The sequence below is a fragment of the Panicum virgatum genome, chromosome 9N (assembly GCF_016808335.1).
Source record: "Panicum virgatum strain AP13 chromosome 9N, P.virgatum_v5, whole genome shotgun sequence".
NCBI lineage: Eukaryota > Viridiplantae > Streptophyta > Magnoliopsida > Poales > Poaceae > Panicum > Panicum virgatum.
The window spans coordinates 15454923-15523565 of NC_053153.1; the positions used below are offsets into that span (position 1 = coordinate 15454923).

The 68643-nt window shown below is 48.8% G+C and overlaps 10 protein-coding genes across 12 annotated transcripts in view; 7 read left to right on the forward strand and 3 right to left on the reverse strand.

Moving 5' to 3' along the window:
• LOC120689789 (homeobox-leucine zipper protein HOX32-like) overlaps nucleotides 1-217 on the forward strand; it is a 5535-nt gene extending 5318 nt beyond the window's left edge. The window contains exon 18 of the mRNA XM_039972186.1: nucleotides 1-217. This exon is cut by the window's left edge and continues 124 nt beyond it. Coding sequence (XP_039828120.1) covers nucleotides 1-23 — 23 coding nt within the window. The 3' untranslated portion in view covers nucleotides 24-217.
• Nucleotides 218-11067: 10850 nt separating this feature from the next.
• LOC120690469 lies at nucleotides 11068-14693 on the forward strand. Its single transcript, XM_039973121.1, has 4 exons — nucleotides 11068-11278; nucleotides 13922-14074; nucleotides 14247-14396; nucleotides 14427-14693. Exons 1-3 carry the CDS (start codon nucleotides 11136-11138, stop codon nucleotides 14350-14352), a joined length of 402 nt encoding a protein of 133 aa, XP_039829055.1. The 5' UTR covers nucleotides 11068-11135; the 3' UTR covers nucleotides 14353-14396; nucleotides 14427-14693.
• A 260-nt stretch (nucleotides 14694-14953) lies between these two features.
• LOC120690468 lies at nucleotides 14954-16468 on the reverse strand. The gene has a single exon (XM_039973120.1). It carries the CDS (start codon nucleotides 16314-16316, stop codon nucleotides 15390-15392), a length of 927 nt encoding a protein of 308 aa, XP_039829054.1. The 5' UTR covers nucleotides 16317-16468; the 3' UTR covers nucleotides 14954-15389.
• A 6839-nt stretch (nucleotides 16469-23307) lies between these two features.
• LOC120688303 lies at nucleotides 23308-27931 on the forward strand. Of its 2 annotated transcripts, none has more exons than XM_039970563.1 (2): nucleotides 23308-23874; nucleotides 27114-27931. In XM_039970563.1, exons 1-2 carry the CDS (start codon nucleotides 23338-23340, stop codon nucleotides 27168-27170), a joined length of 594 nt encoding a protein of 197 aa, XP_039826497.1. In that variant the 5' UTR covers nucleotides 23308-23337; the 3' UTR covers nucleotides 27171-27931. The 2 variants fall into 2 exon arrangements, with proteins under 2 accessions (XP_039826497.1, XP_039826498.1); XM_039970564.1 differs by having other exon boundaries at nucleotides 23320-23874; nucleotides 27622-27931.
• A 4457-nt stretch (nucleotides 27932-32388) lies between these two features.
• LOC120690655 (histone-binding protein MSI1 homolog) lies at nucleotides 32389-38865 on the forward strand. Its single transcript, XM_039973392.1, has 6 exons — nucleotides 32389-32898; nucleotides 36259-36585; nucleotides 37003-37155; nucleotides 37792-37916; nucleotides 38025-38120; nucleotides 38384-38865. Exons 1-6 carry the CDS (start codon nucleotides 32536-32538, stop codon nucleotides 38613-38615), a joined length of 1296 nt encoding a protein of 431 aa, XP_039829326.1. The 5' UTR covers nucleotides 32389-32535; the 3' UTR covers nucleotides 38616-38865.
• Nucleotides 38866-44874: 6009 nt separating this feature from the next.
• Nucleotides 44875-46490, forward strand: LOC120687539 (patatin-like protein 3). The gene has a single exon (XM_039969552.1). The coding sequence runs from the start codon at nucleotides 45010-45012 to the stop codon at nucleotides 46336-46338; it is 1329 nt and encodes a 442-aa protein (XP_039825486.1). The 5' UTR covers nucleotides 44875-45009; the 3' UTR covers nucleotides 46339-46490.
• A 1457-nt stretch (nucleotides 46491-47947) lies between these two features.
• Nucleotides 47948-52887, forward strand: LOC120691620 (26S proteasome regulatory subunit 6B homolog). The gene is made up of 6 exons (XM_039974764.1): nucleotides 47948-48568; nucleotides 50299-50529; nucleotides 50757-50915; nucleotides 51228-51380; nucleotides 51893-51976; nucleotides 52429-52887. Exons 1-6 carry the CDS (start codon nucleotides 48083-48085, stop codon nucleotides 52561-52563), a joined length of 1248 nt encoding a protein of 415 aa, XP_039830698.1. The 5' UTR covers nucleotides 47948-48082; the 3' UTR covers nucleotides 52564-52887.
• A 2920-nt stretch (nucleotides 52888-55807) lies between these two features.
• Nucleotides 55808-57491, reverse strand: LOC120692727 (patatin-like protein 3). Its single transcript, XM_039976111.1, has one exon. It carries the CDS (start codon nucleotides 57371-57373, stop codon nucleotides 56021-56023), a length of 1353 nt encoding a protein of 450 aa, XP_039832045.1. The 5' UTR covers nucleotides 57374-57491; the 3' UTR covers nucleotides 55808-56020.
• A 4985-nt stretch (nucleotides 57492-62476) lies between these two features.
• On the reverse strand, nucleotides 62477-64109 carry LOC120692728 (patatin-like protein 3). Its single transcript, XM_039976112.1, has one exon. It carries the CDS (start codon nucleotides 64019-64021, stop codon nucleotides 62675-62677), a length of 1347 nt encoding a protein of 448 aa, XP_039832046.1. The 5' UTR covers nucleotides 64022-64109; the 3' UTR covers nucleotides 62477-62674.
• A 3595-nt stretch (nucleotides 64110-67704) lies between these two features.
• Nucleotides 67705-68643, forward strand: part of LOC120691014 (vacuolar protein sorting-associated protein 2 homolog 2-like) — a 3597-nt gene continuing 2658 nt past the window's right edge. The window contains exons 1-3 of one of the 2 annotated variants that reach the window (XM_039973961.1): nucleotides 67711-67861; nucleotides 67911-67986; nucleotides 68407-68451. In XM_039973961.1, coding sequence (XP_039829895.1) covers nucleotides 67953-67986; nucleotides 68407-68451 — 79 coding nt within the window. In that variant the 5' untranslated portion in view covers nucleotides 67711-67861; nucleotides 67911-67952. Of the gene's footprint in view, nucleotides 67987-68406; nucleotides 68452-68643 lie in introns of both variants that reach the window. The other variant, XM_039973962.1, reaches the window with a different exon arrangement.

A 68643-nucleotide genomic window follows, 5' to 3' on the forward strand; every position in this document is an offset into this window, starting at 1 on the left:
TCGTGAACTGGTCCTTCGTGTGAGAAAAAGCCCTAGTCGAGTCTTCCATTTCTTAAGAACGTGTCTGTATCCATGTACCGTCGCTTTTGCCTCTGTCATGACAACCTATGAAACGCATCTCCCCAGTTTCATCATCCTGTGAACACAAACTGCTTGTAGCTGTTCGTCTTTGCTTTGCTTTGCTTGGTATCTATGATGGATCGTGGTTTGCTTCCTCTCCTGAGATTGCCAAATTGGGTGGCGTATCAAGTCTCCGTTGCTGAATTCCCTGTTTGATCGGTGGTGGCCTTTCGGCGCCTGGAACGTGGAGGCGCCAGATGTGTGATGCTTGATGTGGTTGTTTGCCGACCTCGGACGCCGACCATGTACCCCCGGTGGGGGTCCCGGATGGCGACCGCCGGCGGCGGCCGTGGTGGAGTCGCAGCCGAACTGATCTGGTTAGGTCAGGTGTGCGGTGTTCCGGTAGGCCACCACGGTGATGGACTGGACGGAGAAAGAGGTGGGGAAAGCTACCCCCGAGGGCACCTGAGGACGGTGACGGGCCGCCTAACCCCGGGGACCCGGTCGCCGCCGGGTGTGCACGCCAAACCCGCCGCGTTTTGGCAGAGCATTCTCGCATCCATGGCGCTGTCAAGAGTGTACGTGGGCGGGTGGGTGATCGCGGTGACGCGACCGGGAAGGAACGGGACGGGTGGACGCGGAACGAACGAACGGGACGGCAACCATGGCGACTTTGGCGAGGGGAGTGGTCATGAACTCTTGGTACGTGTCCCAGTGTGAGACGAATCTCAGTGGGAGTGTTATAGGAGTGTCATGGACATTAAATTTGCTAACTTGTACTAGTAGTATGAGGAGAGAGGAGTGTCATGAAATGTGAGAGGAGTGTTATCACCATGACACTCCACTGACACAGTTCTCAAGTTTCCTGTCTTGTAACTGTGTCGATCACCCTCCCAATGAGACTGGCATGAGGCGGGTGGCAATCACAACTGGTTGTTAAAAAAACTAAAATGTTATAAAGGGATTCAAAATTTTCAAAAATACGACTAGAAATGTTATTAAGGACATTGAGGTAACCGGTTGATTTACTTCCTTCTCCGTCCTACCGTAAATGCATTTCTAAAGTTCAAATTTATCTCAAAATAAGTGCACATCTAGAAAGGAGACCACCTAACTTTTGTTATCTTTTATTACTTTTCTCCTTCCAAAAATAAAATTATTACATCATTATAGGTTTATAGAGGTATATATATAATTTCTAATTAAGATTAATCTCTTTTCTTGAAAGTGCACTTATTTTGACACGGTATTTTGGTACGGTAGGGAGTACGGGGACTTTGATTGGAGTAGTACATGCACGATGCAGAAGATTGGGAGTCTGCTGCTGCGGGGAAAGAGGTCAGAGTGCGAAAAATGATTGGTACACCATGCAGCTGTGATAGATCTTATCTTGAACGTCCATTGTGAAACCAACGTGTGAGATCCTGTCCCCACATGACGTATACGGGCTGTATTTTATTTTTTTTATGCTGTATACTCCACCTTTGCTGCCACCGAGGGAATCTTGGACTGACGGATGAGCACATAAAGTTATCTAGGGCCATGCAAAAAGCTGACTCACTCTGTACCACTCATTTAAAAAGTTACCGTTGCACACAGACACAACCACCTTCTTATTTTTTAATATGACTGATCACCCAATTATTTAAATACACACCAAGCAACCATATTTTTTAATTTGACTGACGATCTATTTATTTGAACATAAATCAAGGTACCATATGTACCACGGTACTGCATATATACACAGTGGTATGCTATCTTACATAATAAAATACTAGATACATAAAAATAAATTATAAACACACTAATCAAATCGGGTACCGCAAGGTACTCTTTTTTGCACACCGTGGTACACCATATGAAGTGGTACACCATATGAAGAACATTTATACATCTTGCTCATAAAAAAACAATATCAAGAGAAATAAAAAGAGTTTCATGTACCGGCTTGCTCAACTGGATATATTAGCTTTATGCATAATATTCACTATCATTTTTAGGGAAAAAAGTGGGTACAACAGAAATAGAAAAAAGAATAAAAGTTGGAACAAAGTTTGAAGTCGCCCATGAGCTTGGAGTCGAGCTTGCACCAGCTGTTCTCGGTGGATTTCGGGCCCGTTTGGTAGAGGTCCGGCTCCTCTATGCAAAAAGTTTTGTAAATAGACTTCATTTAGTACTCTATGCATGTGTCGAAACATTCGATGTGACAGTTTTTTTTGTGTTTACGGGATTTATGGGGTGGAAATTAAACAGGGCCTATGTGAGCCTGCGTAAAGCTGACCCACCTGTACCCGCATCACCACTCCATTTCCGCCCGTGAGCCACTCATTTCAAAAAAAAAATACTGTTGCAAACAGTCATCTTCTAATTTTTTTAATTTGAATGAGAACACGTCTGTTTGAATATACACCGAGGAACCATTTTCGATATATACCATGGTACCACATATGAAGAATCCTTAATGTTGCACACGATCGTCTTCTAATTTTTTTAATTTGAGTGAGTACATGTATGTTTGAATATACATCAAGGAACCAATTTCGATATACACCATGGTACCACATATGAAGAATCTTTTTTTTTAATATACATTGTGGTACATTTTTTAATAAACATGTGGTACCGCACATAAATAATCCTTGAACAACTCTTTGAACACACATAAATGATCTTTCGAGTCTCACCTTGATTGAAGTTCACGCATGTACAACAGGCACAATTAATATACATGCCACATAAAACACGAGCCACAATATAAATACTCCTATATTGACATCAATAATATAAATTCGTCCTGTGAATCAGGAATTGCTCAAGGATCATTTAAATTTACATTTTTTCTGCTTGAAAAATATTTGCAGAAAATAGTCTCCCACCAAAAAAATAACACGAGCCGCTCACCCAGTATGAATTGAGAATGAAAATATAGCTTCAAATGTGTGGCCTTAACAGATTCCACCAAAGCAACAACAAGAACTCCAGAAGCCTCAAGTGGTCAAGCCTCACCTGCTCCCCGTGGCTGAGAATCCCCTCGTCGTCGGTGCCGTCTCTTGTTGATAGCGCCAGTGACGGCCGCCACTGATAGTGCCGTCCCTCGTCCACGAGGAGCTCAAGAACTCCGCCGCCGCCATGCGAGCTGGAGCCGCGAGCTCCACCGCCCCCGACCCCGACCCCGCGCCGGGAAGCTCTGTTGGCGGACGAGCGAGCGGGAGGAGCACCGGTGACCCCTGGGTACGAGTCCGGCGCGGAGTCCTCGCCCGCGGCGTCGCCCCCCGGCGTCCGTGCCCCGCAAGACCCCGTCCCTGTCCACCCTCGCGGAGGACTACTTCAAGGACAACTCCAACGCCGCCCCGTGCGAACCGGTCGCCGGCGAGCGCAGCAGTCCAGCAGTCCTGGAGGAGGCGGCGCTCGGCGAACTCGTGCTCGGCGCGGGGGGTGGCTCGCCGCAGGCTTCGTGCCACCGGGAGCCATTGGCCTCTGCACGGGTCGGCCATGGCAAGCGCCGGATTCGGCCTAGCCAGCACCGGATCTAGGCCCGGGAGGCAAGCGCCGCCGGAACTCGGCCCACCGCCATGGCTGACGGCTAGAAAGCGCAGCTCGTTGTCGGGGGCGCCGGACGTGTCAGCCTGCGTCGCCGCCAGACGTGTCGGCGGGGCGAGCGCACGCATGACCACCGCGTCGCCGCCGCGCGCGGCTCTGCATACTGCGGCCGCGCCGCGCCGCCGCGCGCGTCTCTGCCGGACGGTGTTGGGCCCGTCGCTGACGGCAACTCCGCCGGCCGCGGCCGCGAGCTCGCCACCGCACCCTGCTCTCCACGCCGCCGGGGCCGTGCCCTGCCCTCCGCGCTGCCAGGGCCGCGGCAAGCGCCGGATCTCGCCGCACCGTCGCCAGATCCACCCTCGCCGGCGCTGGACCTGGACCCGTGAGTGTCGGAGTCGCCACGCCGTGCTGTGCCCCGGCCTCCGTGCTGCCGGAACGCGCTGCCGGGGTTGGCGCCCCGTGCCCCGGCCTCCACGCCGCCGGAACGCAAAGGCGGGGCCGCCGCGCCGTGCCCCGACCTCCAAGCCGCCGGACCGCGACGCCGGGGCCACTGTGCCGTGCCCCGACCTGCGCGCCGCCGCTCCGAGCCCCGTCCTCCGCGCTGACCCGCGATGCATAGGGCACCGGACCTGGTGCAGATCTACGGCGGCGGCCGGTCTGCGAGGAGAGAGGGCAGATGGGAGACGAAGAGAGAGGGCGGAGGTTTCAAATGATTTTGAAATGCAGCCCCAGCCAGATCTGTTCAGGATAATAATATTTATTATATATAGATTCTGTATATGTACGTAGATCACACTGTACAAATACATGATGAAATATAAATCTATTCATTCTGACATATGGCTCGCATCTCGGTATATCAATAGTACACAAATTAATGGACAGGATAACACCTACCACAACTCCATGGTGTATAATATTCTAGTCCGTCAGAGTGGTGTAGCACGCGCAACAGCGGGCGTCGTAGGCCTGCCCGGCTGTCCGGTTTGTACGCGGCAGTCGCAGCGCTGCTGCGCAGGCACCAGGCAGGGCGGCCGGCCTCGGCCTGCGCCTCGGCGCGGCACGCGAGGCGTCCGTCCGCGCGGCAGAGGCCAGAGGGAGGAGAGCGGACACCAGGGCACAGGCCGAGTCTTGTCGATGGCAGCAGAGATCTCCCTGCTATTTTTACCGCTCCATCCGTTTTGTCTGCGGCCGGCCTGCACCTGCACGCCGTGCCGGCCCAGCCCCGGCTTTCACTGGCTCACTGCTCCATCGCATTCACTCCGCCCCCTCGGCAGTCGGCACGGCACAGTACTCTCCTACGCTAGCGCCGTGAGCCCGTGACGTGACGAGGGGAGGCCGGAGGGACCGGCTCCGCCGAGATCCGCCGGTCGGGAATAAAACCGCGTGCCGCGCCGGCCGCTGGCAGCGGGCGCGACACGCGGCAGGCGGCATCTCTCTCTCTCCTCGCAGCGTGCGAAGCGCGGCCCGGGCGAAGGGCGTGCACGCGGCTGACGATGAAGCCCCCCTATCAGCCGTGTTTGTTGGACTGATGACGGGGACGCCGGCCCACGACCACGCCTGCTCATCGGCACGCGACATGACCGATCGAACTGCCATTCCCGTCGCTTGGCCTCGCCGCGCCGTCGTTAGAGCGCCGCCGGCGAGCGAGAGGGGCGCGGCAGGGTCGTAGTAACGTCGCAAGCTAGTGGCGCGAGCGCGACGGGCAGTCCCGAGTCGTCGTCCGTGCACCGTGCACGGGGTCAGGGGAGGAGGAGATGGGGGCATAGGGTGGCTGGCTCGCGCTCGCACCACGGCGCGGGCCGCGGGCATGATGGCGCATTGGCTGCGCCGCCTGCGCATGCGTGCCTCTGGCTGCATCGCCAGCTCGTTACACTACTGCTAGCTGCTGCGGCCGCCCGTGCTTCCGGCAGGGCCGCGAGCTGTTCTATTCCCCGCACGACGGGACGGGACGGGCCTTAGTGTGTGCAGCGGCAGCCGCGATCCTGCGCTAGCTGCTGGAGCTGTCGTCGCAAGGGCAAGGCCCGCAAATGCCCGTGCCGTGCCTGCCTCTCCTCATGCTACCTTCAAGGCATTGCAGTTTCATTTTGACCTCTGATGTGATGTGACCGGAGCGCGGTCAGGCCCGTGAATATGCGGCTTGACCTGTCCCCTGTGCGTGCCGGCGACCACGCCCCGCCAGCTAGCTAGAACATACTCCCTCTGTTCCTATTTAACGGTCGCTGTCGGTGGCGTACCACAAGTTTAACTCGATTTATAGAAAATACGTGCAACATTTGTATCTCCAAATAAATTTATTAAAAATTAGATTAAAAGATCTATCTAATGATATTAATTATGTATTATAAATGTTTATATTTTTTATATAAAATTAAGCGAAAGCGACAGTTATTAAGTGACGGAGGGAGTAGGACCTGTAGCTCCAGCTACTGCTGCTGCATGTTACCGCTCGTGGCTGCGTTTAGCAGCTAGTCGATCACTGGATCTATTTGCAACGCTTCGCTACAGTGTTACTAATGGATGCTTTGTGAAAGGTGGTGTCAAAATCCAACGGTGGATGCGGAGGCACCGCGGTATCAGTGCTGACGTAGCTTCATGATTAACTTCTCTTTTTGGTTTGAGTTGACAAGATTATTCCTTTTTGAGAAAGTAAGATCCGAATATTTTGCATGACAAGCAGATCCCATTTTTTCTTCTTTTCTCTTGACAGAGTTACCCTGTCGCTAGAGCAATTCTTGATCACTATCAAAAAAAAAAAAAACTAGAGCAATTGCCATCCGCCGGCCTGTCTAAGCTCCGAAGAGAGGGCGTTTTGCACACAAGTCCCGTCCAGTCCCGTAATGATTTGGGTTGCCGTGCACATGAGAGAGGGGAGCCTCTCTTGTGTCTTTTTCTTTTTTATATTTAAAAAAATTCAAAAATATATGTCCGTTTTGAAAAATTTTGAAACTGGCCCCGGTCGCCCGGCCCAGGGGCGACAGGGGTCCTGTCGCCCAAGCAACAGGCGACAGGACCACAATGTAATTTTTTTTGAATTTGCAAAGAGGTCCCTGGCCGGGGGTGGGGGGCCTGTCGCCCCCTCCCCCCCACGGGCGACAGGGGGTCTCCCACCCTATATAAGCCATGACCTCCATTCCTTCTCATTTGAGCCCAAAAATTGCACCAAAAATTCAGAAAAAAAGAGAGGGGTGAGGAGAAGAAAAACGGCGAAGCTCTGCCGAATTCCGCACTTGTGATCTACCGGTAACTTCCGTATGAATCCGTTGATATTGTATAACAATTTAATTTAATTAGCGGATTAGCTGAATTAGATTTGGTGCTTTAGAACATTCGTTTAGTATTACAATTTCAGTACTATTACAGACTTGTTTTAAATTAATTATGAATTAGAATAGAATTATGACAGTACCTTATTGATATTGCAACATAAGGCAATGGCTGCCTCCAATTGTGGAGGATTTTCATGGACCGAAGAAAATCTAGTATAATACTTGATATCATGACCCATCTTGTTATCAGTAAGAAGTTGGATCCGTTAGCGGATGGTACGATAGAGATGGTGTTGTCCAAAGTAGTAGAGTTTAAAGATTTCACATTATTTCGAGGTATTACAACGCAAGATGTAAAGGGACACCTGCTAGAACGTCGGAAGATATACATGAGAGTATGTGAACTAGCGAATTATCCTAATATCATTGGATTCGTCGGAAGATATACATGAGAGTATGTGAACTAGCGAATTATCCTAATATCATTGGATTCTTACAAAGTTCTTGTAAGATATGGATGCGACCAGATGTGTATGAGATGCACATTAAAGTAACTCTCATTCAGTTCTAATCTCGTCCGTCATTTGGAATCCATATGTTTGAAACAGTAACATTATTGTTTAATTATATGCTAGAATTACCCCGAGGACACGGAGTTGATTAACAAATTGATACCAAATTTCCGTAAATTGGTATGTATCTTCGGTAGACTTATGCCGCAAACTAGGCGAAAGAGGTGGAGAAGATCTTCGGGTGATAGTACTTGGCCTCCACAAGAGCAGATGACCGGAGGTTCGTCAAGTCATGCTGCAGCACCTCAAGCACCAAGTTGTGTTAACTTGGATGACGACATGGATGACTTCATGCCCCCCAAACCATGGCCTCCAACACATGATGTTCCTTCCCCTGTACATGAACATAGATTCAGAAAAGAGAGAAAGGGAAAGGGAAGAGGTTTGTCAAGTCATGCTGCAGCACCTCAAGCACCAACTTGTGTTAACTGGAATGACGACATGGATAACTTTATGCCCCCCAAACCATGGCCTCCAACACATGATGTTCCTCCCCCTGTACTTGAACGTAGATCCAGAAAAGAGAGAAAGGGAAAGGCAAGAGGTTCGTCGAGTCATACTACACCACCTGTAGCACCACCATCTGTCAACTGGGATGACGACCTAAATGATTTCATGCCATGATCTATAACATATGATGTTCATTGGTTCAAGATGTATTCGCATTTAGTATTGTTAATGTTGTATTATACTTGTATGTATGTCTCGTACCTAACTTGCATTCACTGGACATGTACATAATGTCGAGTTTGAATCGTAGTTAGTCCTAATGGACCAGCGAAGCATAAACATACCATCTATCGTATGTAATGGAAAATATGAGAGTGATCAGAGGCGAACGTTGAAGTGTACAAATAAGCGATCCACAGCTATCTCATTACAAATAAACATCAGAGATACAAACATTGGATATATCTAACCACCCCTAGGGCGTCGGACCCTCTTAGCCCTCTGTTGGGCACGGACATGGCCCTCGGAGTAGGTGTGACGATCCGGAGACCTCACCTGTCGCTCAGGCCGCAAAAGGGGCTGCGGTTTCTACTGTTGAGAGATCCCAAGTGGTGCTCCTCCTAACTGTGAATACCCCAAGACATCGGGGTCACCGTGCGCGCCAGGTGAGTCTGGTGTCAAGATGTCGAGTTCATCTAAGGTGACGCCCTCGTTATTTGGAATGAACGTACTCGAAACAAACTCTGCGTAACATATAAACGTAAACCAACATATGTTGTGTGGTAAATTAACGAGTGTATTGAGAGAGTGTTTTGCACCAGGTCGAAAGGAGGAAGAAGGTCCGGCGCCCGCATTGGGGTAGAATCCTACGCATAAAATGCGGATGTTAGCGTACGCTCGTGTCTTTCGTCATGACATGTAGAAACCGAAATACGAAACATAAACTAACCTGTGTAGGCCGGTATCTGTGGCCCCGGTACCATCCCTGGATACGGTCAGCCAACTGGTGGTGCCCCTCTAAATATTCCAGTATGGACGAACGCAGTAGCTGAATCGTATCCTGTTTGTGATATTAGTAAATATGTAGCAACACTTGATCTAATTTTAAAGAGATATCTACATTACCTGCAGTTGTGTAGTACTGCGATGTCGGCCCGTGCACGGTCGCCGGACACGGGAACGACGGCGAGGCCTGGGACGACCTGTGGCTGTCTTCATACTGCACACGGCTTCCCAAGTTGTGCAGTACCTGACGCAACGGATCATGCTGTCTCGACCATGCCTCTGTCTGCTCAAACTGGGTCATTGGGGATCCGGCACGTACCCTCGTTAGGTAAGTCGAGCAGTCCATCTCCATCATGTTGCAAAGGCGAAACTGCATCCATTCAGTAAAGGAACAGTCACAAACACATGAATTATCTTATGAATATTAATATATATATATATATATGCAAATATGATCAAGAGACTCACCGCGCCAGCTAGTGCCTCCACGTGGTGCCGGGCATAGCCATCCTGAGGCCTCGGCTGGTGTGGCTGCGGGTGAGTGTCAACATAAACCAGACGAGCCCGAGTCCGGGGGTAAGTACCAGGTGAGATAAGCCCTAAAGGAGCCCGAGTCAATGTTTGGATATGTTGCACCTTGCACTACCTCATTCCCTCTGTACGCCCACTCCTGATTTCGAACGTCTTCTGCGACATGATTGCCAAAATCATGCTCCTTCCACTCTTTTGGCAATGAGTACTGCTCGTCATCAGATGAACCCTCATATTCTTCCATCTCCATTGCGGTTTGGTCTTCTGCCTCCATCTCGTCCACAATGCTATGTATCCTCTCTCCCTCATCAGCAATGCCCTCTGGTCCGATGTTTTGGTTCTCTATCTCTTCTGACTCATCTTGCTCAACATAGTTGGTCTCTCTTCGAATACTCGGAATTACTTGATCTGCACCATGTTGGATTTCATTTTGTGTCTTCTCCCGGGTTTGAACAAGAATGGCCAGAGGCCACCCACGCTCTAGAGCTGCTTGCATGTACTTCTGCCAGTCATCAGTGCTGTGTATCATCATCAATTCCCATAAATCACTTTCTACCTCCCAATTAACAAGAGACTGGACGGTCATCACATGTGTCTCCGGATCAACACGGAACCCACGCTGCAGCCACTTATATATGGAATCAAAACTCCTCTCCAGAGGTTTATCTATGGCGCTAGATGTGCACTTAAAGGCAGAAAGGTCTACTCCATTTGTCCCATACAAAATATTGTAGTCACCAAAAAATACTTGAAACTGCATCTTGCTCGACATATCTGTATATCACGGAATACTTATCGAGTTATACTCTTTACTTCACTACCTTATTGAATAATCCGTAAAAACTAAGTATGGATTTCAACTACAACATATAAGTATTCATAACTACGTGATGACACTCAAATTCTATACTGCATATGCGAAATTCTATTTTAAATCGTAATTAATTTATAAACACGTCTCTAATAGTACTGCAATTGTAATAATAAACGCGTAGTACTAATTTTCTAAACTAACTTACTACTACGTAACTAAAGTATTATTAAACTCCCACTTAAATGATTCTACTATAGCACTAATTAAATTAAATTACTCTACAATACCAATGGAAAAATACATAAGTTAAATGTACTTACCTGCAGATCACAAGTGCGCAATCCAGCAGGGCTTCGCCACTTCCCTTCTCCTCACCCCTCTCTTTTTTTTCTAAATTTTTGGTGTAATTTTTGGATTCAAATGAGGAGGGAATAGGGGTCAAGGGCTTATATAGAGAGGGCACACCCGGTCGCCCGAGGGGGGCGACAGGCCCCCCTTGCGCGCCTGTGGGCGGGGCACCCCCAGTCGCCGGGGGGGGGGGCGACAGCCCCCTGCACCTGCACGCCCCGGCCAGGGACCTATTTGCAAATTGGAATAAAAAATTACAAACAGGTCCTGTCGCCCCTTGGGTGGGCGACCGGGGTATATTTTCGAAATTTTTCGAAATCGGACATATATTTTTGAAATTTTGATTTTTTTTAATATAAAAAAGAAAAAATCGCTCTCTTTTTACTCCATGGGCCATTTTACAAGCCCAACGGCTGGTGACCAACGGGCCGAACAGACACTGCATAAAAAAAAAATTCGATCTGTTTTGGCCCGATCGCTCAGCGCTTCACACGCACGCGACACCCGCAGTGGAATCCGCCACCGGTGAGGCGGAAGAGGATCATGGACGGCGGAGGCGGTCAAGCGATGGAGAAGCCGCCGCCGGAGCCCGCCCGCGCGGCGGCCGCGGAGGAGGTGGCGGCGCGGTTCAGGTCGCTGGTGGACCCCGACGACGTCGCCTCCATCAGGCAGACGCAGCACCTCATGTGAGCCCCCGGCTACTCCCCCACCCTACCTCCCATCCGCCGATCCCGTCGAGCTCTCCTGCTTTGTTTACAGTTCTGACAGTTCAGTTGTTCCGATACATCAATTCTGCTGCACTGCCTTCACTCCCTGTGCCTAGCATGCTAGGTGAGATTTTTCTGTTTTTCCTCATCAGATTTAGACGGCTCCGGGGCAAGGCATCAGTGGTTTTCGCTTATAGCAATTTGTTGCTTGCATATCCAACTATTGGGAGAGTTGATAAGAAAATAGTGCTCCAGCAACTCTCCAATAATTATTAGGACAATCTAATAATTTACCCCAACTCTTCCTTAAGAAATGAGGAGCTGTGACTCTCCCAATAAGGTAGTTGGATTGGGATGAGATTATTGGAAGATTGAAAAGCCAACTCACCCAATAAAAGTGTAAGTGATATTGGGACATCCCCCATTAACACCTTGTTGGGAGAAGATTATTGGGAGACTGCTGGCATCGCATCTCCAGCAATCTCCCTTTTTCCAATAAACTGATAATATTGGGAAGAAGTTATACTCCAACAATTTCCCAAAACCTTTCCCTTTCCTCAATAATTACTGGGTTGTCCTAATATTTCATCCTAACTCCTCTCAAATAAATGGAGAATTTTAGCTCTCGTAATATGTTAGTTGTATTGAGAGAAGGTTATTGGGGAACTGTAAAATCATCTCTCCAATCTATGAAAGTGGTATTGGACATCCCAATACTATCTTATTGGGAGATATTTATTGGGGAACCGCTGGAGATGCTAAGAGCATTGATGATTGCTCCCATACGCAGTTCTAAAATGTTGATTTGTGATCTAATGTGTGAGTTGAAGTGTGCGGCCCTCGTTCCTTTGCCTGATGATTTGTTAATGGCAAGAATTTTCAATAAAAGTGCCTGTGGATCCATGAATAGATTAGACCTCACAGTCAGCCTGATGATTCAGTGCTGTATTTATGCAAAGGGATGCATATACTTTCTTCTTTGTCATTGACAGACTTTGTGAATTTAGGTTCAAGCATATTCTTTGTCATGTAAAGGAACATTCGATGGTTTAATGCAGTAAATTGTTTCAAGTGGTCGCAAATGCTTGTGTAAGTGATATCATTAAGATCTAGGGTATTTTAAGTTCTGCACAAATTTGTTACGTACAGTCATATATGAACACATCGTCATTTTCACTGTCATGTTAAACATAATAGTCTTGATGAAAGTTGCTCATCTACACTACTCTGCCATGTTTCTATTTCTTAAGTTTCTTTGTTCACTGTCTCCTACCTGTCCTACCAATTTTCTCTTTGTTTCCTAAACATCCTTGTATCCTGCTTCCTTGCCTGGTTTCCCCGGACCTGCTCCAGGGAGAAAAAAAGGTCAGGTAGATGGGAAAAGGTAGGCTCCATTAGCTGAAACCTCTGTACTACTAAGGAGACACCCATCCCACATTCTTGCAGTTTAGGGTATTGTTTTCATGTCTGTGTACTTAGAATGCTTGGTATGCTTTGTCTTGCACCAGCATATTAGCATCAACCTTAGCTATGATAGGAACTTTGACTTCAAGCTAGACTTTGTACATTCTATGAAAGGGTTGCTTGAGATCAGGACATCAAGTTTTGTCATAAAGGGCAACTGAAATATTACCTGTTTAGAAATCCTGGAAGTAGAAGTAGAATATTCATACAGAAATTTCTGCTATTGTAAGTAAGAGAGGACCATTTGATCTACAATTTTTTTATTACTTGATATGCTTTTAAGTGGTGTTTTGTCTTTCAGGAATTTCTGTATACTATTAATCATCACTCAATAATTTACCTTGTTGTCTCAAACAGCCTGAGAGTCCAAAAGGCATAGGGTTTGGGTGTTTCTAAATCTTTTTTTTTTGGGGGGGGGGGGATGGGTGTTTCTAAATCTTGCTGTTAATTTCAATATTCCTCATATGTACATAGTGTATCTAGCCATGTACAAGCTTTCCTTTTGCAATGAAAGAATGTACCTCCTAGGCTCCTACGACCCATAGGAAACAAAAGAAGCACTTGCTGCTATTGGAGAATTGCATCTGCAAACAGTATATGTACTCAATATTTGTCTGTTGGAAATTAAATTTGAATTTATGTGTTATAAATTTAAATATCTTATTCATCCTTTTCCATGCTATGGTTTTTCTTCTGACTTTTATTGAGATTAACTCAATAATTGAGTTGCACCTATTGTTAATGGGTAGTTTCATACTTGCTTTATGCTCCTAATCTTGAAATTTGGTAAGTGTTCTGCAGCAAACTGGGTCAATCCTGGTTAGGCTATAATGCAAACATGCATGAATGCAAATCTTGCGTGTGTAGACATCTCCCCTTTTCTGCAAAGAGTCTTACTATTACAATTTGCCTTGGAAATGATTCATTTGTTCTGATCGTTGGTTAAAATGTTACTGATTCTTATAGTGATAGCAAGTTAGCTAATGATGTATATAGGATGGCATGCATCACGTTGCTAGACATATGAGCAAAGCTAGCTGCTGAAGCGATTCACATCAATTGTTTGGTGGTGGGAGTTGGGGATTGTTCCCTTTGTTTCCATTTCTTCAGTAATTGTCATTCAAAATTGTCAATATTAATTTCCCCTTTTTTATGCAGAATGGGGCGATTGCAAGATAGCAATGCAGTTCTCACACATTTTAATGAGTATTCCGAGCAATGCTTTGCAGAAGTGTCTAGTGATTTTGCTAGTAAAACTCGCCTTCTCAAGTCCATGAAGGCTGATCTTGAGCATATTTTCACAAAGCTAAGGTACCATCCCGTACACTAGGTTTCAATTATCAACTGTCCTTTCATCTCTTTATTAATTTTCTACTGTGTCATTGTGCTTGGTGTTTCTCTCTTATACCCAAATTTTTGTTCAGTGTCTGCTTCTAAGATAAATTTCCACTTGAGTGACATTCATCTTTAACTCTTGTTGTAGAGGGATGAAAGCAAGGCTGGCAGCCACTTATCCGGATGCTTTCCCTGATGGTGCGATGTCAAAGACCATGGACCAAAGACCAGACCTTGAAAGTCCTCTGGATTAGTCCAACGCCAAAATTGGTGAAGTGACGAGATATATGGGCGTAGGTAACAGATTTGGTTTGGTTCATCTACTCGCTGACTGAAGCAACATATCCTCATTATGTTGTTGCAGAAAATTCTAGCTTTGAGGAACTTGTGTTTCTGTTTATATAGCTCTCTGTATTAGAACTTAGAACTGGGCTTGATAGATCAGTATATATTCTTTTTGCGTAATTTTTGAATTTTACTAGTATTTTTTATCAAATCTATTTAGAGCCGGTGGATGGAGCAGTTATCAAACTAATCATGATGTGTACTCGCAGTACCAGTCAAAGTTTTTGGTTTGTGGTCTGTTGCGGATAAATTAGGATCTGCTGTCGCAACATGTTAAAGATGCGAATTGCATGCGAACTACGAAAATATGACCACATAGTCGTGGCTAGCTCCTACGAGAGTAGAAATGCTTGCACTAGCTCAGATCATTCACTCAACTAGTTTGTTTTGGAGTGTACATCATAGTATACTGCATTGTCCAAATTCAATCTGCAGATGCCATCACGATGATGATTGAAAAATAAAATACATTCAGACTGTCATTTTGGATGGAGGTGTATGTATTTGCAGTTTATTCGCCACGTGATGCGAACCTTCTTTACATGGATGCAAGGAAACTTTTCACGAATCATTATAAGAAAAGAAACTTCATATGCAATACAAGTTACACGATTGAGTATTTACTTTTCGCAGTAATCAAACTTAGTATTGCATATCCTAGTAGAAGACTAGAAGGTTTTCATGGCTGACAGCCGCGACTCCAGATCCAGCTCGTACGTTAACCCATTCTCCTTCCTGTTAACCCTCCGCATCTATGGAGTGGAACCATGCCTCCATTCCGCATGCTTGATCTTCTTACCATATCACCATACCCAAATTGTTAATGATTACGCCTTTGCAGTATGGCAAGCGCAACGATGCACAAATAATCCGTATTTCTTATTACAAGGTTTAGCGCAAGGTTAGTTTTTTTTTCCTGATAAAGCAAGTATTAAGTTTCTGGTACCTAGAACATTTTCATGGCAGACAATCGCGCCTCCAAATCAATTTCATACGGGAAGAGCGTAATATGCTTCTTCTTGATTACCCTGCGGCGCAGCTCCTTCGTCTCCATGTCGAGGACGGCGAGCGCTCCATCAACCTCTTCCTCTTCCTCCACCTTATCAGTAGGCCAGTCGTCGCCGGTAAAGGGCCGCAGCAAGATGGCGCCGCTCCTCGCCCCCGAGCTCGCAATGTCAACCGCCCCTTTAAGCCACCAGTAATACGGCGTGCCCGGCGGCGTCAGAGACCTTGCCGTCGTCGCTATGTCGATCACGGCGTGCCGCGACCAGCCGCCGGCGCCGGCAGGCCGCTGCAGCCAAACGGATATCTTGAGCTTGTTCGCGACGTGCAAGCTCAGCCTCCCGTCCGGGGACGACGCCAGGTGGAGATTGGAGACTTTGCAGTATTGGGGCAGGGCGCGCTTTGGGACCTCGATCGACCCTGCCATCGCCGTCCGGACGTCGTAGGTGAGGATGTGGATGTAGAAGTGCTGCTCTTCAAAAGGGTCGTCCAGCATGAAGTAGAAGGGCTCGTCCTCGTCCTCGTCCTCGTCGTACGTGTACATTAGCCAGTGGATGAGTCCACGGAGCACGACGGCGCTGCACTGGGGTTGGAGAGAGCACCACCGCGAACGAGGATGTGCGACCATGGTGGCCGGGCCCCATGGACATGTGCCATCGGCGTTGTCCGACGACACTGTCTGCACCGTGATATTGGCCGAGTGAGCCTCGAGCCCGGTGAAATCGGCGGCCAGGACAAGGAAGGAACTGCCACCGATGCCGTCCGCGGCGGTGAGCAGGACGTACGTGTAGTACACGCCGTACTCGGAAGCCTTCCTGTCCCTGATCCTGATGTCCGGCGGGCTGGGGAGGAAGGTGCGGCCGCCGCTCATGGGGTCGTACACGCAGATGTCCGACGAGCGGTCCCCGCCGAGGTACCTGTAACATCCAGATATTTTACCTAGATGTGGGCCCTAGTTGTCATCGCCTCTTCCTCCTCCCGTGACTATCCTCACTCTCAAAGCCTCCCAAACCGGCCAGCTCGCTCCCGTGCCCAACTTTGCCACGACGTCGTCCGTGCGTGACGCCGCGACACTCCTCTCCTCTATGCCGTGCTGCTCCTCCTCCTTCTACACGTGCCCATCCCTCCTCTCCTCCTCAGACCACGCCAGCCCTTCCTGCTCGCACTTGAACTCGCCACCGCAGCCCGCCATGGCCGCCAAGATCCACTCGGCGGTGAACTCCCACTTCCGGTCATCATCTTCGACAACCAAAGGCTAAAATCGACTTTCCTCGACTCCCTGAAGCTCATGCTCTCCTCGTTCCAGCGCGTTCCGCAAGTTTCCGCGCTCGTTCTCGAGCCATGCCGCCGTCGACAAGCTGCTACTCGCCGCGAGCCGCGCTCACGCGCCTCTGGGCCGTGCCGCCGAGCGCCTCCACTCCGCCCGGCCCTGCTGAACTCTCCCATGGCCGCCCTGCCGTCAACCACTCACCGGAGCGCCGCCGCACGCTGCCACCACCGCCGCCGAGGTGCTGCTCCCGCCGCCAGCCCTCTCCGGTCGCCCCCAACCCCCACCGAGACCATCTACAGGTGCGGCTCGAACTCCTCTCCATTTTCCCCAACCTAGCCCCCACCGCCGGAGCCTCTCCTCGCCGGAAAACGGCCGCCCGACCCTCCCCTGTTATGTCCAGTTCCGCCAAGGACCTCCCGTGAGAAGAAACAGAAATCCAGGGGCCTAGATGCAAAAGTTCGTTTCCTTTTTCTTTTGTTTTCAAAAACAGCAAACTTGTAAATTCCATATAAAATCGTAGAAAAATCATAAAAATGCAAACTAAAATGTTTTGGAATCCTTAGATCAAATCCTACAACTTTTGTTACAGTCACATATTCATATTATGCTTCTATTTTAATCTAGGATAAAGATTAGATTAAATAGCACACAAATGTATCTCCTGTTGTAGTCATGAACTAAAGCTAGTTTTTGGATAGTGTGCTATACCCTATATGAGTAGCTTACTGTAAAAATTTGAGGACATTTTGACAACTCTAGCTATATGTTTCATTAGATCTTGGTTTATGCCTATGTTAAATAAAATTAAATCCACAGGGTTCTATTAGTTTTCCTGAGCTGAAAACTTTACAGAAGCCTTAATTTAGTTTTCAGATGCTATAGAAAAATTTTGGGAGCTTTTAGTAATGTATAACTAGACCTTTTGATTTATTCATGAATAAAATTTGTAAATCAAAAACCCTAGTTTTCTTCATTAGAAAAATCTCATATTTTTACTAGATCTTGGTTTTCAGTACATGAGCATGCCCGTAAAATTTTAGCCACTGAAATTAAGCAGTTTACTCTATAGAATTTTAGTTAGATAAATGCCTAGGAAAGGAATCTAAATTCCTATACTTGTTGTATAGCTCAATAAATTATGAAAACTTTACCACAAGATCATCTTAAGGAATCTAGCCTACTGGTAAAATTTCATTACCATAACTTGCATTCTTTATCCTAGAGATTTGTTTTTGTACACTAGTAGTGATAGATTCATGAGTTTTTATGATTTATTTGTTACATCAAATGACCTGAAAATCTTACTGCACACTAGTAACTTAGTAAAGCATCTCTCGTAACAATATCAGCACCATTCGATGCTTTTAGCTTTAGTTATAGTTTTCCCTTGCTTTCCATGTGTTAATATGATGAAAGACACTTTTTCTGCATTTTTCTGTCCTAATATAAAAGAAAAGCAACACACCCAGCTCTTTATGAGTTAGTATAGATAAAATTCCTACTCTATAAATGAATACCCAACAGGCTGAAAAAGAAAGTAGTAGCACCTTTCAACTTAAGTTTAGTTGACCTCCATTTATATCAAGAAATAAATGCATTATATTCGTCTCATACATATGTATTGTTGTATTTCATTTAGGTAATAGAAGAACCGCATGAATGATGTGATGATGGAGTCGAGCCAGAAGACGGTGAATGTGGACACGTCTAAAAGATGGACGGATGGATCCCGATGTGCACGACCGAAGGAAGATGCTCGTTGAGCAATTCTCCTCTAACTAACAATGACCTAATGTTATTCCCAGGCAAGCCCCGGAGCATAACCTATTATTTTAACTTATGAAATGTTATATATATTTACTTGTTTATGCATTAAGTTTCTAGGCATTGGATGAAACCCTAGTTGCATGATTCCTAGGTTCCATTGGACGGAATACTAGTATGTGTATGTCGTTATCCTTGCCATGCTAAAAATAGGATTCGGTAGAAGTCGAGTAATTCCCTATTGCTCGCGAGATATAGGATATCTTTATGATTTGATTGTGGAATATTGGAATATGGAGGAAAGGAAAAGAATTGGAGACCGGACGGGAACTGTCTAGCCCTGTCTGTATCGGTTAAGGGCCGTACCGTTGTCGGCCCTGCTGATCATGTTTGATTTGTACTAACCGCATACCGGGAGTAGGAGGTAGTCGAAACCGGTAAGCCGAGTATTGCCTTGTTTCGAAAGTACAGAACTTCTACCCACCCCTTAGGGCAGTCGAGTGGCCGCGGAGAATTGGGATGCATATGTTTATTTTTGGTGGTCTCTCGTAGGGCTCGGTTGACTATATGCAGGTGGGGCGGTTCTGTAGTTCGAGGCGGGGAGGGGAATGGTTGGTCCGTATGGTCTGACGGGGTTAATACGTGCCGTGTTGGTTAGGTCCACCTTGCAAGGTTAAATCGGATCGATTCGCCGTCAGTCGCTCTCGGACATGAGCACCTTGATCTCCGAGTCACATCGTAGTAAGGAAATGAAACGAAATGATATGATACATGTTGATGTTATTTAATCAATTATGTTTTCACATTGATTGTTATATATCTGCAACTCATAGATGTATAGCAATTTTATAACTATAATTTGGAGCTAAAATTTTGAAATTAAGGATTTATCCTTAGATGCTTTTCTGCAATTAAATTCACCAGCCAGAAAGCTTTGCATGTCTAGATATGTGGGCTAAGTATACCCAAAAGTCGGGTAAGTCTTGCTGAGTATTAGTATACTCAGGGTTTGTTGTTTACCCTGTTTCAGGTATAGAAGCTAATCAGGATTCGCATCAGTGGGCTCGATGTGACGTCCTCACGTGTTCATAGTTATCGTTTTGTTTTATTGATTCTCAATCAAAATTCCTTCTCTCATGTCATATTCTCTTCCGCTGCTGTCATTTATTTTATGTAAATTCTAAATTTAAAGCTGTTTTGTGAATATTTATGTTATCATCTATTTTTGTGAAATTATTCTATGCTGGTACCGTCTGTGCTCGCCGTTGCGCGAGACTTCTGGTGTGTTTCGATCGGCCTGTGTGTTGGAAACATGCTGTCAGGTTACATTTAATTAAGCTAATGCGCCTGATGCGTTCAAATGATGGCCATTACGCTTAATTAAGCCGTTTAACTTGGCGGTTCTGTCACAATACCTGCGGCGGAGCACGACGAGGCCGTTGCGCGACGCCGCCAGGGGCTCGTAGTCGCCGAGAAGGGATCTGCCGGCCGTACGAGCCGCGAACGGCGCGTGGTGCTTCTCGAAGAAGGACGCCACGCCGGGCGTCGCCGGGTGCGCCGCGGAGAAGCAGGGCGGCGGCGGCCGGCCCTGGTCCTGGCCCATCCTGGCCTTGTCGTAGGCGTGCAGGAAGCCGAGGACGCACGGCGGCACGACGGCGGCGCCGCCGGGATCGGGCTCGCGGCAGACGCGGCGGATGAAGGCCGGGCGGAGGATGTCGCGGCGGAGGGCCCTGCAGCACGCGGCGCAGCGGACGAGCGTCGTGACGTCCGACCGCGCGGCGATCTCGGGCAGGAGGTCGGGCGGAAGCGTCGGGAGCGCCGGCGGCTCGGCTTCCTCCTCCGGCGGCCGCCGTGGCGTGGTGACCGTGGCCTGGTCCGGCGACGGCGGGGCTATGAACGCGCGACGGCGCTTGCGCGGCGGCATGGCCCCGTGCTCGCAATGCGAGCGCTTTGTTCGTGTTTTCGTAGCGGAAGGCGCTCACAAGTATATACATGTAGCCGTTGCCCCCTGTTGGCGGTTGCCCTGTCGATGTGTTGCGGCGGATTCGAGTATGACACGAATTCGCAAGGCCCAAGATATACTGGGCTTCACTCTTGGGCCTGAACATGGGCCTTGTGAAGCGGCACGGGTCACTGCGTGCACTGCCAGCCCAATATACATCTCTTTTCTGCTTCTTCCCGACGTCGGACGCCCCCCTCTCTCTTGTTTACATCCTCTCTCCAGTCTCGAGTATCCACCTTGTCGAAATGCTGCCAGCCCCGGGAAGGCCCTGCCAGCCCCGGGACGGCCTCGTACGTGCATATCTCACGTCGAAAAATTCTACTCCCTTCGTCCTAAAAAAACAAAAAACAAGTTATCATATGATTCAAAATTTATCTCAAAAAATAAGTCATTCTACTCTATTTAGAAAGTACATACGCATACAAAATCAATTAGTGCCGAATATGGATAATATATAGGAGCAAACATGGTCATTTTATCTTCTTCTTAAGTTGTCCTAGAATTCCTGGGATAACTTGTTTTTTGGGACGGAGGGAGTAGATCTATAGCTCTATTTATTTTTCATCTTTCAGCCATGCTTAGATTATGAGTTTAAAAATATTTTCTCATTTATCGTTTTTCGTAGAAATGCATAGACACTTTTAGTCATGGATCCGTAGCAGCGTTGCTAAATTATTGGTGATGGTAGATGGCATGATGGTGCTAAAAAATTAGAGACAAAACTACTACGAATTAAACGATCCCAAAGCAACAAAATAAATTCATCAGCGTAAAAAATTCTAACCATTTGTGTCAAGTAGGATCGGTCTTGCAAATTCTGTCTACCTTAATCAATACCAAATCAATTGATTTGCTGTAATGATTAGACACAATACTGAGCCTTTTATTTGCCCATTGGACGACGACCACAGTCGTAAGGTCTTTGTTGAAGTGGGATTAGCAATCCCCTGCGCCCGAGGAGTATGAGGTCACGCAGGCCCTGTTTGGTTTGCCCTAGCACAAATAGCACAAAAACTTTGACCAATAATTAGGGGTGCTAAATAAAGGTAATTTACAAAACTAACTCCACAGCGCTGTACTACTTCGCGAGACGAACCTAATGAGGTCTTTGACCGCACGATTAGAGGATAGTTACTGTAGCATCACTGTAGCCAATCATCGATTAATTACTATCATTAGATTCGTCGTGAAAAGTTATACCCATCCGTGAAAAGGTTTTGCAAATAAATTTCGTTTAGTACTCCATGCATTGAAGATTCTTTTCTCGGAAAATGTGTGCTAAGTAGTACTATATGTAAACCAAACAGGGCCGCAAACGCCCGCCGAGCCCATCTCCTCCATGCAGCAAGCAGGTGGCGGCCGCCACTAGCCGTCCCGGCACATCGCCTCGTCGGCCTTCTCGCACCTCGCCGATCGGCCGTCTCCTCGCCGCTCCTCGCGCAGTCACGCCCGCGGCCGCGCTGTCCTCGTCGATCGTCCGCACGCTGGCGGCCTCCGCGCCCCTACGCCGCCAGCCCCCGCCCGCCCGTGCCGCCCGCCTCCACCCTGTTCCTCGCCGCCCGGAAGGCCGGATCTGGCGACAGGACGCGGCGGGCGGGTGGGCCAGGGAGGTCGGATCCGGCGGCAGCGCGTGGTGGCGGGCGGTGGAGGAGGAGCACGGCGGCGGAGGAGCATGGCTGATGGGCTCCTGATGGGCTGGGCGGGTCATTGATGGGCTCGTTGGGATTTTTTCTAATTTGATTAATCGAGTTAGGCAGCAAAACCGTCTTAAAAAATAGATTATTTACTGTGTCTTTTTATTTGAGACAGTTGCGAAAAACGTCTTGATTAATTATTTTTATCCTTCTCGGTTAAAATTTATGTAGTAATAAAACATGAAGGCCCAAATCATGAAGGATTTGAATACTTGGGAGAACATCACATTCACTCACTCACTTTCATGTATGACTCATGACTTTACTATTTTATTTGTTTTGTTTTTTACAACATAAAACTTATAACTGCTTTGAAATTTGGTGCGCACAGAATAGTGTCTTTTCAGTGTGTGTGTGTGTGTGTGTTTTGTACTGCACTAGAATTAGACAGTTGATTTTTAGTGGCCTTGTGTCCTTGTCTTCTTTTATGGCCCAGATGTGCATTCAGCATTTACTTCTATGGTAGATTTTCCACTAAGCAAACTTTCTGCTTTCAATCTTATACTAGCTAGCAAGCAGGGGGATGAAAGCGCGACTAGTTGCCACTTATCCTGATGCGCAACGGTAAAGAAATGGACCAAAGTCCTGAACCGACCTCCCTGGATGACAGTCTAGCACCTAAATATATCTTGCATTCTGGTGCCGCCACGTCTGACAGTGTCGCACGGCTGTTCCCTGCACTATCGGGTATCATTTCTGCTCAAGAGAAGAAGCATGCCGTCTTGATCGTGTGTATTGGTGGCCGGCATCAAGTTGGGTTCCGTACTCTATTGAATAGGAAGACCATAATACTAGCGATTTCATTACACTCCAAAGAGGTAGTTGAGTAACATCATATCATGTAAGTTAACTAGGTGGATACTTGGATACGCTTGATTGCTTTCAACAACGTATGTAAAATATGCCATTCCTCTCCCATGAGTTGCCCAATTAATGGACCTCAGCTGTAAGGTAGAAGCGGGATCATCACTTGTGCGGCTGTGCCCCTGCACCAGAGGAATACATGACACACATGGAACAAGTCCGTTTAATTTGATGCTTGTGGACCGGGAAGTTGCTAGCCATGGATCGCCGTCCTTGCCGAAGGCCGGGCGCCGGGAGTGCTCGTGGCCTCCGGCATCGCTCGCGTGTCCGGCGAACGGTTTGTCTGGCAGTCACGCGGATGCTGATGGCACGATTGGCAAAAGGGCCTTTTCTCAAGCGGCAGCTGGCCCGGCCTACCAGCAGGCCGAAACAGACCCCTCCTCGCAAATTCTTCTCCGCTCCCTCTCCCCCTATATATATCCTCTCCCGCCGGCCTCGTTTCGTTGCTCCCACCGTTCTCACGCCGACGGCCTCCGGGCGTTTCAACGCCGCTCCACAATTCCCCAACCCCCATCCCAAGCGCAGCCCCCCTCACCGAAACCCTAGCCCTAGCCGGCGAGGATGCCGAAGGACGGCGGCGGCGGCGGCGGAGGAGGAGGAGTGCCGCGACGAGGTGGGCTTGGAGGAGCGCCTCATCGAGGAGGATCGCGAGATCTGGGAGAAGAAGAGCACAGCGCTCCTCTACGGCCTCGTCCTCACCCACCACGCGCCATCTAGCGTCGAGCCACCACTCCGTGCAGATCCACAACGCGCCTCGACGACGCGTAGGTTGACGCGATCCGCTACGACGACCAGCACGCTGACTTCGGGGGACCCGGCGACGCGTCCGGGAATGGTTCGGCCGGTTTGCGCTCCTTTGCTAATTTGCTTGCCCACCTTCTCTTCCCTATTCTTCCTTATCTCCTTGGTATGAAGTGTCGGTGTTGCTATGCTACTCTGTGATGCGATTTGGTTTGCCGTGGTGGGGGTCGTGGAATTTATTTTCCTATATATAGATTCGTGTGTTCGTTGTGGGTTAGGGACTTATTAGTGTTTCTTTGTCATACTTCAGTAAGCGGGAGTACTTCGGCTAGAGGATCATGTGATTTTTTTTTTCATGTTATCTTAGGTTTCAAGTTGCAGTGCTTTGTACAATATGTCATTTAATGTTTTTTGATTTGTATGTATGTTCAATCGTGGACTCATGAGTACAAGGGGTGCTGGAGTTGTAGGAACGCTGCAAACATGCTATTTGGCGGGATCTGGAGTTTCAAACTGGCTAGCGGGTTCATGCACGGCTGTAATTATGTCGTTGTGTCATTCATTAGGGCATAATCCTTTCGGGGAAGGGAGATTATGTGGTGTGCTAAGGAAATTTCCATAATTTTTCTTTTAAATTGTGTCTTGTACTGGTGGTGGACTTGACTATATTGTTTTCCATATTAATGTCCAGAGAGGATGCAATCTGATTCATTTGATGGTTCGAGGATCTTATTCATTATATCTGAAGCTTATGCCGTGGTTCATTTTATGAAGCATAGTTGAAAGTTAGTTATGTTAAGTAGTTGCCATTTGTCTTTTTTTCCCCATGCCATTGAATGCACTGGATGGTGTAAAACTATAATAGTAAAGATGATGCCATAGAAAATGCATCGAAAGGTTTTGGTTTTTCGCACCTTAATTTGGCATTCCAAATTATCCTTATTTTTTCATTCTATTGTTTGGTTGTGTGTTTTGTATTTTATTGATGTTTTTTTCCCTATAATTGCAACCTCCGATATAGAGGTTGGATGCCCAAATGATAGAGTGTAGATATAAGCTCGAAACCCTTGTGGCCTTGTGGTTATGTTCGTTGACATTGCCCCTCTGCTAGATCAGTGTCAGTGTATGGGCTGAGGCTCCACATTGGGTTGACTTGGCTGTATCCCATCAATGGAGGTGCCTACCTTTGTGCAGCCCATATTGGAGCCCAAACTCATACCTCCTTCAAACACATCGAGTTCATAAATAAATGTGTAAGTCCTCCCTGAGTCGCGTTTGGAAAGGCCGGTAATAGAAGCCATTGGCTCTCTTTAGTTCAATCAACAATTCTTCTTTCCAAATGGTTGTCCATCTCGTAGTATTATTGTATTAATTAAGGGGGGCTTGTTTTTTGGCGGATACCATTAGGTTCATCAATGCCACCTGTGTTAAGATTATGGTGGGCATTTTTTGGAAGGTTTGGTTTAGGAGATAGAGGATGTATAGAGAACACAGAGTAGATTCTGGATCAACAGATCAAGGAGGATTACATTGCTTGAAAGAGCATGCCATTTTCATATAATCTCATCAGCCATGTGTTCATTGACTGTGGACTGGCTACTTGACTGTGTTGAGCCCTTGGACAGGATCAAAATTTTGACAATACTGAGCTTGCATACATATGTCCGATAAATGTGGGTTGTTCAAGCTATTTTATAATTCAAAAGTTTATGTACCCTAGTGCTATGAGTCCAACAACTCTTTATCGCCTCTATGGTACTTAATAACATGATATACCTATGGGCTAACAGAGTTTTTAGTTTGTTGCTGATTTGCTCTAGGATCAGGGTTGTGTTTGCTTTTGGTTTCGATTAGCCCCTAGGCACATCACATCATGTTAGTAAGTGTCATGGAGGGGAATAAACCTTGTTTGACTACCAGGACCAGGGTACATGAACTTTTAGAATTGTTTGATAGTTGGGACAATCCTCGAATATGTGTGCTACTTTCTTCTGTGTAAGTTGATACTCCCTCCGTCCAAATATCAGAGTCGTCTTAGGGTCGTGCGCAGTGACCAAGGAGGGGGCGGCGGAGCCACGCTTGCAATTCATCACGGCTTCGTTTTAATTCCATCGGCACCTGTTCCAGTACTCGAGCAATTAAGCCGCTAACGTCCCTCCAAACGCCGTTGCCGCACGTCATGGTGAAGTGGTCTCGGCGGCTGGTGCTGTGGACAACGGCGGCATGGATGCTAACGGGAGGGAGCAGAGGCGTGACGCTGCATCTAATGCCGAGCAGGAAACGAGGAGCCACGGGCGCTAGGGACGAGCTGCGAGTGCCTGGGATGATGTGCAACAGGTGGTCCCATGCTTAGACGTCTCCAATTCTTGGAAAAAAAATTTTGGTTAGGCGCTCCCAATATTTGGATGGAGGGAGTATTATCCAAGGGCTCAGCATCAGCGAGGGCTGATAAAGAGTGGATGATGGGGTTGTACACATGATCTTCATCTAGGTGGTGACAATCCTTCTTGATCTGTTTATCCAGATCTCCTGTGTGTATTCTATGTATCTTCCACTTTCTCAGCCAAATCTTCTAGAAAACCCCTACTATAGCCCTCAAGTTTATGGGTGCAAATTGATGAACCTAAGATGATCCGTCTGGCCCTCTTTAGTTCATATAACAATACTAGTTTTCCAATGATTTTCCTGTAATGCACCACAGCTACTCAGTAGTCAATGCTCACTAATTTAGCCTATTAGCTTGAACAGTCCGGTAATCCAGCAGGTATAGGGTTTTTGACCGTTTCAAAACTGTGCTTTAAGTGCTAAAGTCTAATATGGATATAACTAAATGATTGTAGCCTTGTCCTTTTCTTTTGCGATGAAAATTATGTCCTAATCTGCACAAATAGAGATGATTGCTGCTTTTAAGAGGTCTTCAGTGCACTTTTCTGTTCTGTGTTTAAGCATTAGGGAATCCATCCTTTTCCATGAAATGGTTTTTCTTCTGATTTGTGTTGACCCCTTTTTGTTTAGTTGTCCTTATTGTTATATTGGTTAGCTGGGTAACTCGGCTATATTTCACATCTCAATGAAATTTACGCGATACCAGATCTGCAACAGGAGCATTTGATGATGGTTTTATGTGTATATTATTCTTTTATTGTATTCCTGCTAGCAGACTTGGTTTCTGGAGTTACTCGAGATATTACCACATAATAATATTTCTGATTATTGTAATGGGAAGAATATGTGTGCTTACAAATTTATATGTTATGTACTGAACAATAGAGATATTCTCAAAAGAACAAATATTGTCTACTCTTTGACATAATCTTTTGTGAAATTTTGCAGGTTGCTCTTCCTGTGAGTTACACCAATTTAGATTATCACAGATTTTCTAGGAAATGATGCATTTGGTAGCAAAATCGATGAAAATGCTTCCCATTCTTACTCTGAGGGCAAGTTAGCAGAACATGTCGGATGGTACATATGTTGTTAACCATGTTAGCATGGTACATATGTTGTTAACCATGTTAGCGACACTAGTTGCTGGATAACTCATATCAATTGTTTGGCAGTTGCTTAAATTTTTGTCTTCCTTTGCATCCTCTGGTAGTTCATATCAATTATATTTCCCCTTTGCTGTGCAGATTGGGGTAGCATTTTTCACATGTTCCAACAATTATTACAGACATTGCTCTCGAGAGGCATGAACTGCCTTTTCCGTCTCATTAGTTTTCTAGTGGCATTGTGTTTTGTCCTGGGTGTTCCTTTTTATCACCAAGCGTGCATACAAAATTCATATCTACAATAAATTTCCAGCTAATCAATTTTTCTGTTTTCATTCTTTGGGGAGCAGAGGGATGAAAGTGAGGCCAGCAGCCACTTGTCTAGACGTTTTCCTTGATGGTGTGATGGACCAGAACCACTCTGGAATAGTCAGCTCCATCTGACGCTGTTGCATCAAGGTCTCTTCTGCTAAGTTCGGTTCAGTAGCCTGTTGAATTAGAAAGTCCATAATACTAACGTTTTATCACACTCCAAAGAGTGTAGTTGAGTGCTTAACCACATGTATCAATTTTGTGAAATTTGGTGATGGTATGTAAATTAACTAACTATTTGGATATGCTGACTTTCAACAACCTATTTAGAGTGTGTCATTCATCTCCCATAGCTTGCCCAATGGACCTCAGCTGTGAGGTATGTGAAATAACTGTGTTTTTAGCTCCTAGATTGAGTATATACCAGTGGCCGATTGCCACATCATGTGACCAACGCATGCAATTCAGGGTGTCTGCTGCGAAATCACTACTGTCGAAAGCTATTTGCTTTATGCTATGACATGCAATATGGTTATTTTCATCCAAATCAAATTAATTGCACTCGGGATCAACAAAAAATCAAGTCAAAATTATCTATTATTCTATGAACCTTTTCTTCACCCTCATCCTGTCTTCCACGGTTCATGTCAAAGGCACCAGGGAGCTCGCGAGCTCTACCTTGAATCGGCGATGAGGAAACTCATCACCGTACCCTCCCGTCCGGCGATGATGCTAAGACTACGAGATTAGGCACGCGGCACTGGGGTCTGCGAGTTCGATCAACCCTGTGTTGTCGTCATGCTGACAGTGTAGCCTTGTAGGTGAGGATGTGGAAGTTCTTGGCACTGGACGGACATTAGTAGGGATGTCAATTGGTGATCCTTAGGGACCCATCCAACCCTCTTTAGTTCAAAATTTTGTATTAATTCTTTAAAACGATATCTTAATTTGAGAATTAGTACACACTTTTGAACTAAAAAAGATTGGAGATGCACCTAAAGATCACCAATTTGCACTCCTAGACATTAGCCGGTTGTTCGAGGACTTCTCAAACATTGAAAACTTGGTCTTGCTCTGCATCGGCAGGACGTGCAGCTCACCCGGGAGGATGTGGTCATGCGGAAGAAGAAGCTTGAGGAGCTCAACAAGACAGTGGATTCACTCCACTAATAAGCGCCAGCTGATGCCTGATGCTCACCTGCCTCCACTCCACCGAGAGTCCGCAGCCCGCTCGCCAGATCTCTGTAATCTCAGTGTGCCACAAAGGGTTCGTGCCTCGGTTGGCTTAAGTGCCAAACTCCAGACCTTGGGGTGCCGAGTTCGAGCCTCGGGTGAAACGGCTCGCTGGAAGTGAGCACACCATCGGCCCGGAGTATCGCTGGGAGAACCTGCCCCCCTACTTAGGGTTCCTATAAACCTGGAGGATAATCCAGCCTCTATCCTCCAAAAAAACCATAATCAGGAGGCCAATGTGCCGGTGCATGTTTTTTTTTTCTCGAATATGCGCGTAGCGTATCATTGTATTAAGACGAAGAAAAAATTAGTATAGTGTTCGGTTACAACCCAAATGGAACAGACTCCAGATGGACATAAACCGGCATGCCAGCTGAACACAACCCGAAAGATAAACTAAAACATGAACTACTCACATTCCGCACGACCTAAACGACCGGCTTAAAGTGTAGCCCTCAGTCATCGCTCCATCCCACGAAGGGAGAGCTATTACTCATGTTCTTCAACATTGGAAACATGTCCTGCAAGGCGTCCATGTGGTTAGGCTGAGGTCCTTCTCGAAACAAATTCTCCACCGCTTGCTCTGCCGAAGCCGCCAAGGGTAGAGGCGCGCCAAGCTCACCGAGTCGGCGCATCAAGAGCACCGCCCCTCGCTTTGCCGGCTTGACGGCCGAGAGAGGGTCCAAAGCTTGGTGATGGCTACGCCTAAGGCCATATGCCTCAGACGAAGGCAGCTGAGGAGGCGCGTCAACGAGGACAGGATCAACTCGACGGCGACGAGACGGCTTGTCCACAAGAGGCGGCAGAATATTCTTCGAAACTTTGCAGATGAAGTCCTCCAAGGCCGCGGAATTGCCATCCTCCGACGTCCCGATCGTGCCGGTCGCCTCCTCAGAAGCCGGCACCACAATCTCGGCCAAAGGCGGCACCTCCACAGGCGGCACCTCCACAACCGGCACCACCTCGGGCGATGGTGGCACCTCCACAGGCGGCACCTCCATAGGCGTCATGGGTGTGGCAGCCCCAGAGTGCCCCAGCGGACCACCGGAGGGCGATGCCCTCGCCTGGGAAACACTCGCCATCGAAGCTCGATCTCGAAGCTCCTGAGACCGGAAGGTGGCCACAAACAACTCCGGGAGGGCAGGCTCAAGGGTGAAGTCATCCTCCTCGATGTGAACCACAGCCATGATCGCTGACTTGGCCGCAGCCAAAGCAACCACGCCCAAGTCATCGGTGGTGGAGAGCGTGAGGTCGAGGCCACTGTCAGTAGCAGTAGTCTTCGGCAACGACCGATCGTCCGAGCTAGCAGGAATGACACGCCGTCCAGCCGGGGCTGGCCCGAGCGAAGTGGCGGGCGACGAGGCCGCAGGTAATCCTTGGCACGGTGCAGAAGGCTGTGGCAACGCAGGCACCGCGATGGCAGACGACACGAAGCAACCCGATGCTTGAAGGAAAGGCAGTTCAAGCATCGTCCATCGAGCACCTTGGGGAAGCATCACCGCGGCGGCGCTTCCGGCCGAGGAGGCCGCTCCCGATGGTCCCGATGATGTGCGCACCGCCTCTCAACTCGTTGCCAACCATCAGGGTCGACGCGAGGAGGGCAATGCACTGCCAGGCCCCGGACACGGCTTGTGGCAGCCCGACCAACCTTTGTGGGGGTGGTCGTGCCGCTGGAGGCCAACGACCAGCTCCGTCGTGCCGCGCCGAGAACGCTTGTCCGTCCAGGGTGGCGGGGAGGGTGGCCGGCGGCCACGCCGACGAGGACGCTTGCGGTGCCCACCCTCGCCACGTGGAGGCAGCACCACGATGGAGCGGAGAGTAGGCATCAGAGCCGGCGTGTCGACCTGCGCGCCGCCGGTGTTGAGGCCAGGGTGGTCACCCTCGGTTGCCGCAGCAGGACGTCACGGTAGGATGGGGAGCCGTCGTCGCCGGAGAGGGGTGGTGTGTCGTCTCTCCACCGGAGCTGCTTTCCCCGGCCGTCAGGGTGGCCGCAAGGGAAAAACGGAGCAGCATCCGGGGAGAGAGCTCCGTGCAAAGGAGTGCCCGTCGGTGAGGAAGAGGTCGCCGGGGCCGAAGTGGCCGTCAGTGTGGGCGAGCCATCGAGGGAGCGCCGGTGCATGTTGATGTTGGTAGCCAATAAACTCTCTCAATTAGCTAGGCGAATGGTTCCCTGTGCGGCTGTGCAGTTTTAGTTGAGCTTTCAGATAAGCTACCCAACCCAACTGTATGCAAGCTAAAATTCCTGTCTGAAATGGTAAATAAAGTGACCGGAACATTGTGGGGCACCGCTAATTTATGGGCGACCGTAACAACGGGGACGGTACGGTCGATTTTCCAACGTCATATACTTTCCATATTTGGAAAACCGTGCCGATCCGTCCCGGCGCTATTGGTCGATTTCCGACCAGAGTACCAGACCTACCGTCTGTCTATACTCCGACAGATGATGGCTCTAATATGATCGTGACGTTGGAGCTCTCGGACCGCTAGGCCCGCTAGCAGATGATGTGGGCAGTAGGAATCGAAGAACACGCCACACCCAACCCAGCGAACGCACGCATCCCAGGACCCAAAAGCCACCAGAGAATACAATTGAACAAGAAACTATACACATAAAAAATTAGATACAAAATATTTATCTACGTGAAAGTTTGGTCAAAGCGTAAAGATAAAAATATAGAAAAGAGAAAAAGATAGAAAAGATAAGAAAAGAATCATGAATTTTTTTGGGAAAATTTTTGAAACAATCTTTCAGTGAAACTTCAACAAAAGTCTAGAACAAAAAATTCAAGAGAAAAAGTTTGGAAAACAAAACTTAAGAACAAAATTTGGGAGAAAAAAATTCGGGTATAAAAATTTAGAAGCAAAAACTTAAGATCAAACTTGGGAGATAAAAGATTTTAAAAATAACTTTTGGAGAACAAAAAAAAATAGAAGTAAATATTTTGGAAGCAAAACTTAATAACATTTGGGAGCCAAATTTTGGGATCAAACTTAGTCAACAGCTGAAACTAGGCAAGGAAGAAAAAATAAAAAAAAGGGAAAATAAATTGGACATAAATGTTTTGAGATCGGTACATTTTGAAAGAAAATTCATCATTTAAAATTTTTGTACAAGAAAAATTAGGAGCCAAAAAAATTTATGCAAAAGATTCTGAAATAGAGAATTTGGAGGTAAATATTTTGATACAAAATTTCAAGAAAAAAACAAAGAGACGAAAAAAGTTTAGGACAAAAATTAACACAGGAAAGTTGGAAAAAAGAGAAGGTGGAAAAGTGGAGCAAAGAACCGCAGTACTTGTGGTGCGTGGCACCGTAGCCCACTAGCCTAGGACCGTACATCCGTGCCTGCCAGCGCATCGACCGCTGGTAGCCCTCCGCGGGGTAGACCGCGGAACCAGCATCGGGAACATTGTGTCGTGATCGTGCAAGAGCACAATGCACAGTTTTTTTAGGAAAAGCACAGGTTGTTTATTGTGGGCCTCCAATGGGCTTGCTTTTAGCATCCAGCCCACCCGACCGATAAACCCCTCTTTCCCCTTCGCTTGTTCGGCGCTGCCCGCTATCCCCCACCTCGGTTCTCCCCTTGGCTCAATTTGTCTCCCTCCCGGTCCTCCGTACCCCCGCGCCCCTCCCGCCATTTCACTCCCCGCTCCCCGACCCAAACCCCCCCTCTGCTCCCAAACCCTAACCCTAGCCGGCGCCCCGTCGGACCGACGATGCCGAAGGCCGGCGGCGGCGCGGCGGACGAGGAGGAGTTCCGCGCCGAGGTCGAGGAGCGCCTCATCAACGAGGAGTACAAGATCTGGAAGAAGAACACGCCCTTCCTCTACGACCTCGTCATCACGCACGCGCTCGAATGGCCCTCCCTCACCGTGCAGTGGCTCCCCGACCGCGCCGAGCCGCCGGGGAAGGACCACTCCGTCCAGAAGATGATCCTCGGGACGCACACCTCCGACAACGAGCCCAACTACCTCATGCTCGCGCAGGTCCAGCTGCCCCTCGACGACGCAGAGGCCGACGCGCGCCACTACGACGACGACCATGCCGACATCGGAGGGTTCGGCGCCGCATCCGGCAAGGTGGATTTTCCTTTACTTGCGCCCCCTTCCCCTTCCCTTAAACTCTCCTTTGCGTTTTACTCTGTCTCCGATGTGAAGTGATGGTCGATGCTGTCATACTGTTGAGTGATGTGCCGTGACGTGTCGGAATTTAGTTTCTTCTCACCCCCCTGTGGTCCGGGGTTAGGGTTTCTGTGTTCTTAGTTTGGTAATTGGGTGTGATTTGGCTGCTATGTGGACGGGTAGCTGCAATGTTATGAGGAAACAGGGGGGATTTGTGTGAATTTGGCACGTAGTGTGTCCCTTAGGCTTCCATCTGGGATTCATGCTACAGTACATAATTCTAGGTAGCCTGGTTTCCATTGTATTGTGAACTCTTGTACCAAGGCCCAAGGGGGGTGGTAAAGCAGTAGAGGTATTGTGAGCACGCTACTCGGTGGGATCCAGCATTGAATTGCAGTTGCTGGGTCCGTGCGTTCCTTCATTATGGTCTCAGTTCATTTATTGGGTGAGTTGTTTTGGAGAAGGGAAGAGTCGTGCGCTATGGAGCTTTCCATAGTTTGCTCTGTAAATACGTGTGTGCTTAGTGTTGGTTGTGCAGGTGGTTATGTCCGTTTAATTTTCCATATTAGTGTCTAGAGATGGTGTGGTCTGATTCATTTGATGGTTGAAATTTGTCGTTATGTGTGAAACTAGTGATATTGGGGATTTGTCATTTATGTGATGATTGCATTTCCTCTAAGCATAAATAGAATGTTGTCTATGTTAGGTAGTTGCTTATCTGTTTGTATTTCCTTGTTATGAATGTGTTGAAGTATGCCATGTCTGAATCGTGCAGCCCCTGATGGTGTAATAATGAATATGGTGCCCTGCAAAATGTAGAAAGTGCCTTTAGATGTCTGAATCATGCAGCTAAGGATCACGATGTTCATGTTCTTTAGAAGAACCGGTGAATTAGTAATGTGCTATCCTTTCTTGAGAGCTCAACTTCAGAAAGCATTTATCTGTGCGAATAGGTTTATCCTTCTAGAGAGCTGTCTTTATTAGGTGAATCCGCTGTTCCTTATGTAGTGCTTCTGACTTGTCCGGTTTTTCCTTATTTTCTTTGCATTTTAATGTTTGGTTGTGTATGTTGGGTTCATAGTCTCCGCCCGGAACGCTGTTCCGGGGACAGGAATGGGGGAACATTTTCGTCCTCGAAGTGTAAAAATCCATCCCAAATGCCATTCCCCGTTCCTCGTTCCTTGATCTGTCGTCCTGGGATCTGATTGATTTTTTCCACTGTAGTTGCAGCCTCCAATGTGGAGGCTGCAACATTTTTTTTTTCTGGATAACCTACCCTGTTGTAAAGAGTATGACCCTTATAAAGTAAATTCCATTTTGTGCCAGTATTTGGATTTTGCTATGTATGGTGCTTGGGGAATTGTGCAATTTGTTGCTCTGCTGGCATAAATGATTTTTGACTACCTCTTCAAATATGGGCCTTGGGCCTCTATGGCATAACCCGTGTCAATCACAGCTGAGTATAAGCCCAACGATGAAGTGAACCTATAAACCTTTCCAACCCTACTTCTCAACCTTGTCCGCCGCCAGATTAGTCCAAAGGATAACCTTCCGCCGCCGCCGCCCCCACCTTTCCCCAACCAAACTCTCTAGATCCAATCCCTAGAAACCTTAATCCCTCACTCCTCGCTTGGGAAGGGTGAAAGATTCCGCTACAGGCGATGTTGGGGGATTTGCCGGAAAATTTTGAGGGGGCTTGGATGGCATGAAGATCACGGAGGACACAGAAGCTGCCATGAATGCGCAGATCATGGAAGACTACCTTATGTGGAAGGAGAACACACCATTCCTGTATGACCTTGTTATTAGTCATTCTCTGGATTGGCCGTCCCTGACCGTGCAGTGGCTTCCTGAACGAGCCGAGGCCCCCGGAAAGGATCATTCTGTCCAGAAGGTTGTCCTTGGCACACATACGTGCAAGGACTACCCTAACTTTCTGATGATAGCAGAAGTGTATGTGCCCTGCGAAGGTTCCTTTGTTGAAAATTGCGACGAATCCAAGAAGGTACCCTGTGGCTGTGGCCTGTGTGTGTGTGTGTTCTCTTGCTGATTTACATGGTATTTGGGTTGGGTTGTTTTCTTCCTCTGGCTTTGCTGATTTTGTTAGGACTTCTGTTAGGATTTGAGTCTTCCAAAATATTTGTTAACATTAGAGGATTATTATCATTTATGCTATAATTTTCTTGTCGCTCCCAAACTACTTGATTGTGCTACTGCAGTATATCTTTCCAATGTCTCTAATATCCAAAACTAGATGTTTTTTATTTGACACGAAGTAGGAAGTGGATAACTGTAGGCTCTCATCATGTTAGAGTTGTGCTTTTTCTATACACACTAGGATTTTTTTATCCTTACACAATACCAATTTAATAGCTGAGTTCTTAATTTTTGGTTGAATCTGCACCACAGGATAAGTTATGTGTTCATATTTTCAATTGCATTTACGGTAAATTTTATTGTGAGCTGTTCCTAGTTGCAGATGGCTTACTTGATGAGAACAGTTGCATGAACAGTTTTGCACTTGAATGATATGCGCTTCCTATGTTTGGATTGCCCTTTGCACAAAGGAATACCCTGTTCTGAAATATTTGATGGTCTTTCCATTGCTTGTCTGCCATTTTGAGAAAGCCTATTTATGGAACATTTGATTGTCTTCTTGCCAAGTTGCCATTTTGGGGTGGTTCTTGGTGCATGATTTTCCATGAAGTGGCACTTCAAAGGTTATGGCTTTTGCTAATTAAGAAATGATTGATTATATATTTGAATGTTTCATCATCCTGTTTTATATTCATGTTGATTTTTCTTATTTCTCATGAATCTTTTGATTTTATTGCCATACCAATCTAATGGTCCCTTCTTTGAATATTAATAGCCATTCTGTTTGATCCTTGGTTGCTTAGTTTATGCAATGAGAATTCATGAAGTTGGTTTTTTATTCTGCACTCCACATGTGTCATTGTACTTACATTTTACTTTGTTTGCTAGTATGAACGCTTGGGAACTGCTTGCCAGTTGCCATTACTGAAAAAAGGACAATAATCAATCAATATTTAACTCGCATGTACCTTATCAAAAGTAATGGACGATTATGCTATTGTGATTGCACTCTGTATCAGAGTAATGTGTGATATGCTACAAATACATGGTGGAACAGATTGTTCATTGGTTTGACCTCATGTGTGCTGGGAATTTTGGAACAGGGATTTTTTATTGTTAATTAGGAGAATGTCCCATTCTTGCATTTCTTTTCCCTTGTAAATTCTACTGCTAGAACAAACATATACAAATTTTAATGCATATATTCCCTTCTTTTTGTAGGTACAAATTGTTCAGCAGATAAATCATGATGGAGAGGTCAATCGAGCTCGGTATATGCCCCAAAATTCATTTATAATTGCTACCAAGACAGTTAGTGCAGAAGTATATGTCTTTGACTATAGCAAGCACCCATCAAAGCCTCCACTAGATGGTGCATGCAACCCTGATTTACGGCTGAAGGGACATAACTCTGAAGGATATGGCTTATCCTGGAGTAGTTTTAAAGAGGGACATTTGTTGAGTGGGTCTGATGATGCTCAAATTTGCTTATGGGACATTAAAGCAAATAGTAAAAACAAAAGTCTTGACGCCTTGCAGATTTTTAAGGTATGTCTCATGTGCCTGGTTTTATTTAGCATGTTAATATTTGGAGCTTCACGCGGAACAATGTTGAAAGCCTTCTTCATCCTATAACATTTTAATGTTTATTTGAAAGTTCTGAATAATCTGTTTGAAGTTGCATGATAATTATACTTGGAGTAGTATGCATAGATTTGTGTTTTCATTGTGATTAAGAATTACGACAGAATGTGTTTGTGCTAAATACCAGATGGGTAAACGAAATGTTCATTGTTTGACAACTATGAGTAGAAAAAACGACTATCTCTCACTCAGACCTGGAAGCTGTACTTTGTAAATTATGAATTTCAATTTCTCGTCTGTTTGGTTTTCTTATCAACAGTGATTTAAGATTCATTGAAATACTTTGTTACTTTAATAATACTTTGATTGTATAATGGCTAGCATCATGATGGCGTTGTTGAAGATGTTGCTTGGCATTTGAGGCATGAATACTTATTTGGGTCAGTTGGTGATGATCATCATCTTCTGATTTGGGACCTGCGGTCTCCCGCCCCTACTAAGCCTGTTCAGTCAGTGGTGGCACACCAGGGCGAGGTAAGCAACTTTTATGAGTTTTAATTGTCATTCTCTTGAGAAAAAATATTGATACTATTTGCTGGTATTATTTTCTATTTCATGGTTACAAATTTTTCAAGGTTTCTTTATTGATTTTTAGATGTGAAGTGAGCACCAAAATGATCCTTGTTAATGAGAGAAAAGTATTTTATGCAATGAGAATTAGCTGTTTCAAGATGGATTACTTGCAAACAAAATGATCCAAGAGCATAATAGACTTGACAGTCATTCTTTTTTCAGTTAAGCATGAAACTTCACTCTCAATTCTTTTTTAAAAAATGTTCGGTATGAAAACCCCAGCCTGAGGAAAACACAGATCTCAATGATATTTTTTTTACTGTGGTTTTCCAGATCTTATGTCATACTTCTGCATTTTGTATTGGTGAGCGCTAATGTTTAGGCTTGTATTTGTCTTTGTAATGTAAGTTCAATATGGCTGTAAGCCATGGTTTAGGAAACCATACAGTCCTGGTTTTAGGGGAGTGAGGTCTAACCCACCAGTGTCTCTGAAAGCCAGGGGTGATGGGAGTTTATTGGAACTTGCTCTAAGGTCATGATTCCTTAAAGAATGGTGCGGACAGTATTGTTAATTGATGCTTACTTCTTTATTTACAGGTGAACTGCCTGGCTTTCAACCCGTTCAATGAATGGGTTGTTGCAACTGGTTCTACTGACAAGACTGTCAAATTATTTGATCTTAGGAAGATTGATAAGTCTCTGCACACCTTTGACTGTCACAAGTATGTTTCCACTGTAATTGTGTTGTTCAAAGCTGCTGGTTGTTTAACTGGATAAACAACTTTCAGTATCGAATGTTTCTATTAATGTTGTGTCCCTTGTGTGATCAGAGAGGAAGTATTTCAAGTTGGATGGAGTCCAAAGAATGAGACTATACTTGCATCTTGTTGCCTGGGCAGAAGACTCATGGTCTGGGACCTAAGCAGGTAAACAGTACATCATTAAAGAAACTCTCACAATAGTTCTGTCCATTGGTGCGCTGTCTCTTCTTTTGGAGGTCACATAGTTCTGGCATTTGTTTTGTACTGATGAGCATTAGTTGCATTCGATGACCAAATTGATGCTGTTGTGTAATGTGATATACATTTTGTGATTTTTCTGTGTGTCTTTTTGCTTCCTACATTTTGTTAAATTGACACAGGATGGTTGAGACTAACTGTAGGTTGTTCCTTACCTGGTTATATCACAGGATTGATCAAGAACAAACACCAGAGGATGCAGAAGACGGCCCTCCTGAGCTCATGTTCATCCATGGAGGCCATACCAGCAAGATCTCTGATTTCTCCTGGAACCCCTGCGAAGATTGGGTGCTTGCTAGCGTCGCTGAAGACAACATCCTCCAGATATGGCAGATGGCTGAGAACATCTACCATGATGAAGATGATCTGCTGATAAGTGACGAGCCACCAAAGACATCTTGAAGCCTGATGAGGCAAACGGAATCTTGACTCTGTCGACTGTAGGTGCTCTCTTGATCGGAACCCTGCTGGCCGTGTTGGCCAAGAAGATTTTAACTGTTGATCATATGTGCTTCGGTGGTCGTAAGTCGTAACTGCATGCTGGCCGGGTTGGCCATTCCTTCGACTGTTTGTATGTTAGTCGAACCTTAGCGTTATACATATGCCAGTTGACTAGTTCTGTTGTCGCAGTTGGTTCCTGGTTCTTGTTTTAGTCGTATATCGTAATCGTGCCTGCTGGTGTTGTCTAGGAGCGGGCTTGGGCAAAAGCCCTGGCCCCTTTTTTTTCATGGGCATGCGGCATCAGGTGTTTCTGAAGGTATGCCTTTGATAATTTGCAACGAGGGGAGAGAGGGTGGAGGGTACAAGTAGGCCGTTGCTGCGTGCCTGGACCCGTGGCTGTGCCTTCACCCCTTTTTTTTCCTGCTTTCTAATAGTATCACTAGACAAATGCCATTTGCATTGACAATCCCGGACATATCATGTCGGAATCATACTGGGGAGCGACAATGTCTTCGTTTCAAACGGGCGCGATGCATTGATGCTTGCTGCCGGCTGCTAGTCTGACACGCCCAACAACAGGATGTTGGTTAAGTCAGCTGTGTTGAATTCTGCCGACGATTTTCTGATAATCGAGTCTTCTGAGTTCTGAGACACTTGTCCTCCCTCGCTTAAACAAAAGGGGATACTTCTTTCATGCCAACCATTTCTGTCCAACTGACACGAACGGTTGGCACATACATGCCCTGATTTAAGCGGCAGCTGATTGCCTATACATGCCCTGATTTAAGCGGCAGCTGATTGCCTGATTGTAGGTGACAAGGCGAATAATAATCCAATTGTGCTTATATTTTGTAATAACGGTTTCGAGAAGTCGCCATCATTCTGAGAGGAACAGATTGGTGATTACATCATGTTGTCAATCCTACAATCTCAAGATCCATTCAAGATCCTTGTCGCGCCTAAGGGGAGAAGTTTAAGCTGAAGTGCAAAGTAGTCGATCGTCACTATTGCAGTTTTTACCGATCATATTCATACCTTTCTCAGGCTTCCCGTAGCTCGAACGCAACTATATAAAAACCTATTGAGGTTGGGGAGTCGTCAACTTAGCACCGAGTCCATAACAAGGACTTCACCTGTTCCTGAAAAAAGTCAAAGGATGATTTGACCATCGACATATCGTGCACGTAGATTTTTGTCGGTTTAGTTATCTTTGGACTTCAAGCAGTATACATCAAAATCATTCTAGCATCGGCGCAAACAAAGCATGTAACACACGTTAACGAAAGACTTTTTATGCAGCCAGCCATGTGTAATTGTGTACCAGAGGCGGTGGCTGACCACTCACCTAGTCACCTTGCAAATGATAGTTGTACTAGTATATAGTCTAAGTTCCGGACGTACTCCTGTGTCATGATCTCACGATACATGTGTCTGCAAATGCCTAGACGACAGTCCCGACAAGATTAAGCACGCATAATGGCCCAAACCAACGTACACAATTATCGTGAGGCTCGGCGCCAGCAAGCTAAGCTAACTGCCTTTTGACGATACCCTTTTTTACTCCGTTTTCTGGCGGATTAAAAGACCCTCGAGAGAACGGACCAGCCACCTAGCTACCCGGCACTTTAGTTGAGTGGAATCGACGATGGCAAGCAAAGGAAGCCAGTTGGCTGGATCAAAAAAAAAGAAGCCAGTTGGCAGTTCAGCGGTTGGGTTTAGCCTAATCCGGATCATTTTCGTATGTGTACAACACAAATATACAATGTGTTCACACGTGTGCGCCATTTGTATTTTCTGTCGGTGAGAAAGCCCGTGGAAGGAAGATCGCAACAACCTACAGAGTCGGTGATAGACAGCCAGGCAGACAAATTTTCAGCTGTTCTTGGTTCAACCTCGGGACAGCTGCAAAACCTGCAGTATTTCAGCAACCCCTCAATTTCGTTTGCCTCTCTTAATTATCAGCACCTTTTTTTTCAATTGTTTTAACGCAATGGATGTTCCAAGTATTGGTAAGAGAGATCCGGAAGAGCATTGGGCCGAATTTTCAGTTGTTCTTATTTCAACTTCGAGACAGCTGCAAAAGCTGCAGCGTTTCCGTAGTAGACTACTGCAGTTTCACACACGGTTTATCAGTGAGATGGACCGTACTCAGCCGAAGTTCCTCCATTTTCTCTTGGTTCCTTTTCCTTTCCAACTTTTTAATGCAATGGATATTATTGGTATTCCAAGTCCTGGCCTCCGTCAACAAATGGTTTGTCCTCTCCGAAAGCAAGATAGCACCAGCCATCATGGCCATCTTTACAAACCGAAGAGACCCGCGTGCTCATACCAAAGTCGGACCGGCCTCTCGCCGGCGGCTCGCCGGCAGTAAATCCCATGCTCTGTTTGCTCGTGCGCTGCTGCCCTACCGTGAACAGATCCGCACGTTGGCATCCTGTACCAGCTCGGGCCCGGTAGTTACGCTCGAAAACCCTAGCAAGACCTGTACGAATATTCGTACGCCGCCGACGTACGGTACGGTGCTCCAAGTGTTACTGTGCTTTGACGAGCACGGGCACGTGGAGCACAGGTCCAGCTTGCACTTGCAGCGTACCGCTCGGTTTCCTCACGTGTCGAAACCACGTGCACAGTGCGCTCCCAGATCCGGCGCCGACGGCCTTCTCCACCTCCGCGGCCCGCGGAACAGCGCACGGCAGGGGGCCGGCCGGCGACGTGCGCGGCGCGCCCGGCCGACAGCAAGGACGGGCGCCATTAACCGCACGCGGGGCCTGTACGGACGTCCACTGCGCCCAGAGAAAAGAAGAAAAAAAAAAGACACAGGTCGTGGGCGCGTGAATGTGACATACCCGCCGAATTAAAACGCTTAATTAAACATAATCATTATTATTTGGCGCATTAGCTTAATTAAATATAATTTGATAGGCTGTTTTCAACCCACAGACCGATCGAAACACACTAGAAGTCTCGCACGAAGGCGAGCGCAGAAAATACCAGCATGATAAAATATTATAAAATAGAAAAATAACATTAAGGCTTTTATAAAACAACTTTAAATTTAAAATTTGCAAAAAAAATGATAGCACGGAAGAGAATCTAACTTACAGAGCATTTTTACTAGAGAATAAATAAAACAAACTAAATAATTCGAGAACTACCGAGACATGAAGATAAGGCGCCACATCGAGCCCACCGATATGACACCTAGTTAGCTCCTAAACCTGAAATAGGGTAAACAACAAACCCTGAGCAACTAATACTCAGCAAGACTTACCCGACTATTAGTTATACTTAGCCCACATATCTAGACATGCAAGGCATTTGGCTGGTGGTTTACTTTGCAGAAAAAAGCATCTAAAAGGTGGATCCTTATTTTCAATATTTTAGCTCCAGGTTCTATATAGATTAATTATAATCTAATATTTATCTAAACAAACTAGAGCACACATGGTATAGCAAATATACTATAATTCAAAGTAACCATCATCATAAATGTATAATCCATATTCCATATTGTATCACTACGATGCGGTGTTGCGATCAAGGTGCTCATATCCGAGAGCGACTGACGGCGAATCGATTCGATTTAACCTTGCAAGGTGGACCTAACCAACACGGCACGCGTATGCCCCGTCGGACCACAAGTACCAACCATTCCCCTCCCCGCCTCGAACTACAAGAACCAGCCCAACGACATATGGTCAGCCGAGCTCAACGTGAGACCACCAAAAGTAAACATATGCATCCCCAATTCTCCGCGACTACTCGACCACCCCAGGAGTTGGGTGTAGGTTCCTGTACTTTCGAAGCAAGGCAGTACTCGGCTTACCGGTTTCGACTACCTCCTACTCCCGGCATGCGGCTAATACAATATCAAACTCGATCAGCAGGGCCAGACAACGGTACGGTCCTTAACCGACACAGACGGGGCTAAATATTTCCCGCCCGGTCTCCAACTCCTTTCCTTTCCTGCATCTTCTAATATTCTATATATTCAATTTATAGAGACATCCTATATCTCGCGAGTAACAGGAAATTACTCGACTCTAAAATATCCTATATCTCGCGAGTAACAGGATATCACTCGACTTCTACCGATACCTATTAAGCATAGCAGTGCTACCGCCCTACACATACTAGTATAAGGCCCAGGAAAACCTAGGGATCATGCAACTAAGGTTTCAAACAACTCCTGAAACGTAATGCACAAGTAATAAGCATACATAGTGATTCATAAATTGAAATAGTAGGACATGCACCGGGGCTTGCCTGAGGGTAGCACTAAGTCAGTGTTAATGCTATCAAGGCCTTGGGCCCTTCCGAACTTGGGCCGGGTCTTCAATTGCGCTAGCTGGTCCTCTCTTTAGGATACATCCAGCAAACGCCGTCTTGGGATTCAGCTCCAACATCGCGTGCTTCACGTTCATGCACTGTACATCTAGCGCATCTACATGAGATGCATATGACATGAGAATGCAAATATGACATACAACAACAGCTTATCAAGTACCGAGTATAAACAATACTAATTTGTACCGTTTATACTTAACATTCCTAATGCAACCCGGAATATCCGGATTCCTATTCGGATTACCCGGAGTATCCGGGTTTCACAACATTTTCGCCCCCAAAACTGAAATCCTTGTTACGACAAAACTAACCCACGAAAATCGAAACTCTTCTAAACCCTAGTAGAGTGACTCGTATGGAGATGATTGACCAAAAAGAAATCGTTTAAAACACCCTAGAACAACCAATCCATTTAGCCCTAGCTTTTGGTACCTTGAGTAAGCTTCCCTTGCAAGAAAACTCGAAAATGAAACCACCCCAAGGTGGGATACTGGGAGGAGAGGATCCCCCCACGCCGATTGGAGCTCCCTTAGGCCTTGGAATGGATTTGGAAGGAAAGATTTAGGGTTTAGGGCCAAGTAGAAAGGGAGAGCTCGTGAGGTAGAGAGGAAAGGAGAGAAAACGGTGTAATAATGTTTGGGAACAGTCACAAGACCCAAAACACGTGATATATAATTTTAGGTCCGGACTATCCGGGAGAAAATCCGGAGTATCCGGATACATCCGGAGTTTCCGGGTCTATACCCGGAGTTGTCCCCGGAATGTTAAAAATCCGGAGTATCCGGGCTTATACCCGGAGTTTTCCCCGGAGTGTTCCAAATCCGGAGTATCCGGGCTTATACCCGGAGTCTCCGGGTCCAACAACATTTTTTTTCTACCAAGAACAGAAATCCTCATGGTGGAAAAAATAGCCCACCAAAATTGAAACCCTTTTGAATCCTAGTTCAAGGATGCATAAGGAGATGATTGACCAAAGGAAATCACTTAGAACCTCCTAGAAAGATAGATCGGGCCGGCACAAGTTGGAGTACCTTGAACGAGCTTTTCCCTGCGCGAAGAACTTGAAACCCAAGACTTCCCGGGGAGAAACATGTGGAGAAGAAGGTCTTCCTCGCCATCTTGAAGCCTTCTTGGCCTTGAGCTCAAGTTGGGGTGGAGGATTTGGGGTTTAGGGCTCTAGGGAGAGTGAGAGCACTTGAGGGAGAGAGTGAGGGAGGGAGTGGACGTGAGAGAGGGAGAGAGTGACGTGAGAGAGTGAGGGTGAGCGTGAGGGAGTGAGGAATAGAGAAGAGCTGTTGTTATTGGAAATAGTACAAGAGTTAATACACGTAATATAGAAACTCCAGGTCCGGACTATCCGGAAACAAATCCGGAGTATCCGGGTTTTCCCAGGCTCCAAAAAATTAGACTGAACTTGAGTCGATTTTTGGTGACTCGATTTTTACCTGTCTCTAATTAGCGACAGCGTCTCGCCGGGGCACGCCACGCCACGCGCGCGCGGCTCACGTGTGCGCCTCGCGGCTCACGTGTGCGCCTCGCGGCTTGGTGCCCGCGGCCGCGGAAGCTTCGCCACCCGGGTGCGCGCGGCGAGCGAGGCGAGGCAAGGCGACAGGCGACCCATGCCCACCCGAATCCGATCCAGCGGGGCACCGCAGAGCGCTCGTCGCTTCCTGCCACCTTCGCTCGGCGCCCTCCCACCGGCCGATCCAGGCTCCCACGCCCGGGGCACGTCCGTACGCTAGCTGTCCGGCGGGCGCAGCTACCGCCTACCGCAGCCCGTCACGGCAGAGCGTGCGCGCCGCGGCCACTTCGTCGCGCCCCGGTCTCTATAAAAAGGCCGCACCTAGAGTGGACTAGGACGCGTCGACCTCGCAGCACTCTGCACTCGCAGTCTCTCACATCACGAGCTATCTCCACCTCCAATTAATCCGCCAGCTTAGCCTGCCGCTCTATCCCTCATCTTGCTGCTTGTACGGCTGTACCTGTGCTATCCGGCGAAGCTACGGGGATGGAAGCGTACGCGGCGATGGCGTCGCCGCCCACCAAAGCCATGGCCGTGGACAAGCTCAGCTACGAGATCTTCTCCCTGCTCGAGAGTAAGTTCCTCTTCGGCGCCGCCAATGGGTGCCTGTCCTCCGACCCCGGGACGCCGGCGCGGGCGTTCCTCGACGGCGGGCGCGTGCGGGTGCTGGCCATCGACAGCTGCGGCGTGGGCGCCGAGGACGCGCTCCTGGCCGCCGCGGCGCTCGCCAGGCTCGAGGCCGGGCTGCGGGAGCAAGCCGGGGACCCCGACGCGCGCGTCGCCGACTTCTTCGACCTGGCCGCGGGCGCCGGCGCGGGGGGCGTGCTGGCCGCAATGCTGTTCCTGAGGGGCACCGACGGGCGGCCGCGGTACTCGGCCCAGGAGGCGCTCGCGTTCGTGGCCGGGAGCGTCGGGAGGAAGGGCTGGGGCGGCCGGCGCGGGCGCTGGGCGAAGCTGCTCCGCGGCTCCCGGAGCGGCGAGCGGGCGCTCCGGCGCGTGTTCGGCGACGCGACGCTCAGGGACACCGCGGCGCCGCTGCTCGTGCCGTGCTACGATCTCGCCACGGCCGCGCCGTTCGTGTTCTCGCGCGCCGACGCCGTCGAGAGCGACGGCTTCGACTTCCGCCTCCGCGACGTCTGCGCCGCGGGCGGCAAGCCCGTCCCCGTGAGGTCCGTGGACGGCCGCACGGCCATCGCCGCGGCGTCCGCTGGAGTGGCGGCCATGGGCAACCCGGCCGCGGTAGCCATCACGCACGTGCTCCACAACAAGCAGGAGTTTCCCCTGGCGACCGGCGTCGAGGACCTCCTCGTCCTCTCCATCGGCTCCGGCGCCTCCGCCACCGCCTCCGACGGGGCGAGAACGCCGATGCCGACACGGTCGCCGTCGCCGCGGGAAGTGGCGCGCGTCACCGCCGAGGGCGTCGCCGACATGGTGGACGAATCAGTAGCCATGGCGTTCGGGCACGCGTGCGGAAGCAACTACGTGCGTCTCCAGGCCGGCAAGGCGCCGACGCCGCTTCACGCGGAGACGGCGGCCGCTGCCGCGGGAGCGATGCTGGCGCAGCGGAACGTGGAGTCGGTCCTCTTCCGCGGGCGGAGGCTGTCGGAGCGGACGAACGCCGAGAAGGTGGACGCGCTGGCGACGGAGCTGGTGAAGGAGCAGGAGCGGCGGAGGCGCAGCCCGCTCCCGAACGTGGCCATCAAGGAGGTGGCCGCGCCGTGGCTGTCATCGGCGACCACCGCGTCGTCGGGCACGGCGACGGCAAGGACCGCGTCGACAATGCCGTCGCCGGCGTCGTGGGATTCTCGCCGGTAGTTGAGTTTTATTTAGCCCGTGAATGCGATGAGGATCTTTGTGTACATGCATGTCACAAACAAGGGTAGAGTAGAGACGTGTGTTCCTTTGGATAATGAGCCACCGACGTGTGGGCCGCATGTTTGAAATGAACGCGTTTGGGAGTCGGCACACCAATGTCTTTGTCTACGACACCGGTCGACTCAGGCTATCTCCAACAGCTCCTCTATCCAATCTTGTAAAAAAAAAAAAAGAAACCCAAGAAAAGGACAAACCCCCCTTCCAACAGCTCCTCTATCTGCGTTCGTTCTGTATCCGCTTTTGAAAAAAACTGGCCCCGTCTTCCAAAGATGGAGGATGGATCCCGTCCTCCAAATCCCCCCGCCGCCCCAACCTCCTCTCCCGCGCGCCGCCCCCGACCTTCTCCCGCGCCGAGCGCGCCACCCGACGCCGCCCCCCCCCCCCCCCCCGACCTTCTCCCACCGCCGAGCGAGCCCCTCCACGCCGCCCTCGACCTTCTCCCGCCGCCGAGCGCGCTGTCGCGAGCCGCGCTCGCCGCGCCCCTCCACGCCGCTGTAGTCGAGGTCGCGCTGGAGACCATGGCGGGTCTGCGGGAGGAGGAGGGGAGGAGGAAGAAGATAAGAAAAAAGTATGACATGTGGGGTCCAGCTGTCAGGATGGAGTGGAGGAGTGGATGGATAGTCAAGCTGTTGGATTCCCTCCTCTTTGGATGGCTAAATAGTTGTCTAAATTGAGTTTAGACAATGAAATTTGAAGGAGCTGTTGGAGATGCTCTCAGCCACACACATCTTTTTCTTAAAAGAAGCCGCGAAAAAAAGAAATTTGATGGAAAAACACACAAATCTTAATGAAAATCCTCGCAAGCAAAAATCTTAAAATGTTTCGGAATTCGGATGATGGATAGGGCTCGGAGGAGGATTTCCGACGGCGCCAAGGTAACGAGGATGAATCAAGCCAAATGGGTTGGGCTTTTTTTTAATTTAAAAATGGGTTGGGCTTGGTGCCTCTATGGGCTGAAAGGGCCTCGTAACGACGCGTGACCAGGTGATTTCGTGGCCCATGCGAGGCTTCGAGGGGGTTTAGGTCCACGTCCTCTCAAAAAGAAAAGAAAATAAGTTGCGCTGCAACGTTCTTCTTGCAACACAAGTTGGTGACGGTCTGACGGACTGAGAACAAGCGGTATCGGTAAAGGCTCGAGTGGCACGAGCCGCCGGTTGCGGGTTCGAGGTTTGCTCGGCCCGCGATTCTCACGGGGGGGGGGGGGTTTCTCTATTTCTTTGAGATACAGGTGGTCCTTATCCGATCCTACTATGCATATAAATAGTCAAGAATAGAGAATAAGTTGTAGGTCTTAGTTTTTTAGGGTGGTGTTGAGTGAGGTGTGTGCAGTATATGTTTATATGTGAGTTTAGATACTACAGCTTAGCTTGTACTATAGAAAAAATTGGTGACAGACTAAGTTATCCACAACGGCAAGAGCAAATTTGCTCCTCCTCCTCCTCGTTTCCCAAGCTACTCACATATTTATACAGTGTATCTACAATTCCAAACAGTACATTTACTCTCTCTAATCTAGAGGACGGTCTAACTCCGAAATCTCCCCCCATGATTCTCTCCGCGTTCCCCTCTTTCGACTCACGAGTCACGACTCACGTTACGAAAATTCGTCGCTCCCACCGTGGGCGATCTCACCGGCGGCGTCGCGAACACGCCGAAACCCTAACCCTCGCCTCCCCCGCCCGAGATGTCGGCCGTCGCCGTCGCCCCGACCCCTCCGGCCGCGGCCTTCCAGGTGGCGCCCCCGCCGTCCTACCCGGCCGCCGCCGCCGCCGCCGAGGGCCACGACGACGACCTGTACGGCCGCCTCAAGTCGCTCCAGCGCGCCCTGGAGTTCATCGAGATCCAGGAGGACTGCGTCAAGGACGAGCTCAGGAACCTCAGGCGCGGGAAGCTGCACGTGAAGGAGGAGGTCAAGCGGTGCCGCGCGACGCCGCTCGAGATCGGCCAGTTCATGGAGATGGTCGACGCCGACCACGGCATCGTGGGGCCCACCAGCGGCGGCACCTACTACGTGCGGGTCCTCAGCACCATCGACCGCGAGGAGCTCAAGCCCTCGGCGTCCGTCGCGCTCGACCGCCACTCCCACGCGCTCGTCGACGTGCTGCCGCCCGAGGCCGATTCCAGCATTTCGCTGCTCGGCTCGTCGGAGAAGCCCAACGTCACCTACAATGTGAGTTCCTGCTGCTGGAATTTCTCTCATCTGCATCAAACCCTTGTTGAATTTATGGCTGTTTTGCTGTTTGTTTCGAATCCTAGACATCCATGCTAGTATTATTCATCTGTTTGGACTCTGGCTTCGCTGATGCCATTGATAGCAGTAAAATTCGTAGTAGTTTAAGACTTTTAGTGCCAGCTTTGGTCGGCTAGTTGTGGCAAAGTGTGACAAGCCTATTTGTGGCCACAGGACTAGTCAAATTTTCCTAACATGATTTGAGTATTTGACAAACCACATGAACCAAACACCAACTTAACATTGATATGTTAGATGCTTCAGATAGATTGATAATTATTTACTGTCTTGCTGCATAGTGGCTAGTGTGTCTATGATGCTGGAGTAAATCTTCGAACTTTGTTTCTGTTAGAACTAATAATTAAGATTTGTAATAGTGAGTACTTACTGAAGCAATTATGTTATAGTTCATGAAGTGTTACCCATAGTCACAGAATTCGGGGTCGATGCCGCGATCCATTACCCCGGATCGTCGTCCCAATACGCGGGTCGGGGACGATAGGGGTCGACGTCCCGATTCAAGATGGGTCGCCACCCCGTCGCCGCACAGGTTCAGGAGGGATGAGATGCAGTCATGCAGATGAAGAAGGTAGGCTTACCAGACACGCCGCAGCCGTGTCGTCCGTCGCGCCGGCCGTTGGCCTTCACCGCGCCCACGCCGGCCGTCACCGCCTCCTCTCGCGCCGTCCGCCGGCCGCCGTCCTCCGCCGCACGCACCGGCCGCCGGCCTCCACCGCGCGCTGGCCTCCGGCCGCCGTCCTCCGCCCTGTGCGCGCACCGGCTTCTCCATCCGCAGGGGGAAGTGAGAAGGGGAAGAGAGAAGCGCCGTCGGGAGAGAGGAGATTGGGAGGCCGGGAGCACACCAGGGGAGAGAGAGAGAGAGAGAGAGAGAGAGAGAGAGAGAGGGAGGGAGGGAGGGAGGGAGTTGGGCTGGGCTGGGCTGTTAATGGGCTGAGAGGAGGGGAGTTGGGCTGGGCTGTTGTGTGGGCTGAAAGAGGAGGAGGAGAGGAGGGGGAGTATTTCAATTGATAGGGGTCGCGACTCTCGACTCTTAGGACCGTCCCAGGGTCATCGACCCATTAGCCACGGATTCACGTACCAAAATTCGGGTTCTTGTTCCAAAGAGGTATACCCCCCTCGTACCACAATTTTACAAAGTCTCGACCCTCGACCTCGACCCCGTTCCTCGATCCGTTCGACCCGGGAACTTTGTGACTATGGTGTTACCCCAAACATAGTATTATTTTTTTCCACTTGATGCACCACCAATAGAGTGATATTAATCACATAATCTTATGATTTGAAAAATAATTAAAATATTGGATAAAGATGGGATGAATTTTTATATTATATGCTTTTAATATGAAGAAACTCTCAATGAGCTGCTACTTTTTTCTTTATCTTGTGCCAATTGATTACAAAGAGCTATTTACATCATGATCAGAACTTACTAAAAAGAGTATTTGATAAAATATTTAAAATTAGACATGAGTCATTTTAAAATTAGCTAAGAGCTTAATTTTTGCTAGTTTATTTCTATTTATCTTGAGACTGAGATCTGCATGCTGGGTGTTGTAAAACATGACATATTCTTGAACCTGTCGTGTTGTCACTTATTCTAAATGGAATATTTAACAACTCGGCACTCGCTGCTCTCTTACTCTGTTCAGGATATTGGAGGATGTGATATCCAGAAGCAAGAGATCAGGGAAGCTGTTGAGCTACCCTTGACACACCATGAATTATACAACCAAATTGGTATTGATCCTCCAAGAGGTGTGCTATTGTTTGGTCCTCCAGGTACTGGCAAGACCATGCTTGCCAAAGCTGTGGCACATCACACAACTGCTGCTTTTATCCGAGTAGTTGGTTCGGAATTTGTACAGAAGTACTTGGGTGAGGTAAGTTGGCGCAATTATAATATGAACTTGTACCCTTCCTATTTGTTGCCAAATAACTGGTAGCAACTTCTTTCAAGTTGTATGTGTATGTTTGATGATCATACTTGTTGCCAAATAACTGGTAGCAACTTCTTTCGAGTTGTATGTGTATGTTTGATGATCATACATATTCTTATGGTTCCAGATTTATCGCTTCTGTTCTGATTTATTATCCAACTCTTTTTTAGGGCCCTAGGATGGTTCGAGATGTATTCCGTTTGGCTAAGGAGAATGCCCCTGCTATCATATTCATTGATGAGGTTGACGCAATAGCCACTGCACGTTTTGATGCTCAGACTGGTGCTGATCGAGAAGTTCAGCGTATTCTTATGGAGCTACTTAATCAGGTAAATCTTGTGGTTATGATATCAATGTGATCTTAGAAATTCGAGTAGACTTGTCCATTTATCTTGAAAACCTTGTATTGGTCAAGCAAACCTTTTTCAACTGGGAAATCTATGAAAGTTGCATCAAGTTAAATTTGAAAATCTCAGTTATCTTCATTCTAATTTGTAAATTTCTTCTATGGTCTGATGAAAGAGGAAAAATGAAAAACTATAATGTCAGAAATTATTTGTCATCTTTAAGAGCCAACTTGGGAAAATTCTAAGATACAAATTATATGTTCTCTTCTAATAATCTGCCCGTGCCTGTTTCAGATGGATGGATTTGATCAAACAGTAAATGTGAAGGTTATAATGGCAACTAACCGGGCAGATACTCTAGATCCTGCTCTGCTGCGTCCAGGTAGACTTGATAGGAAAATTGAGTTCCCTGTTCCTGACCGACGGCAGAAGAGGCTTGTGTTCCAAGTAAGTTTTGTTTTCTGAAAGCTTGTAGTATGTGAAGTGCCACAGCTTGCATGTTAGTTTGAAGGATTTTATAACGAGTGCGGTATCAATTCTTGTTCTTTCACTTGGTGCCATTATCACACTTCAAATGGATTGCTTCAGCGGAGCAAAGCACAACACATATCTACCAATTCTGAGCATTTCAATTAAGAGACTCAGTGCAAATTGATTAAACCGCACATGGTTTTCTTGGTTTGGGATCAATGAGCCTTTAGAATCATGTCATGCCAACTGCCAACTAGTGCTGCACAGATGCAGATGCTCATCTTTAGGCTGTCTTCATTTCTTACAGCGTAAGGTAACTGTTAATATATACAGGTCATATGTTTGTGGTATGGTTTGTGTATTTGTTTCAGTTAAAGGTTTATTTTCTTTGTTGCTTCATATCCATCTGTCACCCCCAGAGTGAGTGTGAAATTTCTCCATTGCTAGATTGTTTACCCCTGTCGTAAGTGACTGTTCTTTCATTTCAGGTCTGTACTGCCAAGATGAACTTGAGTGATGAGGTTGACTTGGAAGATTTTATTTCCAGACCGGATAAGATCAGTGCTGCAGATGTGAGGCTTCTTTCATTTGGACTTCTTAATTTAATCATTCAGTACTATGGTTATGTTTAAATTTTAAATCGGTAAATTTAGGAGAACTAAACTTACATGAGCAAAACTATGTTCTAAATGGATAAATATGTGATGGGATGCAGCAGTTTGCATGTTGATTTTTTAATTTATTGGTCATATTAATTATAGTAATCATGCAGTTCCTTTTGCAAATTATGTATGTCTCTTTTCATCTTTTATTAGTAGGAGTGGAAAACTTCTGCTGATGGCTGAATTCATGCAAATACCTTCTCAATTTTGACTCTTTATGGGCAATGCTATACTGCTTTCCTCCTTATGCCATGCACATAGATATGAAATGTTCTGATGGAAAGTTATACATCAGATAATGTAATCTAGACATACCTTTGGTATTTAACGTGTTTTTTAACATTTGATCAATGCCCTTTTAGATTGCTGCTATATGTCAAGAAGCTGGGATGCATGCTGTCCGCAAGAACCGGTATGTCATCCTCCAAAAGGACTTCGAGAAGGGTTACCGGACCAATGTGAAGAAGCCTGAGACGGACTTCGACTTTTATAAGTGAAGAAAGCATGAGTGTTAGAATGCAGTCGTTGACTAATTGCTCCATACACCGCTTGTGTCATTTGAACTGAAAAGCTCGAACATGATGTGTCGCACTCATACTAGGCAGTAGTAAGCGACAATTGCTTGAATTCAAACGGGCATGATGCCCCGATGCCTTCTGCCGCCTACTGGTGTGACAAATGACTAATCCACCGAACCATAGATTACAATAGATGATTATAGGTCACTCGTGGATTTTGTACTAGCAGCAGTTTTCTGATAATCGAGTCTGGCACTTGTCCTCCCTCCCTAAAGTTGAAGTGGCCACCATTTTCTTATGCTAGCATTATTATTGCGTGAAATTGACACGATTTTTTGGCGTGTACGTACGTGCAATTCAGTGCTAGCCGGTGGTATGGTACAAAGCAAATGATTGTTCGATAGTTTGCTCTTCCGAGATTTTTTTTGGTAATGATCACAGTTGTTGAGAGAAGCAAGCTTGAAGATTACATAGTGTACCTATTTCTAGTATCAATTTGTCAACGTATATAAACATGAAGGTTGTAGCAATACGCTAATACCTAGCTCGTTCCACCGTTTATGTCTGTTCTTGTATATTTGTCTACAATAACTGACATGGTACAATGCATTATGCATATATAAAAGAAGGTCCCTGACCAACTCATCCCTGCAATTTAACCCGCAAAAAAAAAATGAAAATATCAACAATACCGTTATTTGTCGTCAGTTTTTTTCCCCTTTCAGGAAATGGCTATTATGGACACATGGTTGAGGCACTAGATAAGATAATGATCAACCTGCCAATCATCAGGGCACCAATCAAGCCGAAAGGATCAACTGACGGAGCACCGGTTTGGCCAACAAGGCCGTGGCATGGCAGGCAGCGATGAGAGTGGGAAATCATGGCCGCCACCGGCTGGGAATCATTGGAGATTTGGAGCTCAGCCCAGCAGCGACAAGGATGCCCCCGACACATCCGCGCGCGGCGCTGATTGGATCGGAACCGGGGAACATGCGGTCGTGCGGACGCAAAAGCGACGGTGTACGCGAGCCCAACTGACACCCGTGGGTTGGCCGCGTGTACACTGGAGTGGTGGTCGTACTCGTACAAGCGACGCGCCCTGCCATGTGGCACGTACAAGTGCGGACCAAGTGGTGGTCGCCGCCGCACCCACCACCGCCACCGGGGCACCCGTGCGTGCTTGCCGGTCAAACCAGAGGGACGTCGGCTCGTCCCTACTAGGCGACAGGCTCCAGCTGGGTGGAATCTGAATGCTAGTGTAGAATTTTATGGGACCAACAGTTGCAGCGCACTCCCAAAACTCAACCGATGGGATAGATCCCATCATTTTTCATTAAGACAAACCTAAGAGCAAATATTATAGTGAGTTGTAAATTGGTTGAATGATGAGGTGGAGGAGAAAGAAGAGGAAAGAGAAGGGAGGTGGGCTGCAAACTTACAGCCCGTTTATACACAAGAACCAAAAAATTTGTGAAAATTTGTGAAAGGAATAAGTGGGCCATATATTAATAGTGAAGAGCTCAACTATTATATGAATGGATTGAGAGAAGACTAATCCGTTACACATGAATTTCGAATCCCGAACCTTTTGGAGAGCGACTACTTCCTGTTCGGCTGGACATTTTTGGTTGGGCTGATGACCGTTACACAGTGGTGGCTTGTTACCATTGTCTCTCGTATCTACTCTAGCTACACTAGATTCAGCCCAGCCAGCGCTGGCTGGTCCGGACTAACCACTTGGGGCGCCCGACCGTTCGCAGCTGCAGCGCACTCCCACCGTTGCAAAACCTACTAGTATAAACTTCAGCTCTCAATTTTCTCTAATGCAGTTTGCTACACTATTTGCAGCAATGAGATCATAAATATTACTCGTACTCCAGAAAAACTTGCCAGGTGCCATAAGAAAATCGTAACCACGTCGGCAAAAATATTTGTGACGCTAGAGCTAGACGTACGAGCTACGATGCTACATTGGCAATATTTATGCTTTTCGCTTCCTTCCTATATGCTGGCAGTGGCAGTCGGTGTAGATTAGTGTTTTTTTCCTGTCATAAATATGTAGGAACAATTGCAAATATCGCGATAAGAGAATATCCACTCGTAACAATGCAAAAAAAGACCCACCGGACTCATTTCCGTAAGCACCATTGGAGCGGAGACCTTCCTTTGCCGCATGCTCTTGGAGATAACAATCAAAGATTGGAACTTGCTTTAGATGTAGGAGCCTGTGCCCGTGGATGCAGTCACAAGCTGTGCTAGGGGTCCAAATGGATGATTTTTTAGATGCATCTTCAATTATTTTTAATTTAAATATTTGTAATATTTCTTCAAAATGAGATTCTATTTTTGAGAAATACTACGAATAATTGAACTAAAAAAAGTAAAGGTGCATCTAAGAGTCACTTATTAGACCTCATAAGCTCTGCCATTGCTACTTTGCTAATCTAGTTAGGCCGCGGATTAAATGCTCTGTCTCTCCGCAGCCATGGTCCATGCTAGGGGTGGGCAAATTTAACCGAAACCGAAGAATCGAACCGAAAGAACCGGAACCGAAACCGAAATAACCGGAACCGAAAAATTCGGTTCCTTGTTCGGTTCCAGATATTGAAGAACCGAAATAACCGAAAAAATTCGGTTCCTACCCTCGGGTAACCGAATTAACCGAAATAACCGAATTACATAAACTTTGCATTTTGTAAGAGTATATTTAGTTTACATGTGATGTATCATACTTCAATTGCCATGTATTTCTCTTACTATATTGTTATTGTTCTCTTCTCAATTATTATTCTCTAAAGTAGAGGAAGTATTGTCTAAATTTGCTATAGAACATGTATATTTTTCTTGTTATCTTAGCTTTCGGTAAAAAAATTCGGTTAGTTCGGTTAGAACCGAAACCGAACCGAAAGAACCGAGAACCGAAATACTCGGTTCCTGAAATTTCTTGGAACCGATCGGTTCCTATTTTCTAGGAACCGAATTTCTTCGAAAACCGAAGAACCGAACCGAACCGAACCGAACCGAACCGAAGAACCGAATGCCCACCCCTAGTCCATGCTTGGGTGCCGCCTTTCCGGACGTCTCAATTGTAGGTCTAGTCTAGCTAGCCTCACTGATCATCTCTTTTTTTATGGAACCTCACTGATCATCTCTGACCTCCTGAAGAGGAGAGGAGCAAGAAAAAAAATTGATGGGGAGAGGACTGGATTCCTCATGTGAGTTTAACATTTGGAGAATAATACTCGTGCTCGTTAATTCTGGTAAATTCTGTTGAACAAATTTCATTCCCAAACTTGGCAACCCGCACGCCCGTGCCTAATTCTCTTGCAAAGAACAAAAGAACACACGTCACGCCTAGCATTTGTCAGTGGCATGCAATGCGCACATTACACAGGATCGTCAGCACGTCACGGCCTAAACTAACCCAATACGCCTACCGCCGAGAATCCCACGACGCCGGCGACGGCATCGTCGACGCTGTCCTCGCCGTCGCGGTGCCCGACGACGAAGTGGTCGCCGACGACAGCCGCGGGGTGCCGACCTGCTTGATGGCCACGTTCGGGAGGGGGCTGCGCCGCCTCCGCTCCTGCTCCTTCACCAGCTCCGCCGCCAGCGCGTCCACCTTCTCGGCGTTGGTCCGCTCCGACAGCCTCCGCCCGCGGAACAGCACCGACTCCACGTTCCGCTGGGCCAGCATCGCTCCGGCGGCCGAGGCCGCACTGTCAGCGCGCAGAGGCGCCGGCGCCGCCTTGCCGGCCTGGATGCGTACGTAGTTGCTTCCGCACGTGTGCCCGAACGCCATGGCCACTGATTCGTCGACCATGTCCGCGACGCCCTGGGCCGTGACGCGGGCCAGCTCGCGCGGCGAAGGCGAGCGTGTGGGCATCGGCGTGCTCGACCCGTCGTACGCTGTCGCGGAGGCGCCGGCGCCGATGGAGAGGACGAGGATGTCCTCGACGCTGGTGGCGAGAGGGAACTCCTGCTTGTTGTGGAGCACGTGCGTGATGGCGGCGGCGGCCGGGTTGCCCATGGCCGCCACTCCCGCGGACGCCGCGGCTATGGCCGTGAGACCGTCGACGGACCTCACGGCGACGGGCTCGCGGCCAGCGGCGCAGGTGGCGGCGCAGACGTCGCGGAGGCGGAAGTCGAAGGTGTCGCTCTCGACGGCGTCTGCGCGCGAGAACACGAAGGGCGCGGCCGTGGCGAGGTCGTAGCACGGCACGAGCAGCGGCGCCACGGTGTCCCTGAGCGTCGCCTCGCCGAACAGGCGCTGGAACACGCGTTCGCCGCTCCGGTAGCCGCGGAACATCTTCGCCCACCGCCCGCGCCGGTCGCCCCAGCCGTCCTTCTTCCCGACGCTGCCGGCCACGAACGCGAGCGCCTCCTGCGCCGAGTACCGCGGCCGCCCGTCGGGGCCCCTGAGGAACAGCGTCGTGGCCAGCACGCCTCCCGCGCCGGCGCCCGCGGCCACGTCGAAGAAGTCGGCGACGCGCGCGTCGGGGTCCCCGGCTTGCTCCCGCAGCCCGGCCTCGAGCCGCGCGAGCGCCGCGGCGGCCAGGAGCGCGTCCTCGGCGCCCGCGCCGCAGCCGTCGATGGCCAGCACACGCACGCGCCCGCCGTCGAGGAACGCCCGCGCCGGCGTCCCGGGGCCGGAGGACAGGCACCCGGCGCCGGCGCCGGCGCCGAAGAGGAACTTGCTCTCGAGCAGGGAGAAGAGCTGGTAGCTGAGCTTGTCCACGCCCATGGCCGCCGTCCGTGGCGACGCCGCTGCCGCGTAGGCTTCCATTCGCTGTGGCACGTTGGCAGGCAAAGGCAAGCCGCACGAGGGGAAGTGGTTGCGCGAGCTCGACAGAGGAGTAAACGGCAGCTCGTGAATGCGAGTGAGACCGCGATGGTGGACGCGTTCCAACCGGGGTCTTTTATAGAGACTGCTGGCGCGCGCGCTCTCCCGCTAGCTTGACCGGACAGCTAGCGTACGGACGTCGGAGCTTGGGATCGACGGCGCAATCGGGGGCGAAGGTGGCAGGAAGCGTCGTCCACTCCTCTTTGCTGGACGGATGGGCACGCGCACCCGACGGCGAAGCTTCCTGCCCGATCGAGCCGCGCGGCCTGCAGTGCGACACTGGCGCATGGGCCCGACCGGCCGTGATACGCTAGCCACCGGTCGTCGGCGGAATCAGGCGCCCGGTGGGGCCGGATCACCGACGCGATCGGGATGGCAGGACAGCGGCGGACCTGCGGCGATCGCGTGCGCTGGCACTGCCGGTGCCGGAGGCGGCGGCACCGTGCAGCGCCGGAGGTGATGCCGTACGTCCTCGGGCTCGGACCCGGACCCCTTTCCGTGTCCGTGTGCCTCACACTCACTGTACAGTTGCAGTACAAGTGGGAGTAGAGCTGGTATATTGTACTCCCTCCGTCATAAAAGAATGTAAATCTCGTTTTTCGAGAAGTCAAATAATTTCAATTTTAATCGAATTTATACTTAATAGTACTAATATATATTATAATATAAATTATTTAGATTAATCATGTAACATATTTCTAAACTACATCAATTGGGAGACACAAATATTAGTAATTTTTTATATAAATTTAGTTAAAATTAAAAATATTTGACTTTTCGAGAAGTGAGATTTACATTCTTTTTGGGACGGAGGGAGTACAGTAGATACTTAGGTCGTCCGCAAAGATTAGCTATTTAGCTAGCTAAATCTGATGTGTCAACAAAAATGTAGGGGAAAGAGTAGTTATTAGCGACGAGCAAATATCTAATATATTTCACGTAGTTCAAGAATATATGAGAGGAGCATGTGGGTGCAATAGTATAAAATAGTTTTTTCTTTTCTCTCTCACTTCCACATTAGCAAACTTATTAGTTAGTACTATTGCCATTGCGGACACCCTCGTGTGCTAGGAATTTCTGCCCATCACTCCACTTGGCAGCAAAAGCCTGGTAGCTGGCGTCGGCGTCCGTGAGGCTGAGCATAACACCACGGATTTTACACGCTTAACAGCTGCTTTGTAAACGTGCTTGCAAGTTTGGACTCTCGATCTCACAAAGCACCCGCGTCACCAAAACGTCACCCCCACGGGGCCTGCTAATCGGCGAGCGCGCGCCAGGAGGCCTTGCGGCGGCGATTCTCCGACAGGCAGCAATCTTTCTTTTTATTTTCTAGAAAGTTTTTTGTCCCGTATTTTTCTACTTTTGAAAATTTATAATTTATAAGTATAAATTTTTAGTATAACTTTTTGCGCACCTTTGTGGAGAATAAATTATCATCATAACTTTTTATGATATGCATAATTTTTACCTATATTTTTTTTCTACCAGCTTGAGGAATAATTTTTTAGTACAACTTTCACGATACATACAAATTTAATGTATAGTTTTTCGAAATAACTTATAGAAGATAATATTATAGCACAAATTGTGTGATGATGTTATCAGCAAGATTCCTCACACAAACCTTTTACGCACAAATTCATAAGTTCATGGTACAACTTCTAAGTACAAATCCTCGGTATAATATTTTTAGTATAATTTCTATATAAAAGTTATCGGGAAAAGCTTCAAATATATTGGAAGGTAACAGGAAAAATCTGGAAAGAAAATAATGATAACACTTGCTGTTATGGATATAGAAAAACAGAAAATAAAAGGAGAAACAACCTAGCTGTCCCGTGGAGAGGGGCAGATAGCGGCCGTCGCGGCTCTGGAATCGCGCTCCATGAAGCGTGGCAACGCACGACCGCTGAATTGGAATTGCGCCCCCATATGCGCTTACAACTGCCTTGAAGTATGTTTGCTCAATAACAGATACAACCTCATAAAGATTTGCAATCAGTTCATCTTTTAATAATTTTTTTTCCAATCACGTCAATAAACATATATTATCTTAATGAAAGAAGATTTCAAACAAAACTTCTAATGCATGTTGGTCTCGTGTTGTCATCTATTATCTTATTATTTGGCCAACAAATGGAGCCGCCACATTCGCTCTCAAGGCCTAGAAATTCCCACATTAATCGGAGAAAAATAGAAAAATAAAAATTACCCACCACTGCCATTATGATAAAAATTAGCCTAAAATACTCCTGTGCCTAATTAAAAATCACCCACCAATGGCATTATGAAAAATTAAATATAAAATATCATTTAGCTATGTATCAGTTATAAACATATACTATTAATAAAAATTAAATCTAACAACAATCAATCAAAATAAAATGAAAATAAGAATAATTATATGCATAATATTATTAAAGCTCAACAAATCAAATTATTATTATAGGTATATCATATTTGAATTGTTTTAACCAACAATAAGACATAATTTACGATAATAAATAGGATGATGCATGGTAAAAAAATAGTATAATCTTTAAGTAAGGATACAACGACATGCAAATTTTTGAATTTTCAATACTAGCCGCACAAATGCGCGGGCTATACGCCTAGTTCTATATAAAATCTAAACTATTGATGCCTAAGATTTCTTAAAAAAAGTTGCTCTCAGACAAATTACTCTCTTGGAATCACAAATCAGAGGACTGGTGATCAAAGACTAATGACTCGGCGTACAGTTGCGCGTGCTTTGTATCTGGGTCTTGTACTCATGTTCTGCCCTAATACGGGCAGTGTGGTGCTTGCTGGTGGTTGCCGTCTGCACTTTCCACGGCCTTTCGTCATGCCACTTAAGCTAGCTCTCATCCCTACAACTGATCTTTGCCACCCGCTATCCCATCAAAATAAAGTGCAGTGCCTGGCAGATGTCTCTCTATCTCAAGTCCTACACCCAACAGCAGATGCCAAAGGATGTCGGACCAGTTGGTCACGGCAGTCCGGTGGTACCCCGCAGTTTGTGGGTTCGATCCCTGGTCGGGACGAATTTCCGCCTGCGGGTAAAAAAACCCCATCGCCTGCCTAATGTCCAAAGCACTGTGGAGCCCGGCCTAACTCACAAGGCGACGGGCCCCCGTGTATGGGTGGGGCAGGGGTTCGGGGGTTTTCTTGGCCTGCTGTGAGAATGTCATTCTACCTCTCAAACAATGCCGTGGGGGCGGTCTTACCCCCGCAAGTCAAGTTTTTTTTTTACACCCAACAGCAGATCGAAGAAACCAAGAGGATGCTGCAAGAAAGAGTAGAGTGGAGTAGATACTAGTTTAATACTTCAATGGCATGCATGCCTAACAAGACCTATCTAGTATGACTCCGATCCCTCTCTTTGAGTAACCCTGTCCTAAATAAATTCCTATATTATCCAAAGGCGCCTAATCTTGCCGGCCGGGAATGTGTACGCTTGCAAACGCGGAATAAGCCTGCACACGTTGTGATTTGAGTGCACATACCGATGGTTACCTGAATTATATATTTATATATATCAATATATCATTTCCTAGAGGCATCACGTACGTGTGTGTGTGTGTGTATACATAGAGCCCAATGGTCTGTGTCAGTTGGATGGATGAATGAGCAAATCAGCAAAGTCGGCAAGAACAATGCGCATGCCTGATAGTTCCCTTTAGACAGGGAGGACAAGTGTCGCACATAGATGACTCAATCGCGCTAGGAAAAGAAAGTTACTTATGGACCGCATAATTGCAGTTCAAGCATCAGCTAGTACCCCGCTCCGTCTTATAATTGAGTAATACTCCCTCCGTTTTGAAATGTACGTCATTTGAAAAGAAAAAAGAAAAATAAAGGAGAAATCATCTCCATATCGCTGTGCGCCCCGTTGGTGCATGCATGTTAGCATGTACGCCGAATACGTCCCGGATTCCACACAGCTGGAGCTCGCGTGGCACCGCCGGCCGCTTGGTTTGGTTTGACTTTGATCGCACTGCACGCGCGCACGGGTTCGGTTGCTGACGAGGCGACGACGGACGGACGCCGGGCCGGCGTGGGCAGTGGGCTCCTGCGGCGGCCACCACTACACTTTCCTCCGCCGTGATCTGCGCCGCGGGGGAGAGCTAGGCAGCTAGCGACGAAATCGCCGCGCGGAGGCGTGCCCCGCGGCTGCCGGCGCCAAGCGGCACAGCAGCCTCCAGCTAGCATGCGTCCGGCGCGCGGCGGCGATGACCAACCACCAGTTCGTCGGCACCTGCGCTGCGCGCGGCGGCACATGGCGCCCTCGCGGCCGCGCTACGTGCATTTTCTGATTTGATCTCCGATCAACACCGAATCATACGGACTGCGGATATGCATTGTTGTCGCTTGGGCTCCAATGATTTGCGCCGCTACTTGTTGCGTAGTACGTGGCGCTGGGCACGTGATGACCAATTCCCCAGTCGTTCGCATTCGCAACGTGCGCTCTGCTCGCGTGTTGATCAATGGAAATCCATGTCAAGTGCCGTTTTAAAATCTGGTGACACGGTAATGTTGTATCGACCAATCAGCTACTTGTGTGCAGCAGCCAAGGTCGGAGCGCACGCCATTCCTCTGGCATACTGCTCTCGGCAGCTGGGTGGGTCACTGACGCCAAGCACACACGGCCACACATATAAACTTCTAGTGCACGCAAGACGGGTTAAATAAAGTTTATTTGCAAAATTTCTTCAAGGATGAGTGTAACTTTTCTCGACGAATCTAATGATGATTAGCTACATTGATGCTGCAGTGACCATCCTCTATCGCGCGGTGAAAAATCTCATTAGATTCTTCAAGGTTTCTAGCGGGAGTTCTGGAGTTGGTTTTGTAAACTGACTTTATTTGACACCGTAATTAATAGTCACAGTTCGTTCTAAAGACTTTTATAGATTAACCAAACGAGGCCAATGTGCGAGAACTCTCGTCCTCTTCTTCGAAAAAGGTTTTTTCTTCAAAAAATAAGTCTCGTCCTCGTCCTCTTGAGCACACCTCAGCTGCATTTCGCTACATTTCACGGGATATATCATCGCAAGGCAAATTCATTTCCGAATTCCAAACGGGCATCCCGCATGTCAGTGGCTCATTACCGGAGACAGCCCCAAAAGAATACTCATCACTCTGGTAGTCGTAGCATTGTCAGTTCCTTAATGGCATGTCTAGCATGTACTACACTGGATCAGTAGATCCTCGTCGCGCCGCGGCGGCGGCCTAGGTAGTTCGCTACCGGCGTGAATCCCACGACGCCGGTGACGGCATCGACGACGCGGTCCTCGCCGTCGTGGTGCCTGACGACGCGGTGGTCGCCGACGACAGCCGCGGCGTGGCGAGCTGCTTGATGGCCACGTTCGGGAGCGGGCTGCGCCCCCGCCGCTCCTGCTCTCTCACCAGCTCGGCCGCCACCGCGTCGACCTTCTCGGCGTTGGTCCGCTCCGACAGCCTCCGCCCGCGGAACAGCACGGACTCCACGCTCCGCTGCGCCAGCATCGCTCCCGCGGCAGCGGCCGCCGTGCCCGCGCAGAGCGGGGCCGGCGCCTTGCCGGCCTGGATGCGCACGTAGTTGCTTCCGCGCGCGGGCCCGAACGCCATGGCCACGGATTCGTCCACCATGTCCGCGACGCCCTCGGCGGTGACGCGCGCCAGATCGCGCGGGGAGGGCGAGCGTGTGGGCATTGGCGCGTTCGACCCGCAGGAGACGGTGGCGGACGCGCCGGCGCCGATGGAGAGGACGAGGATGTCCTCGACGCCGGTGGCCAGGGGGAACTCCTGCTTGTTGTGCAGCACGTGCGTGACGGCGGCGGCGGCCGGGTTGCCCATGGCCGCCGCGCCTCCGGACGCCGCGGCGATGGCCGTGAGGCCATCCACCGACCTGACAGACGCGACCGCGCGGCCCGCGGCGCAGGTGGCGGCGCAGACGTCGCGGAGGCGGAAGTCGAAGGTGTCGCTCTCGACGGCATCGGCGCGCGAGAACACGAAGGGCGCGGCCGTGGCGAGGTCGTAGCAGGGCACCAGCAGCGGCGCCACGGTGTCCCTGAGCGTCGCGTCGCCTAACAGGCGCTGGAAAACGCCGTCGCACTTCCGGGAGCCGCGGAATATCTTCGCCCACCGCCCGCGCCGGCCGCCCCAGCAGTCCTCCTTCTTCCTGACGCTGCCGGCCACGAACGCGAGCGCCTCCTGGGCCGAGTACCGCGGCCGCCCGTCGGGGCCCCTCAGGAACAGCATCGCTGCGAGCACTCCTCCCGCGCCGGAGCCCGCCGCGACATCGAAGAAGTCGGCCACGCGCGCGTCGGGGTCCCCGGCTTGCTCCCGCAGCCCGGCCTCGAGCCTGGCGAGCGCCGCGGCGGCCAGGAGCGCATCCTCGGCGCCCGCGCCGCAGCCGTCGATGGTCAGCACCCGCACGCGTCCACCGTCAAAAATCGCTTTTGCCGGCGTCCCGGGGCCGGAGGACAGGCACCCATTGGCGGCGCCGAAGAGGAACTTTCTCTCGAGCAGGGAGAAGATCTCGTAGCTGAGCTTGTCGACGCCCATGGCTATTGCTGGCGGTGAAGCCATTGCTGCGTACGCTTCCATCGATCTCACAGGTCCGCGGCAACAAGGTCGGAAGTCCAGAACTAGAGAGTAGAGCGAGCTAGCTGGCGGATAGCTCGTGATGCGAGAGCGATCGACGCGTCCTAGTCCACTCTAGCTCGAGCCTTTTATAGCGGCGGGGCGCAGCACAGTTCAGCTACCGCGAAGGGCTGCGCGCGCCGGTAGCGGCGCCCGACAGCTGGCGTACGGACGCCCGTGGCCATTGCCCATTGGGGCTTGGATCGACTGGTGGTGGCGGCGCGAAGCGAAGGTGGCAGGAAGGGTCGAATCCAATGCCCTGCCCCGCTGGATGGGTCGCCTCCCTCGCCGCACCCGACGGTGCCGGGAAGCTTCCCCGCAGGGCCCCGACGGACTCCAGCAGCCAGTGTGAGAAAGCTGAGATCACGGGAGGGGTCGGGCCAGCCTGCATTGGCACGTCGCTCGCCGTGGGGTCGTGCGGGGATCGCCGCCGGGATCGGGATCAGGGTGGTGTCCCCGGATGGCGAGACAGCGGCGATCGCGTGAGGGCCTGATGGCCTGTGGCGGATCACGGCCGGCCCGCGCGCATCCATCAGCGCCGCACTTTCTCCCTGGCGCTTGCGATGCGGGGGACGCCTGCGGATAAATGCGCTGTTGGTGAATGCATTTTGGGGCCGGCGGCGTCGGCGCCGGATCTGGCGCGCGATGCCCGTGCGGTTTTCCGCACGCGAGGAAACATCAGGCTCTGGTCGCGTCGTATCTCCGGCGTGGGTCGGTTCTCCTCGGCTCTTGCCACGGGCTTTCGTCGATACGAGAAGCAAATGGCGCGCACAGTATGGTTTGCAGTTCTGGACTCTCGAGTTGGGAGCAGGGTTTCATTTCCCGACCGGTCGGACCTAACCGCCGGCGTCCGGTTCCGATTTACCGGACCGGTTTGACCGGTTACTGGTACAAATCGGTCAAATTTAAATTTTAATTCAAAAAACTCAGTTCAATCGGTTCGTACCGGTATACCGACCGGTTACACCGGTTTACCAGTCGGTTTGACCGATTTACCGGCCGGTTTGACCGGTTTGCATTCAAATTCAAATTTAAAATCACATGTGTAACCGGTATACCGGCCGGTTAGACCGGTTTACCGGCCGGTTTGACCGGTTTACCAAGTGGGCCTTAATGGGCCGTCTCATTTTTTCTCTTTTCTTTTTTTTTGTTTTAACTTTAAATGCCAGAAAAGTATGTTAAACGAACGAATTTTTGAGAAAATTTGACACCATTAGATTCGTTGCAACTTGAAGTATTTTTAGGATTTTTTTGGAATTTTTTCATTTTTTTTGAATTCAAATTTAAAATTTGAATTTGGACAGGTTTCATACCGGACCAAACCGGACCGGTTTTATACCGGACTAAACCGGACCGGTTACCGACGATTTGGTGAACCTTGGTTGGGAGCTCTACCTACCTGCCTGCCTGAAAAAGCCGACGCTGCGTTAGTTCCCACAAAAGAAAATGCGGCCGGGCACCGATACAGATGCCAATCGTTCCTGTCAGTTGGGCATCGATACATATCGTTGGCAGAACAATAATGTGCCCGGCCGCTAGAATTTTTGTGGCGAGCTGGGGAGTAGTATATTAAGCAGCCTGATGCTGTTTGTTGGACATGTCACAGTAGCAGGCGGCAGCAGGCATCAAGCTAGGCATCTTGCCCGTCTGAAATGAAGCCATTGTCGTCGGTTCTACTAGTATGTGTGGTGCCCAACATGAACTGTCGCCCGACATTGTCAACACATGATATGGCAAGTTGTGTACACAGATTCGTCAACGAGCACGGTTGTCCGGGCCGCTTAGCATCTGGGAAGGGGCAGCGCACTTGTGAGTTGCGTGTGCGTCCGCGCGAGAGAAACGCTAGCATGCATGCCCTGACCCAAATCCGATCCAATAACCACCTAATGCCTGCTGCTGCCCCTGGCGTACATACTGATGTATGTCGATCATGTTCAGTATGCAAAATATTAAACTTGGGCCATGTAATTTCCCATCCCATGGCAGACCACTATTTTTCCTGGGCCTTTGGAACAGAACAAGTAGAGCACTCCACACATCCTTTCTGGCCATGGTATGAGTTTCTTCCTCTTTCTCGTCTCTTACAGCTGCTACAGTGCGAGCGGCGACCAGGGGCGATTTCGAGTCTCCCCGTCGATTCGCCGTCGCCCTTGTCTCTGGCGCCCTCGCCGGCGTCGGAGGTCGAGGGGGTTGGTTGAATCGACGGAGGATTTGTATATACCCGTACTTATTAGGCTTTGGTTAATTAAGTTAGGGTTCTTCTCGCCCTCATGTTCACTGTCGTCTTCGGCGGCGCTGTCCTCTGTGGCGGCGGCTCGGTGGCCGTGCTCGGCCCAGGCGTCACCCGCTCCTGGCTTGAAGCCGCGTTCGTCCGTGGTGCACAGGTGCTATGCGACGGATGGGGCCGGGTGGCTGTTGTGGCTGGGACGGCGGCGTGCTCGTCCTGGGCGGTGAGGCAAGGGTTCTTCTTCCTGGGCTCCGTCTCCAGCGGGCGACGTCGTGGGCGTGCGGAGGACGACTCCGGCATCTACGGCGGCTTCCCCGACTTCGCTGGCGGCGACGGCACCAGTAAAGACTTCGGGCTCGCCGGATTTGGAGTTCTGGTACCTCTGGATCTGGTTGAGTCCGCCTTTTGTCCCTTCCTTTTCTTCGCCGGTAGTTTCTTCGATGCTTTTGCCAGTGTTGTTTTCACCGGATTTCTGTACCTCCAAGGAGTCTTCTTTTGGAGGTTTGTATCTACCGACTCGATGAAACCGGGTTGGTTTCTGCCTACCACCTGCTTTGGTGCTTCAGCTCCCCTGCTGGGTGTTTCGTCGGCCGGCGTGCTGCGAATTCTGGCAGCCACTGGGGTGTTTGATTTCTCAAAGGCTGGCGATGCGATGGCCAATACCACTGGCCATCTTTGGAAGCCGGGGCGTTCAGTGCCAAGAAAGCATGTCGTGGATGTGCTATTCAAGACAGCGATTAAAAGTTACCATGGATTCCGGTCGTCGTGGCGAGGAACACCGGGAGATGGTTACAAGGACCTGAATGTATTTTTAATTTTTATCAAGGATGTCTTTGTATGAGCTGTAATCACCAAATCCTTAAATGAAATACTATCCCGGTTTTTCTCAAAAAAAAAATTACGTAGTCATCACGACTTTTTTTTACGGGTCGTTACTCCATGTTGTGATATTATGAGCTTATTACCAAGCTGCAATAGTTCTGGAAAATCGAAATAGGTAACTAACAAAAGGTAATGAGATCCTACTTTCTTCTACCCACAAAATTAAGGGAACATATTGACGATGCGGTCACTTGTCAGCAAAATTACCTCCTCCCCCAGCATACAAGGAAGAAAATCAATTTGTACCATAATTTCGCAGAAAAAACAATTGGTAACAAAATATACATAGGAAAAGAAAAATGAGAGAAAACAGGGAGGAGTGGGGGTAGTTCGTCCAATCCCAAGGCGCTGCGCGCGGGTCTCCCGCTCCAGAAAACCCCATACACTACTCCTCCAGGTCGCTCACATGACACAAAGGTCCCACCTTTCCGTGGACCCCAGACGCCATGTCCGGGGCGAGAACGGGGCCACGTGCGCCTAGCGCGGCGCGTCGTTTTCCCGTCCGCAACGGCTACTAAAGCCTCCTGCAGTGACCTAAAAGATGGGTTGGGTCGGCAGGCGACTGACACTCCCCCGTTGGGCTCGCGCGGCGCCGACTTCCCCACCTCCTCCCCTCTCGCCCACGAGCACAGCACGCGCCGCGCGGTGGTGGTTTCTCTCTCTCTCTCTCCTGCGACCAAATCTGCAGCGCGAGGGAGGGGGAGCCACGCACACTGAGGGCGGCCCTGCTCCTGCTCTGGTACCCGTCTGCGGGCGCTCGGTGGTCTCCCCAGCGATCCCGCAGCCATGAACATCTTCAAGAAGAAGGTCGACCCCAAAGGTGCGCTTAATCGCCCTTGGATTCCCTTGCCCCGGCCTCGCGGGGGTGGGGGTTCTAGCGTGATGTTCGCCGAATTTGGGGGATTTTACCCGTCGATTTGGCGCGATCTGCTGTTGAGCTTCGGTGATTCGGGCCGCAAGTGGTCGTTCCTGCAGTTCGGAGGCGAGGCCTTCGATGGATTTCCGGCGGAAGGAGGGAGGGAGGGTTTTTGTTCAGTGATTTGGGTAGCCTCGTGGGGGTTAGGGTTTTAGGGCGGGCGGGTGGCTCGTGCATTTTTGCGGGGGAGGGAGGAACCAAGGGTTCGTGTTAGGGGGGCGTTGTGGAGGTTCTTCTCCCAAAATTCGTGGCGGGGAATGCGGATCACAAGCTTGGCCCGCTGAACTTACTGCTGCTGATGTGATGTTTATTTGTCGCTTGCAGAGGCTCTCAGGACCAGCAAACGTGAAATGGCGGTCGCCACACGGGGTGAGAACAATTTTCCCTCTCTATATATACTTTCGAATCAAGGGGTTGAAAGGTTTTTGCGAATTGTTATGGCACATTTGCCACACGCCCTGTGTTTTACTGAATCAGACACATTTGCACAATTACACGAATTTGGGACATAGGTGGGCATTTCATAACTAGTTACAGACTTGCACAAATTTGATTCAGCTA

Coding starts and splice junctions, on each gene's coding strand:
- LOC120690469 (XM_039973121.1), top strand. CDS start 11,136: ATGGACGGCGGAGGCGGTCAAGCGATGGAGAAGCCGCCGCCGGAGCCC. Junction 11,279..13,921: donor AGGCAGACGCAGCACCTCAT/GTGAGCCCCCGG, acceptor TTTTTTATGCAG/AATGGGGCGATTGCAAGATA. Junction 14,075..14,246: donor CATATTTTCACAAAGCTAAG/GTACCATCCCGT, acceptor CTCTTGTTGTAG/AGGGATGAAAGCAAGGCTGG.
- LOC120690468 (XM_039973120.1), bottom strand. CDS start 16,316: ATGAGCGGCGGCCGCACCTTCCTCCCCAGCCCGCCGGACATCAGGATC.
- LOC120688303 (XM_039970563.1), top strand. CDS start 23,338: ATGCTGATGGCACGATTGGCAAAAGGGCCTTTTCTCAAGCGGCAGCTG. Junction 23,875..27,113: donor CGGCGACGCGTCCGGGAATG/GTTCGGCCGGTT, acceptor GAAATTTTGCAG/GTTGCTCTTCCTGTGAGTTA.
- LOC120690655 (XM_039973392.1), top strand. CDS start 32,536: ATGCCGAAGGCCGGCGGCGGCGCGGCGGACGAGGAGGAGTTCCGCGCC. Junction 32,899..36,258: donor TCGGCGCCGCATCCGGCAAG/GTGGATTTTCCT, acceptor TTCTTTTTGTAG/GTACAAATTGTTCAGCAGAT. Junction 38,121..38,383: donor ATGGTCTGGGACCTAAGCAG/GTAAACAGTACA, acceptor GTTATATCACAG/GATTGATCAAGAACAAACAC.
- LOC120687539 (XM_039969552.1), top strand. CDS start 45,010: ATGGAAGCGTACGCGGCGATGGCGTCGCCGCCCACCAAAGCCATGGCC.
- LOC120691620 (XM_039974764.1), top strand. CDS start 48,083: ATGTCGGCCGTCGCCGTCGCCCCGACCCCTCCGGCCGCGGCCTTCCAG. Junction 50,916..51,227: donor TTATGGAGCTACTTAATCAG/GTAAATCTTGTG, acceptor TGCCTGTTTCAG/ATGGATGGATTTGATCAAAC. Junction 51,977..52,428: donor ATAAGATCAGTGCTGCAGAT/GTGAGGCTTCTT, acceptor ATGCCCTTTTAG/ATTGCTGCTATATGTCAAGA.
- LOC120692727 (XM_039976111.1), bottom strand. CDS start 57,373: ATGGAAGCCTACGCGGCAGCGGCGTCGCCACGGACGGCGGCCATGGGC.
- LOC120692728 (XM_039976112.1), bottom strand. CDS start 64,021: ATGGAAGCGTACGCAGCAATGGCTTCACCGCCAGCAATAGCCATGGGC.